The sequence below is a fragment of the Orcinus orca genome, chromosome 16 (genome assembly GCF_937001465.1).
Source record: "Orcinus orca chromosome 16, mOrcOrc1.1, whole genome shotgun sequence".
Lineage (NCBI taxonomy): Eukaryota > Metazoa > Chordata > Mammalia > Artiodactyla > Delphinidae > Orcinus > Orcinus orca.
The window spans coordinates 1,932,601-1,996,069 of record NC_064574.1 but is presented as its reverse complement, the minus strand read 5'-3'; the positions used below and the strand labels follow the sequence as shown (position 1 = coordinate 1,996,069).

At 58.5% G+C, this 63,469-nt stretch overlaps 1 protein-coding gene across 1 annotated transcript; it reads left to right on the top strand.

The window, feature by feature from the left end:
- The first annotated feature begins 12,561 nt into the window (after nucleotides 1-12,561).
- NTSR1 (neurotensin receptor 1) lies at nucleotides 12,562-58,750 on the top strand. The gene is made up of 4 exons (XM_004282338.1): nucleotides 12,562-13,275; nucleotides 54,362-54,563; nucleotides 57,307-57,397; nucleotides 58,501-58,750. Exons 1-4 carry the CDS (start codon nucleotides 12,562-12,564, stop codon nucleotides 58,748-58,750), a joined length of 1,257 nt encoding a protein of 418 aa, XP_004282386.1.
- Nucleotides 58,751-63,469: the final 4,719 nt, after the last annotated feature.

Genomic DNA, 63,469 nt, shown 5'->3' with positions numbered 1-63,469 from the left:
CCCACCTCCACGCCTGTGAGGCGGGGCTGACAGCTCAGCATGAATTTAACAGGCCTGGGCGGATCTGTGGGTTCAGTTCTGTTGGTCCTGGGAGTTTGACTTGACCGTTCCGTGCCTCGGTTTCCCCACTTCCGAAACGGGGATGAGACCACGGTATCAATTTCACTGGGGCCCACGAGTACTCGAGTTCCCAGATTATGGTAAATGCAGTAAAAGTGTTTCTAAAATAATTACAATAATCATCACCCTTGCTGCTCAGGCAGGGACACTGAGGCAGGGAGAGCGATCAGCCGCATTCTCCCGAGAAATAGAGCCCGGAGGTGCGTATAAACACACAGATACGAAGGCATTCCGAGGGGCTGGCGCCCAGCCACAGCGGCCGAGAAGTCCCACGTCTGCCGTCTGCAGGCTGGAGGCCCAGAGCCGGTGGTCAAGTTCAGTCTGAGTCCGAAGGCCTGAGGACCAGGGGAGCTGATGCTGTGAGTCCCAGTCATACCACGTGGGTGCCCCGTGGCCAGTCGGGTTGACACAGGACACAAATCATCACACACACATGCGCCAGGACTCGCTGCCTGTCCTGAGAACTCAGGTATCCCCAGGACATCCGTCCACTGTGCCGGCCTTTCTCGGGCTTCGGGGCCCCACCACCTCCACCAGAACCTTGTGGGAACCTGCTTTTAAAGGCAGAACCCACTGCCCGCACACGCGCTGGTTTAGAATCGGTGGGGAGGGTCTTTGCCCCCAGTGTTTAAGGAGCACTGCAGGCAGCGGGGGCTCATCGTCAAGTTCAGGCCACCCCCCGGCCCCACCCACACAGTCCCCGAGCACGCAGGCAATCCCGGAGGCCGTACTGTCAGCCGGGAGTCACTCACTTCCCCGAGGGCAGTGCCGAGCCCTCCACGGTTAATCACGGCTACCCAGGCCATCACCACGCCTGGAGCCCCTGATTAGGAGCCTAATTCGTCCCACGGCCTCCGTTTCTCTCCCCAAAGGCCCCATCACGGGTCTGGTTTGCACCTAATGACCGTGTCTTCACGACAAGCACCACAAGAACGGCAATTTCCTTGAGTCTTTATCTCCCACCTTCACCAGGAAAGCTCTGAGGGCAGCATGCGTAAGCCGCCTGCAGCCCTGCATCACCGGCCAGGACAGGGCTAGCAGGTGGTCAGAGCACGGAACACGAGGTCACGTTTCGGGTGACCACCCTCCTGTCTTAGCAAGGATGGGATGGCTGGAGGAGGGATGAGCTGCTGAGGGGTGAGGAGGAAAGGGAGGAGGGAGGGGAAGGGGGCATGGGGGCTGGGGGAGGGGTGGGAACGGGGGTGCCGTGCAGGTGGGTGGGGGGTGGGGGGATGGGGTGGGGGCCTCCCCGGCCTGGCTCCCCAGGGATGGTCCACGGGGGCCACTTTGCACTCAGCCCTTTCTACTCTCTGTCTGCGTGGCAGGGCAGGAAGTCTCGCTTTGTCTTAAGGAGGAGTGAACTTGGGAAGCTGCCAGACCCCTCGTGGGCCTTACGCATCGCTCGCCTCCAGCGGGAGCTTCACCAAGGCCACCGGGAAAGTCCCATCCACACGCCGACGCCCGGCTTTTCTCTGGAGGGTGAACTGCCTGCTTGCCTTCTCCTTGGGAAGGAAATGCACTGGTTTCCAATATGCCCAGAGACAGAGGCGCAAGATGCAGACAATGACCGTGGAGGAAGCTGGGGTTCTCGTCCCGGGAAACCCCAGGTGCGATGGCTTAAACTGAAGGCTTTACAACGAACTTGTGGATAAGCTGCTGTGTTCTACGGAAGTAACAGAGCTCAAGCTTCCTGAGCAGTCCTGGGAGCTTAGCAGGGGGAGGAGGACTCCTTGCAAGGAGGGCTGCTCCAGGCTTCTTCCTCCAGGAAAGCCCCGCCCCCCGTCCCCCTCCCCCTCTTCCCCCTCCCTCCTCCAAGCTGCAGTGGTGGGACCAGTCAATGCAGCAGCTGGGCCTTCTCTTTCCGGCCACCTTTTTTTTTCTTTTTTTCTTTTTTTTTTGCGGTACGTGGGCGTCTCACTGCTGTGGCCTCTCCCGTTGCGGAGCACAGGCTCCGGACGCACAGGCTCAGCGGCCACGGCTCACGGGCCCAGCCGCTCCGCGGCATGTGGGATCTTCCCGGACCGGGGCATGAAACCATGTCCCCTGCATCGGCAGGCGGACTCTCAACCACTGCGCCACCAGGGAAGCCCTCCCACGGCTCTTATTTTAAAGGCAAAGGAGGGACTTCCCTGATGGCGCAGTGGTTGAGAATCCTCCTGGCAATGCAGGGGACACGGGTTAAGGCCCTGGTCCGGGAAGATCCCACATGCCGCAGAGCAACTAAGCCCGTGCACCACAACTACTGAAGCCCACGCTCCTAGAGCCCGTGCTCCACAATGAGAGAAGCCACCGCAATGAAGAGTAGCCTCCGGGCTTCCCTGGTGGCGCAGTGGTTGGGAGTCCACCTGCCGATGCAGGGGGCGCGGGTTTGTGCCCCGGTCCGGGAGAATCCCACGTGCTGCAGAGCGGCTGGGCCCATGAGCCATGGTCACTGGGCAAGAGTAGCCTCCGCCTGCTGCAACTAGAGAAAGCCCGTGTGCAGCAACGAAGACCCAACGCAGCCAAATATAAATAAATAAATTAAATAAATTGTTTTTAAAAAGGCAAAGGAGATCTGCAGAGAAGCCGACGGCCCCCTCCTGGTCGCCCTAAACCTGGATGACAAAGCCGGGAGCCTACGGCCCACAAGGCGGAAAGGAGGCGGACTCCAGCTGCTCGGGAAGGTTCAGACTAGGAAGGTGCCAGGTGGAGCTTCTGAAGTATTTTGAAAGAAGTATCGCGAGGGCCCTAGAACTATGTTTTCTCAAAACCTTGTTTTTCTTAAGGAGCTGGCTGTGTAGGCAAATCAGCCTGAGACAGCGACATGCTGTCACAAAGCTACTCATTAGCTGTCACGGGAAGGAGCAAATCATCTTCACTCCGCTCCCATCAGACCGAAGCATCCCAGGAACTAACATCTTCATTACCCAGCCTTGAAATTTCCAGAGAGGACGGGAATCTATTCATGCGTGGCACCGTCATCATTCTCCAACTGATTACAGAAACATGAGGGCTTGGGCTTTCTCTCCACGCCTTGCTGCCGTTTCTCCATCCTCACACCTGAAGGATTCGGCAGTCACGAGGACCTGGAACAGCGAGCGATGTCTGAAGGGCCCGTGGAGGGCTCGGCGTGTCCATTTCTGCTCAAGCACCCACAGTCACGATGCTTGAGTGCAGGAGATGGAAACGCAAGTCAAACCAGCCTGAGAAAAAGCCAGGTGGGCAGGGCGAGCTTCAGGTATGGCAGGATCAAGGGTTAGAGCAACGTCATCAGGGCTCTGGGCCCCTTTCCGTCCCCAGCTCTGCTGGACCCAGCCTAGCAACCAGTGACAGGGGCCTCGCCTTCCCAACAGGCAGGAAGGGTTCTGGGCATCCACCTAGTGTCCCTGGGGCAGTGGCAATGGGGACTCTGATTACCAGGTGTAGGGAGGAGAGGACCGGCCCTCACATAAGGCCATGCAGGGTGAACTCTCAGGAACAGAGACCCCTGGGACCCAGCAGGGGGGCCGGCCTGGGGCGGGGGCGCTGTGGGTCTGGACAAGCAAAACCAACAGATGTCCCCTCCTGAGCCAGCACCAGCTGTCACCAGCAAAGCAGCGCCGTTTGGCCTGTTGAGGAGACTAACAAAGGGGCAACAGGTTTCCCGTCCAGGGGACGAGCCTGTTCAACCAAAACGGCATTTGAAGAAAAGATTATAGAAACCAGACTCTGAGATTCAAGGGCTGTGATGGTTGTCGACCGCGAGATTATTCACTTGGCGGCTTCCAGCAGCCTCGGCCCTTTTTAAAAGAAAAATAGGATGACATGTCATCTCTCTTAGCCATCAAGACCATGATATATGGGTGTGTGTTTAATATGCGATCTACGGCTCTGTGTGTGTGTGTGTGTGTGTGTGTGTGTGTGTGTGTGTGTGTGTGTGGGGAGGGGGAGGGGAGGGAGGGAGCAGACTCAAGGAGACGGTGCATGTCAAGAACAATGCCGGCAGCAGATCCCGGCTCCGATGACGGCCACGAGGCAGTGTATGTGCACAGGCGAGCACGCGTGTATTTATGGACCCGACAGAGGGTGTGATTTCAGCAGGTTGCGTGGTTCTGCATGCATAATCTGATTATATTTTAATTGCTCATTTACACTAGAACACATTTCCCTCCAACATGTTAATGCTCTTTTCTCCCCCCATGATATTTTTAAAAACCAGCTTGCAGAGCGGTACTGCCCCGCTGAAAGAGATTTCCGAGGGGAGAACAAGCAGCGCTTCGTGCGCGGGCATCGCGCTCCCCCAGAATTACACACACGGGGGACAGACTGTGTGTCTGCAGAGCCTTCAGCCCTGCCCCAGGAAAGGGCTCTCCCAGGACTGGGCCCCAGAGAAGGTCCGCCCTTGCCCTCGCTGGCTGGGTCGTGCTCCGAGTGCCCACAGGGATGTCCACGGGCAGAGTGACGGTGTATCGCTCCTGCCTCTGGAGAAGGGGGGTTCATGCACACCCTGCGTTCACCCACCGAGAGATTGCAGTCCCCCAGCCTGTGGTTCTCGGTTACGGCAGCCCTGGACCCTGACGGGGCCCAAAGAGGGACTCCTCAGCCACCCACGATCCGCAGGTCCAGAGGAAGCCCCTCTGAGCCCCCTGGGCCGGGTGCTGGCCAGCTCTGCCCACCACACCCCTCCGCTGGTGGGTGTATCTGGGGAGTGTCTGCACTTCGGTCTATCTCAGCCAAGGGCCCTTCAAGTCTTCCAGCTCTTCAGAGGTTTTGATTCATTTCAACAGAACAGCATCACCCCCAGCATCCTATCGTCACCCCGATGTCCAGGGTGCCCCTCGCGTGCCCTGAGCAAGGTAGCCTGGCGATCTCTTAAGGGCTGCTGTCTAAGCTCCAGGTCCAGAAGCAGACCCCGTGAAAGCGGGGCCCCCCGATCCCACAGGGAGCCTGGAGAGTCTTTCACAGCTCAGAGTGTATCCTGTCTCAAGGGCCACGGCACCAGTGGGTCATGGGATGAAATCTGCCCCGGGGAGTGAAAACCCGAGACGCTTCCGGCTGGTGCTCTGGGCTTGGGGCACCTCCAGGGGCAGAACTTTGAAGGTCTCAGCTGAGATTCTAAAGTTCTGGCCCTGGTCCCCAAACTGTGAGTCTGTAATGAGACCTGGCAAAGGGGCCTCTGCACATGTGGTTATGGTGGAGAGCTCATCGTGGATTACGGGTGGGCCTGTCCCATCCTGGGTCCTTGAGAGCTGAGAACTTGTCCGGACGCCGAGGGATGGAAGCACGAGAGGTTTGCAAAGTGCTGCGCTGGCTCAGCGTGGAGGCCTCAGGGGCAGGGAGCCCCGCTGAGAGCCAGCAGGACGGGACCGCCATCTGATAGCCCCAAGGACCGGGGTGAGCCAAAGCGATTCTCTCCAGAGCCCCCGTCAGGGGCCCAGCAGGTGACGCCTGGGCCAGCCCACTGCACTCCTGACCCGAGAGCCGAGACAGGACAGCGGCCGCCGGGGGCCACGGGGTGCGGTCCCTTCAGGGAGCCCTCACCACAGCTGCCCCTGCCCAGCCTCTGCTGCTGGGTCAGATGCCCCTGAGAGGAGACCGGGCCCTCCAGGCCTCCTCGTCCCCTAGGTGAATAAATGATGGAGGCATCTGGTGAGTTCACAGATGACCCTCTCAGGCCACTTTGGGGGCAAGTGGCCAAGTCTAACCAGCTGGAGGGCACAAAGGGTTCATTGTTCCAAAATGCCTGCAGGAACAGCCGGCGCCGCTCCAGGGCCTCAAGCCACGTCCTCGGGAGCTGCAGGCTCCACTTCACTCCAGAAATGGTGTGAGGGAGGCTGGGTTCCCAGGGAGGCGGGGGTCCAGCACCAGTCAGTGGTGCTGGCATCTCTCCCGTAGCTTCTGTCTTGCGGTCCCGCCACCGTGAGCCCTGGGCCAGGCAGTGGAAGCCAGAGGAGGACCCAGGCCTGACAGGAGGGGCGCCCCGTCTCCGCACACCTGCTGGCCAGAACTTATTCCCATGACACACCCGCCTGCAGGGTGAAGGGGAGACGGGATGCTTGGCCCCGCCCCGCCTCGTCATCCCTCACGAGCGTCCCAAACTTGCCATGGGGACTGCACCCCGGAGTGGCGGCCTGCTGCAGGCGCCTCTGCGGGATCCCCTCCGCCCTCCAGGGCTCCCGTCGTGGAGCAGGGGCTGCCCCCAGCCAGCGGGTCACCTGGTCTCGGCCCTTCTAGCACATACTCGTTTCCAAGGGCAGCCCTTGAATGGGCCATCGAAGCTCCACGGCAGGAATGACTAAGGGTGCATGGCTCAGGTTTTATTTCGGAATTATTTATTTATTATTGTTTTATTTATTTATTATTTATTATTATTATTTATTTATTTATTAGGCTCAGATTTTATTTCGGAATTATTTATTTATTTATTATTTTATTTATTTATTTATAAATATTTATTATTATAAATATTATATAAATTTATTATTATTTTATTATTTTTATAAATATTTTATTATTTATTTATTTATTTATTTATTTTTATTTATTTATTTATTAGGCTCAGGTTTTATTTCGGAACTTATATGAAGTCATTAGGAAATGGGAAACATGTTTTGCCATTTAAATATTTCTAGGCAACTAGAACTCCTGATTACAGACAAAGGGCACAGGCTTCGGATCTCTGGAGGATGAGCTGGAAGCACCAGAGTCGTGTTTATGCAAATGCCATCCCCCCTCCAGGAGAAGAGAACGTCAAAGGCAGAGGAGAGGGATGCTGACACACAGATGCCCCTCCCGCCTCAGCCAGAGGCACCGGCTGGCAAAGCCCCCGGAGGAAAGCCAGGGGCACCAGGGCGTGCAGCAGGGTCCCAGCAGCTGCCAGGAGACTCGCATTAGCCGAATGTGACTCTTTCAGCTTCAGTCTCAAGTGTGTTCACGAGCACCTCTGGGAAATTTAACCAGAAATTGGTAAATTTATAAGAGGCATAAACTCTCAGCTTCCCCTGGTGAAAGCTGACAAAATACTGCTTTTCTTTGCAAATTGAACAGATGGAATTGTTGGTCCTTCTGCATTGGATGTGCTGTCGTCTTTTGCCCAAGAGCAAATCTCTAAAAGAAAATGCCTTTCCTGGGCCAGTAATTAGGGACCCTCCTTGCAGCCTGACCTAGGTGTGGAGGGGGAGGGGAATGAGGGGGGAAGGTGGTGGCCTCACGTGGGCGGGATTATTCCATCAGTTTCAAACCTGGTCCCCGGAAGTCAGGGGACTTCAAAGAAAATTCAACTTCAAAGAAAATTCTCAAAAGCATCTTTTGTGTTGATCAGCCTGAAATGAATGCCACGGCAAAGCCTTCCCGACAGCAATCTTTAGGAAACTGGGCTGCATCAAACCATGTTTTGGAGATCGGATTTTCTCTTTTTCCTTAGAAGATGATCTAACATACCCTGTTTCCTCCAAAACATCGTCTTTCCTGACACGTCTCTCTGCTGAAGTCTTCCATGCCCCAGGCAGAGTCCACGGTTGCCAGGCCCCACCGAGCCCTTCTCTGCCGGGAGTACCAGTGGCCGGCGCTCTTACAAGTGCTTCTGCTCCATAAATCCGGAAACGTGCACCGCGAGATGCTTTAGATTACTTAGGAGAAGGGGCCGTGCTTTGGCGGGAGGGTGAAACGACCATTGGGACAGTGAGGTCCCTGTGGCCTGACTTCTGCCCCGCCCCCCCAGGCCATCTCCCTGCCTGCTCCAGAGGGTGGCGCCCCAGAGGGACCAGCCCTGACCTGCAGCCTGGAACACAGCCTTCCTCATGCATCCTCCACCCTGCGGAAAAAGAGGGAAGGGGGCAGGGCACAACCTTTAAAAGAATGGCATAGCCCGAGGACACGACGTAAGCTAATTGGAACCAAACAGGTCCAAGATGACGGAGGAGTCCACCTCCACTAGACCTCAAGCCTCAGCGTGCGTTCTTTGTAACAAGTCAGCTAAATGACACACCTGCAGGCGTCTCGACAGTTCCGAGGCTGACCATAAGGGTCAAGAAGTAGGTGGCAGCCCCGTTCCCGGAAATCCCCGCCCCTTCCCCAATTAGCTGGAATATTCCTCCCACTCATTAGCCTATGAAATTAGCCAGCCCTATAAAAACTGACAGCCCCAGACCCTGGTGATTTTCTCACCTTCTGAGATGGCCCACGCTCTCTCTGTGGAGTGTGTTTCTCTCTAAATAAATCTGCTTCTTACCTATCACTGTGTCTCTCACTGAATTCTTTCTGCAATGAGACATCAAGAACCTGAGCTTCACTAAGTCTTGAAACCAGGTGTGTGATCTCAGTTAAAAGACCAGGGAGGGGCTTCCCTGGTGGCGCAGTGGTTGAGAGTCTGCCTGCCGATGCAGGGGACACGGGTTCGTGCCCCGGTCCGGGAAGATCCCACATGCCGCGGAGCGGCTGGGCCCGTGAGCCATGGCCGCTGGGCCTGCGCGTCCAGAGCCTGTGCTCCGCAACGGGAGAGGCCACAGCAGTGAGAGGCCCACGTACCAAAAAAAAAAAAAAAAAAAGACCATGGGGGATAGGCAGGGTGGGAGGGAGGGAGACGCAAGAGGGAAGAGATATGGGGACATATGTGTATGCATAACTGATTCACTTTGTTATAAAGCAGAAAGTAACACACCATCGTAAAGCAATTATACTCCAATAAAGATGTGGAAAAAAAAAAAAAGACCGTGGGTTTTGGCCGGGTTCGAGTCCCCACATGGGGGTTCAAGTCCCAGTCTGAGGTACACGGTCTCACTGCCACTCACGGGAATGAGCCCCCACGCCCACACTCGCTGGGGGGGTCCCAGGAGCTGAGCCCCTTCTCTTCCCCATCCAGCCTCTCCAGCTCCGGACAGGGTGAGCCCACCGGCGATAAAGCCAGAGTTTATAGAGCAGTGACCTCCACGCGGTGTGTAGCTGTGCACCCGTCACGTGGTGCTCGTAGCAACCGAGTGACTTGGGGTCCACTGAGGCTTGGTCAGTTTATTTACCAAGGTCAGGGCAGGTGGACCCAGGACTCCCAGCCACCTCCTAGGCAGCCGGACACCCAGGCAGCAGGACGCGCTCCCCGCAGCCACACCCTCCCCCTCTTCTTGCTCTTCCTTGCTAGCGCAGCTCGCTTTTCCAGAAAGCTGGCCAAGGGCCAAGGCGTGAGCAGGGAGCCAGAGGGACGAGGACGTGAGAACCGAGGCTGGAAGGACGTCCACGCCCCGCCCCCCACCGCCCGCTAACACTTACACACGTGTTGCTCTATTTTTAAAACCCTCCTTGGAAAGCTGTGCATTCTGACATGTGCAATCCCATGCCGTGGGTGGGAAATCAACAGCTAAACTCTACAAATTACACATATTACAAATCCTTAGTGTCTCTAAATAAACGTACACTACTCCCCACCCACCTGTAGCCTCATGGGAAACCTAGCAATAATATTCATGACAATAAAACGTGTGTTCCCACTAAGTCACTGAGCTTGCGGTCCTTTGTGATGCAGCAGGAGGTAAACAGATAACTGATACAGGTATTGCTGCGAACTTGTTTTTTTTTAATTTAGGAAGAAGCCTTCTTGTTAACAAGAGTCGCCCAGCGGTGGAGTGGGGACCAGAGGAAAGAGAGGGACATTGCCTTAAGGACACACTTCTGAGGGGGAGGGGCCCCTTGACACTGGGACTCCAAGGACTAGATGCTTGTAGCCGGGGAAGCAAAGCCCTCATCTCGCTGTCCATTGTCTTCCCCTTTACGCTAGTTCAGCAGGAGTCCATTGAGCACCACTGTATACAGCAGCCGCACAGGGGCCTGGGAGAAGTTAGCAAACCAAACAAGCCGGGACCCCCGCCATGGCGGGGGTGGGTCTTCCTAAACAGACTGCTGGGCCCAGGGCAGCCAGGACCCCACCCTGCCTGCAGCATGCTGGGAACCCAGGAATCCAGAGCCACTCAGGTGCCTGCTGCCCCCTCAGGTGACACGCCTACTTCTCCAAGAAACACAGACCCCTCATTTACGGATCTTAGCTCTTGCCGACACGCAGCGTTTGGAGTGGCAGGGGCAGGGCGGCAGGGCCCCAGGTTCTCCCGCGCAGGGCTCAGGGGGTCAAGGGTGTGATCCGGTCACTGACGGACACAGCGGACCGGCCCCGCCCTCCCCGAGCACCCCACCGAAGATTTCTCTAAGGGGTCTCAGCAGTTCAAGAAGCTCTCGTGCCTGGGGAAATCGCAGGAGAAAGGGAAAACAGCTTGGAGTCGAAGGTTCCGGCTGCCGGGCCGTCTGGGCTCCCCGGTTCACAGGAGAAGGGTTCAAAGTGGCCGGGGACCCCAGACAAGGGCCTGCCGCCCACACGGTACAGCAAAGCCTTCCAGGTGACATTTCCTGTGTGGTTTCAAGCAAAGGCCTTGTCATAATATTTGTGCTACGTTGCCTTTTATGACTTTTTAAGCTCCTAGCCTGGCTGGAAAAGAAAGCTTTGAAAAGAAGTCAGCTTAGCGGAAAGGTCAGGGGTGTGAAAACCAAACACGAGCTTCAGCAGCCCAGCCAGAGCGCAACAGCGCAGCCAGAGCGCAACAGCGCAGCCAGAGCGCGCTTCCATTGCGGGCGTCCTGAGCGGCGACAGCTACTGCCTGGCAAAGGACAGGTCCCAGCGGCCACGGGCTGCTGCCTTCCGCTTGGCGGCTCCCGAGAGAGGCAACGGAATGCACCGTCCGTGGTGAGACCCTGGCGTTCCCCTGGGTGCAGGGATGAGCCTCCATGGGCCCGACACAGTCTGACACATCACTCCTGTGACAAGGACACTCAGCTCCCAATCCCAGGACCTGCTCGCTGAACTGGTGGCCTGTCTTCCAGAGAGCAAACCTGGGCTAATTTGGTGGATTGAAAGCAGCTTTTGTTGCCCTGGGCACGTCGCTCTCACCCTCCGAAGTCCCCACACGATCCGCACAAGAGCGTTCACTCCACAGGTGTCCACTGAGCAGGGCTGTTTGCAGGGCTGACGGCCTCCAGAACAGCTGGGCCCCCGGGAGCACCCATTCACCTGTGTGCCCATTTCACAGACGACTAAATCGAGGCACAGAGAAGCTAAAACACTTGCCCAAGTTTTGAGAAGCAGGTTGAAACCACTTCTGTCGCCTCAGAGCTCACTGTGCTGGCCTCCAGCACAGGGACGTTTGTGTTTCCTGTGAAGGCTACATTTTTAAGCACGTATTTTATGCGCTAAGACTCCGTGGTGAGAACATCAGGGCTCAGTGGAGCAGGCAAGCCCAGAGCCAGTTGGGAACAGAAAAGTAAGTACTGAGCCTGAACTTCTCCCTTGGCCGTGCCTGGGGTCTGGGCAGGGCTCCCTGGCCTTGCCCCCTTTCCTCAGCACCTCTCTCCCCTCCACCCACTGCAGTTTCTGATCCCCAGCCCACCAGGTGCAGCCAGCCAGGTCCACGGCTGGGCCCTGAGCGTGACATCTGATGACCACATCTAGGTGGTGATGACAGTCCTGGACCGTACCCCCTGCACCCACAGTGGCACAAGGCCACCCACAGGGTGCCAGGCGCAGGAGCCCAGCCCGCTCGGGGACCAGTGCTGCTTTGTTCTCTGCTTTCTGCTCCCCCATTCAGCTCCCCCCCACCCGCCACTTAACTGTGCCAGAGCTCCCCTGGGCACCCAGCTTCTGGCGCCCCGTGGGCACCCCAGGAAGGAGGGGCAGCCCAGCCATCCCAGCAGGAAGCATCCTCCTTGGGACCCCCACCCCCTCACCTCCTCTCCCCCACCTAGCGAGCTACAGGCGACCCGGGGGCAGTTCCCTTGGGGAGGCGGGGCATAAGAAGCTGGGAAGACCTGGGCCCGGAGGCCGAGCTGCCTGAGGAGGGTGGCTAGAAAGAGCCGACACTCCCTGCGCACCCCGCGGGAATCCCAGGTCCCTGGGGCGCTCCCCCCAGCCCGGATGGGCCCTGCGAGGGCGCGGGGGCGACCAGCCAGCCCTGCCCCCTTGCGGGGCGGAGACAGTGGCTGGGGCCGCCTCCTCTCCCCTCCAGCGTCCCCCACGGCTGGGCGCGCCAGTCGCCGCCGGCTCAGGGGAGGCGCGGAGCCCGGGAGGGGGCTGGCGCGGCTGGAGGTACGCGGAGCGGGGTGCGCGGAGAGCACGAACGAGGAGAGAGCGCTCCGGACAGCCAGGCGTGCGCTCCGCTCGGCACCACAGGCTCGCCCCGCGCAGCCCGAGCCCCAGCCAGCCAGGCGCTCTCAGCTGGAGCCGGCGCTGCCGCCCCGGGGCCCGAGGAACCGTGGGGTCTGGTATTCGGAGGAAGCCGGGAAAGCGCGCAGCCCCCGGTGAGTGCAAGCCCCGAGCGCTCTAGGCTGGCACGGACCAGGGGTCGGCGCTTCCCGGCTGGACGGCGCGCCCCCTCTGCCTTTCACGCCCACCCCTCGGGCTCCCTCTGCTCTGTCCCTGCCTGAGACGCGCCCACCCCGCCCGGCGCGCGGGACATGCACCTCAACAGCTCGGCGCCCGGCCCACGGGTCTCCCAGGCTGGCGACCCCTTCTTGCTACCTCCATCGGGGCTGGAGGCGGCGCTCCTGGCCCCGGGCTTCGGCAACAGCTCCGGCAACCTGTCAGAGCCCGTCCCAGCGGCGCCCAGCAGCGACCTGGACGTGAACACGGACATTTACTCCAAGGTGCTGGTGACCATCGTGTACCTGGCGCTCTTTGTGGTGGGCACGGTGGGCAACTCTGTGACGGCGTTCACGCTGGCGCGCAAGAAGTCCCTGCAGAACCTGCAGAGCACGGTGCACTACCACCTGGGCAGCCTGGCGCTGTCTGACCTGCTCATCCTCCTGCTGGCCATGCCCGTGGAGCTGTACAACTTCATCTGGGTGCACCACCCCTGGGCCTTCGGCGATGCCGTGTGCCGCGGCTACTACTTCCTGCGCGACGCCTGCACCTATGCCACAGCCCTCAACGTGGCCAGCCTGAGTGTGGAACGCTACCTGGCCATCTGCCACCCCTTCAAGGCCAAGACCCTCATGTCCCGCAGCCGCACCAAGAAGTTCATCAGTGCTATCTGGCTGGCCTCTGGCCTGCTGGCCGTGCCCATGCTCTTCACCATGGGCCAGCAGAACCGCAGCGCCGACGGCCAGCACCCTGGTGGCCTGGTGTGCACGCCCATCGTGGGCACCGCCAAGGTCAAGGTCGTCATCCAGGTGAGCAGACTCTTCAGGGGAGCAGGAGTCAGAGGGCACCAGGCCAGGGTCTCCCCTGGGGCAAGGGTCCAAGGCACACCCTCAGGGAAGCCTCAGCGCGTCTCTTTCCCTCACCCCAACAGTAATTTCTGGTCTGTGTACCCTCTGGGTACAGGAAGTTGGAGAAGTGTCCCAAAGGAAGTTTACTCCTGGGAAGCTGGGAAGGGGTGAGGGGGGTGCGGCAGGGGGGGTGGGGCTTGAGGGCAGCCTGACCCCCACTTCTTCCCCCCTTTCGCTCCAGGGCTGCCAGGTCTCAGCCCCCCTTATCTCATCCCCTCCTTCCATCAAGGGGGCTGGAGCCCTGGATCAGTGACCTCTCCAGGGGAGGGGCGTCTGTGCATGGGCCAAAGCTGTCTCCATGTTCCCCGAGATGTAGGGTAACCTTGTGTGTGCTGGTGCCGGCCTCTTTCGGGAGAGAGTCCCTTCCATCAGCTTCTCAAAAGGCCCTGTGGTCCGTCTCCTCTGTAGCAGAACCGCCCCCGCCAGGACTGCTCCCCCTGTGCCTCCTGGCCTGATGCTGTCTTGGGCCAGTTCCTTAATTTAGCCTCAGTTTTCCCATCTGTGAAATGGGGCAATCACAGCCCCCCACCTCTGAAGGTGGAAATTCAAGGGGGAAGGTGTGGGAAGTGCTTGTTTGGCTCCTGGCGTGGAGAAGCTCTCGGAAGCACTCTTGCTGCTGGTGGTGGTGTCGACGCTGTTTCTGTTGGAAAATCCTAAGGTACTAGGCGTGGTGGCAGGCGGGGGGCCCATGTAAGGTGGATAACACTGGAGCCGGGTGACCCATGGTCCTCTGAGGGTCTGGGCGAAGTGCGCGGGAACCCAGGGGGCAGCCCTCCCCGGGGAATTGGCTTGGACGAGGCGGCCTGGCCAGGAAGGGGTATTCCGACCCTGGGAGAGGCTTCTCAGGCGGGGACATTCCAGGCAGGGCCCCGAAATGGAAGGAGGAGGGTGTCCATGGGAGCAGGTCCTGGCAGAGACACCGCTTTCAACGGCATCGTGGCCTGAGAATGTGGGTAGCCATGAAGGCGGGTGGGGGGGCGTCCTCCATCTCAGGGTGGGATGGGAAAGGAGGAGCTGGGCTGAGTGGGGGTGGGGTGGGCGCTCTGGGCTGTCCCGTCTGGCTGTCGTTTCATGCCTGAGCCATCCGCAGCTTCCCAGCAGAATTGATGTTGTTGCCTCTGAGTATGACGGGTGTGCCAGGGTAGGAGAGCTGGCGTGCTGGGGGACAAGAGATGCCGTCTGCATGTCCATTCCTGGGCTGCGGCTGACCCTCCACAAGCCACCACCAAGATGGACCCGGTGGGCAGAATTAAGCTTCGGGTCCCCCGTCGCCTGTGCTGAAAACGTGTGGCTCCGGGTGTCCCTGCATGGAGTGGCCCCGGCAGCCACGTGCGGCGGGGAGATGAGTCAGAGGCGGCCGCCTCTCTACTGATGCCTCTCCTGTGCCAGAAGCAGTGGCAAGCAGGGCGGATGCAGTGAACAGTGGGAATGACCTCCCGGCTTCCTGTGAGGTCTCGATGGGCTGTGCCCAGGGTTGGGGGGTTGGGGGACAGCAGCCATGACACCTGCCTATGAAGGTTGGACGTGTCCGGCTCAGGTCAGCAGCTCGGGGTCAGCAGTGCCCACTGCCCTCCAAGGGGATGCTCCCCTCAGACCCCTGTCCTCTCTGGCCCCTGTGGCTCAGCCAGGAGCAGCCGGCATTTGGATCATCCAGAAAAAACAACAACAGCAGAGGGAGCACGGCCTCCCCCTAAAGCATCCTCACTCTCTCTTGGTCATGGAACCAGACACCTCAGTGACATGGCCTCGCCTCCCAAAGGGCCACTCCCAGGAATCCTTTTGGTCAGAGGCTGTGATGCTGATGTGGGCCGGGGCGTGTCCTGCTCATGCGTCCACTAGACAGGTGTCTGTTGAGCACGCGCTGCGGAAGGACCACTCTTGTGCCCGCAGCTATAGCACGCGCTGCGGAAGGACCGCTCTTGTGCCCGCAGCTGTAGCACTGCCGAGAGTTTACTCAATACTTGCTGGCTTCCTGGCGCCCTCAGAGATCAGAGTTTCCATTTTTTTTAAAGGCCTTGGCCGTGTGCTTGGGAGAGACTGACGGGCCGGTTGTGGAAGGTGCCCTTCCCTCTGATGCTGACGGCTCCCGCGAGGCTCCGTGGGCTCCTGCATGCGGGCTGCTTCCTGTGCCTGAAAGAACGCTCCTCACGGGGGAGCTCAGCCCTGGCGTTGCTCCCCGCTGCGTCTCTTCTGCACTACCATCCGCCATCCCAGGAGAGGTTTCCCCAGGGGATTTTACGTTCCCCACACGGGCTTCTGGGCCACCTGGCAGATCTGGGCCAACGTCCGCCGTTTTTAAACTGTGACATCTGTCCAAAGAGGGGCTGGGTGCCTGCCTCCGTGCGTCTGCCTCTCATGGACCACGTTTGGGCGTGTGGCGATGTTGACCAATCAAATGACCCTACTTTCCAAAACGGGGGCCCCTCCCAGCCCAACTGTATCCCACAAGGCCTGTCAGCCCTCCACACCTGTGAGATTCCGTCCTGGACACTTGCAAACAGAAGTCGTGTTTAGAAACGAGGTGGTTCAGTGATTAGATTTCTGAGCCGCTTGGAATTGTCATTGCTGGCCACAGCTGGGCATTTTCTGGGCGTGTAGCCGGGGGCTGGGGGTGGACAGGGGGCAAGAGGAGCTTACGGTGAGGACAGGGCCTTGCAGGCCAGCGAAGGCCCCAGACCCTGGGCCTCAGGTCAATGGGGGAGTCTGGGAGGAGGAGGCCTCAGGGCCTGCCACGTTGCCTGAGGACGGTCCGGCCCCTCCCTGGACCCCAGAGGGAACTGGATTCAATCCTCCTAAACAGACTGCTGGGCCCAGGGCCGACTTCTGGAGTGGAAGACAGCACGTGCCAGGGACTGTGGGGTCTCCCTGTTGGGCAGCGCTGTCCCTGCTCACTCAGGCATCTCCCAGGGCAGGCAGTGGTCCCCACACAGGTGGGCTGACCCTGGTCGTGTCTGGTCCACTGCGTTTCAGGCCTGGCCTCGTGCTCTGACCTCAGCGTGATGAGGTCCTGCCATCACAGGCTCTGTGTCGCAGCTGCGGGTCCGGTGGGGCCCGTGTCCATCCGTCCTGTGAGAGTGTACTGGGCGCTGACCGGGCAGCTGGCCGGGAGGGCAGCGACCCGAGGAGGCCTTAGTGGCAGAGGCCTGGGGGCTGAGCGTGTGCCTGACTGTGGTCGCTCGCGCCCTCCTGTCCCCATCACTGGCTGTCTCCAGAGCTCAGTTACTAGAAGGGGATCCTTTCCCTCCAAAGTACAGAGTCATCTGTGCCTCTGGGGGGGGCAGGATCTGGGGGGCCACACCTGCAGTGGGTGGGCACGTGAGCAGAGTCCAGACCTTGGGCCACAGCCAGAGACGCCCCAGGAATAGGGTCACCTCCAGCCCTCGATGCTGATGGGCACCTGCTGGCAGAGCGCCCAGCGCCCTGGTCCAGGATTTATGCTTAATGCTGCCCAGTGGAGCTTAGAGCCCTGTAGTGGTGAGTGCCCAGCGGTGATGAGTGCCCAGTGGTGGTTAGTGCCCAGTGGTGGTGAGTGCCCAGCGGTGGTGAGTGCCCAGCGGTGATGAGTGCCCAGCGGTGGTGAGTGCCCAGCGGTGGTGAGTGCCCAGTGGTGGTTAGTGCCCGGCGGTGATGAGTGCCCAGCGGTGGTGAGTGCCCAGCGGTGGTGAGTGCCCGGTGGTGGTTAGTGCCCGGCGGTGATGAGTGCCCAGCGGTGGTGAGTGCCCAGCGGTGGTGAGTGCCCAGCGGTGGTGAGTGCACAGTGGTGGTTAGTGCCTGGCGGTGGTGAGTGCCCGGCAGTGGTTAGTGCCCGGCGGTGGTGAGTGCCCGGCGGTGGTGAGTGCCCGGCGGTGATGAGTGCCCGGCGGTGATGAGTGCCCGGCGGTGGTGAGTGCCCAGCGGTGGTGAGTGCCCAGTGGTGGTTAGTGCCCAGTGGTGGTTAGTGCCCAGCGGTGATGAGTGCCCAGTGGTGGTGAGTGCCCGGCGGTGGTGAGTGCCCGGCGGTGGTGAGTGCCCGGCGGTGGTGAGTGCCCAGCGGTGGCCTCGTGCAGTCACCGGCAAGTGTCCTTGGGGCAGCGTAAACCCAGTCCTCGTGAGGCTCAGCCGGGGGTAGGTGTCCCCCTCCCGGGAGCTCAGTGCTCTGCCAGGGCGGGCCGACAGAGGACCTCTAGGAGGCTCCCAGGTCACAGCAGCCCCTCTGCACGTGGCCGCGCCCCGGGAAGGGTGAATTAGTGACCACAGGGCATCTGCACCCCCACCCAGCGAGGCCGCCCTAAGGCAGCCGCGTCGGCGCGGCTGAGCTCTCGGTCGTCACTTCATGGTCGCCGTCTTCCAGGCCCCGTGGCCCCGGCAGCAGCTGCGCGGGGTGGGCCACCCCGGGAGCCCGGCCTCATCGTCTGCCTCCACATTCAGTGCCACCGGCAGCAGTGCTCCTCGCTGCAGGAGGGGCGCTGGCCCTGGGCAGGGCTCGTGCCGGGGGGACTCGTGTCTGTGGGCACATGGACCCGGCGGTGTCCTCAGCGCCAAGGCCATTAAAGTCTGACGTGATTCCGCGGAGGCAGAGGCAGCCGAGACCCGTCTCCACAAAGTGGAAGAAAATTGGTTCCAGTAAAATCAGGGCATCGATCATTTTCTCTGTTTCTGTCCTGTGCCACCAGCTGCGCCCGGTGCCCTCCTCCCCCATCCATCCACCTGTTGGCACCCCATTCGTGGAGCCGCTGCTGCTTCCCCTGTAGCCGACTCGGCCTCAGTGACACTGCTACTCGTGGCTGAAGTTGGGCGAGTCACAGGCCTCCGAGAGTAACGTTATATTGGGGAAGCGGGCAGACGCCAGAGTGAGCGCCCCCAGGACTGGGGCCATCGTGGGCCTCCTGCTGTATACGCACTGAGGACACGGCACCCCTGCCCAGAAAGCGGACCCTCCACGTATCCCTTTGTCCCCGAAATTGAGGGATGTTCTAAAGGCAGCTGCCCTGTGCTCACAAGGTGCCCAGATCGTGAAAGTCCAAGACCGGCCGAGGGGCTGTTCTGTATTAAAGGGGATTAAAGACACAGCCCCTGAGCACAAGGCGTGGTTTCCCATCAGACCCTGGTCCAGAAAGGCTGTTGCTGAGACAGTGGCTGGATGAGGTCCACGGTTCGCGCGTGTGTTGTACTGACGTGCGACGGGACTCCTCGATCTGGCAAACTCCTGCTGCGCTTCTGCATGAGCACAGGGTCTGTCCCGAGGCTCCGCGGCAGTGAGGAGGGCAGGGACCCCTGTGAGCGGCCGCCCCAGGGGACGCCCTCAAGCTTAGGGCCGGCAGCCCGTCCCCCGCGTCTGGAGTCTCAGCCGCAGGAGGACCGGGGCTCTGGCCATGAGCTTTGGTGCCGGCACAGGGTGCTCTCCCATGGGCAGCAGCAGGACAGTGAGGCCGGGCCAGGTGGTGCTGGAGGCCTCCGTTCCCTCCAGCAGAGGAGCAGCAAACTTCCCGTCTGGTTATCGAGCGTCTGTTTCGAGGGGAGAGGAATCACAAGCCTTTTGTTCTTTTTTTCTGTTAGAGTGAAAGATACATAACATAAAGCTTTACCACCCATCTCCAGAGCTCTCCCATTGTTCCCCAGGGAGACTGTGTCCCCGCTGGACCCCAGCTGCCCTGCCCCTCCCGCCCTGACTGTCCGTCTAGGGTGTGGCTGCACCAGGCCTTTGTCGGACGGGATTTCAAGCCTTTCTTTGGTGCCTAAGATGCAGTGGTCAGGAGTGCATGCCCCGTGCCGGGGGTCGGAAGCCAGCCTCAACAGGCCCCCGACTGTACGACTCTGATCACGTGACCTGGGCACAGGCGGGGGTGTGTGTGTGTGTGTGTGTCGGCAGTGGGTGGTGAATGTTCTGTGTCTTGCCCGTGCTGCGGGCGCATGTATCAAAACTCATGGAGCTTAGATAAAGGAGTGATTTCGGTGAACGTACACCGTGTCTCCATGAGTCAGTCAGAGATGAAAGATCAGGGTCCAAGGCCTCGTCCTGTGAAGGCTGTTTGGGTGCCGGGTCCTCCCTCGGGGGTGGGGTACCTTTGGGCAGGAAAGAACCCAAGGGTCCTAGGAACGTTCCTGGGGAGCTCGAAGGCCCCAGGCAGCCGCTCGCCCTGCGCCCGCTGCATCACCGCCAGGAACCGGGCCGGTGCTCGGCACCTGGGGGTGGGGGGAGCGGTGGTGCCCAGCTGTGGCGGCTGCCTGGTCCCCAAGACCCCCGCTCCGACCTGGCAACGCCTGGCATCAGACCTGGCCCCTGCCGTCCCTGGTGAAAGCCTGGCCCTGAGAGGAAGGGGAAACTGAGGCCCAGAGGGGGGGGGCATCCAAGCCAGGCCCAGCGCCGGCCCTGGGCTGCTGCTCCCGCAAGGGGCCCAGGTGGAGCCACCCACCTGCTGCGATCCCTGCCCCCTTTGGGGACTTCACCCAGGTGCGCCTGTGGGGGCAGCTTCATGCCCCGGGGCTGGTGCGGGAGGGGGAGGGTGGCCAGGCCAGTGCACCCAGGAGCCCGGAAAGGGGCCCTTTGGGGCTTCTCGCCTATGGCAGCCCAGGACCCGAGGTCAGACCCCAGCTTCTCCGCGGGCAGCTGCAGGGCCTGGGCGAGCGGTGTGACCGTCTGTGCCTCAGCTTCCTCACCTGCCGGCTGGTCCAGGAGCCGAGGAAGGGCTCAGGGGCCCACACACAACAAAACGCGGCATCGGGAGAGACGGGCCCTCTGATTCGCCGTTTTAGGGGAACAAGAGCCCGTCTCCTCCCTAGAAAGCTCTGCGTGCCGGAGCTGGGAGCTGATCCTGTGGTCCATGCTCAGTCCCGCCCTGGGGGTCTGCATGCACGCGTCAGGTCCTACAGGAAACCCCTGGGTCTGGCATTGTTCCCATACCTGTAGGCTCAGGGGCCGCCCTCAGCGTCCGTCCAGCTCCTCCGAGAAGCGTTCGCTGCCCGAGGGCCTGAGCCAGGTCTCTGCAGCACCGTGCGCATGAAGAACCCCCTCCTGTCGCTTGTGATGACAGCCGCTTCCCTCACCCCCTTCCACCCCTACTCAATGAGCATCGTGTGTGAGGCCCCACGGGTCCCGCAGGGAACAAAACTGGCAAAGGTTTCCGCCCCGTGAAGTACACATCCCGGCGGAGAAGACAGACAATTAGCAAAATAAATAAGTACAACGTACAAATGGTAGATAGTAAGGAGGGCAGCAGAGAAAAGGTGAACAGGAGAGGCCTCACAGCGGCAGGGAAGGGCAGGTGTGACAGCATCTGGGGAGGAAGGTTCCAGGAGAGGGAGCAACAGGTACAGGACTGTGGCCGCCGGCACCTGCCGCGGCGACGTGGCCAAGCAGGTGAGCCCAGGGCAGGACCAGACGTGACAGGTGATCACGTAGGGCACGCAGTGTCCCTCATCCGGGAAGAATGGGCCCCACGGGAGACTCTGAGCAAGGAGCCATGTGACATACATTTCAGGGGACCATTCTGTCTGCCTCGCTGAGAACTCAGCGGGGGTCAGGGAGGACGGTTAGGAAGCTGCTGCGGCGTTCTGAGTGCGTGATCACCGAGAGCCGGCTGGTTACGGGGAAGGTGGAAAAATGATAAGATACCAGATCCAGGCTTTTCTGTTTTCTTAGGTTTAAGTTTACATCCAGGAACAATCATTTTCCTTTTGTTTACATCCATGCGTTTTGACAAATACATAGAGCCCTGTAACCACCACCACCAAAGAGAGAGCCCGGTCCTGTCGCCCGTGGAGTCTCTGCACACCCCCATCCCCTCACCCACCCCGCCCCACCCCTCGGACGGCCTTGGGCCTGACTCTGACGCCAGGTACGTGGAACCTCTGAGCCTGGCTTCCTTTGATTACGTAATGCCCTAAGATTCATCCATGTTGTCACCTGTGTCAATAGCATGGAGTACGAGTCCATCGTACGGATGTTCCACCGTTTGTTCACCCATTCGCTGGTCGAAAGACATTTGGGTCGTTTCCAGTTTTGAGCAGTTATGAGTGAAGCCGCTGTAGATATTCACGTACAGGACAGTGTGTGAACGCATGCTTTCATTTCTCTCGAGTTAACACTTAGGAGGCAGATTTCTGGCTCATACAAACTGTGTATCTAACTTTATAGGAAATTACCAGACCTTTCCAAAAGTGGATTTGCCATTTCGAATGTCCCCCAGCAACGTGGAAAGACAGTTCTCTGCATCCCGGCCAGCACCTGGTATCGTCAGTGTCTGGTTTGGTTGTTTTGTTTTCATTTATCCATTCCAGTGGGAGTGTGGTGGTATCTTGTTGAGGTTTTAATTTGCGTTTCCTTAATGACTCATGACATTAAGCATCTTTTCAGGTGCTTACTTGGAATCTGTGTATCTCCTTTGGCAAAGTGTCTGTTCCCATAGTTTGCCTATTTTTAAAATCGGGTTGTTTTCTTATTGTTGACTTTTGAGAGTTTTTAAAATATATTCTGCATCTAAGTCCTTTGCCAGATATGTGATTTGCAAATATTTTCTCCCCTTCTGTGGCTTATCTTTGTATTTGCTAACATTGCATGTCACAGAGCAAAAAGTAGGAATGTTGGCAAAACCCAACTTCCCAAAACATTTAATGGATCGTGCTTTTGCTATTGTACCTAATCCAAGGTCACTAAGTTTTTTTCTCTCTTCTCTTCTGGAATCTTTATAGTTCTATGTTTTATTCTGAGTTAATTTTTCTATAGGGTGTGAGATGTAGGTACCTTATTTGCATACACATGTCCATGACCAATACCGCTTGTGAAAAGATGATCTTTTCTCCTTTGGAGTTTTTTTGCACCTTAATTAAAAAATCACCTGACCTCCTGTGTGGGGTTCTATCCAGACTGTCATCTGTTCCTTTAATCTATGTGTCTGTACTGTCCCCAGCCCCACAGTCTTGACCACTGTAGCTTTATAGGAAGTCTTTCAAGTAGCACGAGTCCTCCAATTTTGTTCTTTTCCAAAATTGTTTTGGCTACTCTAGTTGCTTTGCTCTCTACATAAATTTTAGAATCAGATTTTCAGTACCTACAAAAAAGCCTACAGGGATTTTGATTGGATTGTGTTAATCTATAGATCGTGTGGGGAGACGTGGCACCCTAACATTGAGCCTCTCCGATGCATGATCACACTACAGCTCCCCATTTGTTTAGGTCTTCTTTGATTTTTTCAACAGCAGTAGTTTTCAGCACAGAGATCCTACACATATTTTGTTACATTTATATCTAAATATTCATGTTTGGGGAATTATTATATATGTACTTAAAATTTTTTTCTATTTCCAATTTTTCATGGCCGGTATATATAAATGTGATTGATTTTTAGTTACTGATGTTGTATCTTGTAACCGTGATAATAATAATAATAATTAATAATTAATAATAATAATAACTTATTAATTCTAGAAATTCGTTTGTAGGTTCCCTGGGATTTTCTATGTAGACAGTGATGTTGTCTGTGAATAGAGAAAGTTTGATTTCATCCCTTCCAGTTCTTTAATTTCCTTTTCTTGCCTTACTGGCCTAGCTACAACTTCTAGTATAATATTTAATAGGGGTGGAAGAAAAGACTTCCTCGCCTTGTTACTGAGCTTAGAGAGAAAGTCTTCAGTGTTTACAATTAAGTATGAGGGTTTAAGTTTTTAGTAGATGTTTTTGTTTGTTTGTTTGTTTTGTTTTTTTGTGGTTTTTTTGGCGGTACGCCGGCCTCTCACTGTTGCGGCCTCTCCCGTTGTGGAGCACAGGCTCCGGACACGCAGGCCCAGCGGCCATGGCTCACAGGCCCAGCCGCTCCGCGGCATGTGGGATCTTCCCGGACCGGGGCACGAACCCGCGTCCCCTGCATCAGCAGGCGGACTCTCAACCACTGCGCCACCAGGGAAGCCCTTAGTAGATGTTTTTTATCAGGTGAAGAAAGTTCCGTTCTATGCCTTGTTTGCTAAGAGTTTTTATCATGAATGGACGCTGAATTTTGTCCAATGCTTTTTCTGCATCTGTTGGTATGATCGTATGGCTTTTCTTCATTAGTCAGCTAATATGGTGAATGATACTAATTTTTTATTGTGGTAAAATATACATACCATAAAATTTACCATTTTACCATTTTCAGACGCACAGTTCAGTGACATTAAGTACATTCACACTGTTGTGCAATCATCACCGTTATCCATCTCCAGAATTTTCTTCATCTTCCCAAACAGAAACCCTTTAAACAACTGCTCCCCATCCACCCATCCTCCAGCCCCTGGAAACTACCACTTCCCTTTACGTCTCGGTGAATTTGAGTATACTAGGTACCTCATTTTGGTGGAAAACATTGATTAATTTAATGTTGAACCAGTCTCACAGTCCTAGGACAAACTTACTTGGTCGTGTATTATCCTTTTTATATGTTGCAGGATTTGACTTGCTAATATTTTATTGAGAATTTTGGGTCTATGTTCATGAGAGATATTGGTCTATAATTTTCTTTTCTTGTAATGTCTTTATCTGGTTTTGGTATCAAGATAATTCTGGCCTCATGAAATGAGTTGGAAAGTATTGGCACCTCTTCTGTTTTCTGAAAGAGAGTGAGTGGAATTGGTATTATTTCTTCTTTAAAGGTTTGGTAGACTACTCCAGTGAAACCATCTGGGCCTGAAGTTTTATGGGAACGTTTCTAATTCAGTTCCTTTAATAGGGATATTCAGGTTACGTATTTATTCCTGAGTAAGTTTTGGCAACTTGTATCTTTCAAGGAATTGGTCCATTTTAACTAAGTTGGCATAGGGTTGTTTGTAGTATTCATTTATCATCCTTATGATGTCTGTGGGGTCTGTGATGATATCTCCTTTTTCATTCCTAGTATTGGTAATCTGTGTCTTCTCTCTTTTGTCCTTGGTCAGAGTATGCCTAGGAGTTTATCCGTATTATTGTTCTTTGTAAAGAACAAGCTATTGATTGCATTGGTTTTTTTAATTGTCTTTCTGCTCCTATCTGCATTTCATTTCTCTGCTTGCTTTGGGTTTAATTTGTTCTTATTTTCCTAGATTTCTTAAGGTGGAAGCTTAGACAATTAATTCAAGACCTGGGATTTCTTTCAATTCTTTTATAATATAAACACGTAATGCTAAAAACTTTCTCCTAACTACTGCTTTAGTAGCATCTCAAAACCCTTGAAATGCTGTATTCTAATTCAGCTCAAAATATTTTCTCATTTCTCTTCAGAAAGAGCTTCCTTTTTAGAAGTGTGTTGTTTAACTTCCAAATGTTTGGTGATTTTCCAGCTAACATGTTGTTATTGATTTCTCATTTAATTCCATATGTTCAGAGAACATGCTTGCATGATATCCGTTCTTTAACGGTGTTAATGTGTGTACTCTGGTCCCAGATAATGGTCTGTGTTGGCGGGTGATACATGCACACGCGCAGAACATGTATTCTGCTGTTGTCGGGTGTATTATTCCGTAAGGGTCAATGTGGTTGACAAAGTTGTATTATTTAGTTCTAAAGCTTCCATCGGTCCTTTTAACATGGTTTCTTTTTCTCTTTTAAGAACTTTTATCTTTTCGGTCATTTCAGGAGGGTTGCCTTTACCTCAAGGAGCATGATTGCGATAGCTTCTGTTAAGTCTTTGGTGATCCCATCATCTGAGTCTTCTCGAGGGTGGCGTGTATGAATTGTCTTTTCCTTGAGAGTTAACCATATTTCTCCGGTTCTTTCAATGTCAAGTGATTTTGGATCGCTTCCCAAACATCTTCAATACCGTTGTGGTATTTGGGGTTATGTTAAAATCCTCTGGAGAAGGTTGATGTTTTTCGTTGATTCTTTTCTTGTAGCCATCAGCCCAGTTAGAACTGAAGTTCTGTCTTACTCTCTGTTGGTGGTGGTTCCAATGTCAGTTCTGTTTTCAGGTTCTTGACTGTGCTATTCTGTTCTTCCCCCTATGTGCGCCATTCGGGGTGTAGTCTTAGATCTTGGAGGTGGTTTATATCACAGTTCAGGTTTCGGAAGCTCTGCTCTGGTTCTTTGGGTGTGTCCGTGCGTGTGCGGGTCGATGGTAACCCCACGATTGGTGTCAGTTAATGCACAGACCCTTTTCCAGCTCTCACCTGCTGAGATTTCCTCCCCACATGCTCCACTTTCTTAGTCCTCAGGCTGGGAAGCCAGAGTATCCGGTTTAGGTCCTCTACTGACTTTTTTTTTTTTGCGGTACGCGGGCCTCTCACTGCTGTTGCCTCTCCCATTGCGGAGCACAGGCTCCGGACGCGCAGGCTCAGCGGCCATGGCTCACGGGCCCAGCCGCTCCGCGGCATGTGGGATCTTCCCGGACCGGGGCACGAACCCGTGTCCCCCGCATCGGCAGGCGGACTCTCAACCACTGCGCCACCAGGGAAGCCCTCTACTGACTTTTCGAGGTCTACCTCTCCGAACCTGTTCTTGTAATGGCTGCTCTCGGGCTATCAACATGCACCCTTACGTTATCAAAGTTTGGTGAGCGTTCATATCGTACCCCTTCACACCTGACACTTCTCACGCTCTCTGTTCACCCGGAGGTCTGTTTTCACGGACCTCCTTTTTTCTTATTAGTGGGTCACGTTGTCTGATTTCTTTGCATACCTCGTCATTTTTTGCTTACGCTGGACATTGTAGCTGACACCTTGAAGACTCTGGATTCTACTTTCTTCCCTTGAAGAGTGTTGGCTCTTGTTTTAGCGCCGTTCAGCTGCAGACCGATTATCGTGGACTTGTGGAGGCTGGGCTTACGCCTCATTAGTGCGGCTCTGTGGAAAGCCCAGCCCTCCTGTCCTGGGAGGATTCAAGTCTGGGCTCAGTCTCCACTGGCGATACTGTCCTTTGCTTTTAGGCTTAGTTAGGGTGGGTCTAGACTTGGCCTTCCTCCAGGGCGTGGTCCTTACTACTAAGGTGTGGACTTGCTGGCATCTCAGCAGGATACTTGGTGTGTTAGGGAGGGCACTCCTCTCCCCTCCAGCTCTGCCAGAACGCCAGCCGCCCTCCCATAAGCCCTTCGAGGTTTCAGTCTGTGCACACACCCCAGCCAGCCCAGACCCATAGGAAGGCCCCCCACAGGCTTCCGAGGACCCTACCACGGGCATGCATGTCCCCCTCTTCAGCAGATTGAAGCCCCTCCTGCAGCCCCAAGCTCCGGTTTCTACCTCCTCAGCTGGAGTAGCCATGCTCTGCCCAGACCCCAGCTCCTAAAGCCACAACCAGAAAAGTGTCCCCGGGAAGAGAACTGGGTGACAGTGGGGCCCACCTTGTGATTTCCCTGCTCTCAGGGGCCACAGTCGTGCACTGTGGCTTGCCCTGTGTCTGAAAACAATCGCCTGATAAATTGCGTACAACTGTACAGGTTATGACAGGAGAGCTTGTGCAGCACCCCACGTGGAAGTCATCTGTGGATTTTAAACACTGCCTGCTTTCAAAAATATCTGAGGCAGCTTATGATAAAAGACCTGGTTCAAAGGGATTATTAAAATAATGTTGCGAAAGAATACATGAAAAGAAACACAGTTATCCTGGAAACATAACGTTGAAGACAGCCACTGCATCTGAGTAAATCTTGTACTGAGGCTTGTGGAGAAAGTGCAACATTATTTGGACTTAAACATTTTTAGCTCTTTGTCTGTTAAAAGGTGGATTTATTGTAAATTTCAATAACTCTCTCTGGACATATTTAAAGGTTAAGAGCATTCTTCAGTGAGTAATCCAAAAAGGATTCCTCTGTTTAAAAAAACACACCACTTCCAACCTCCTGAAGTTCAGAGACTCCTGGGGTTGTTTGGGAATCATCCCTGTCGAGGAGCTATTAAGCTGTGACCGCTCACAGCAGGCCGTGGGATACTGTGGTCCAGAGCATAACTTCCCAGTTGTTTGGCAGGACCCCAAACCTCCAGGTCCCGAGGGTCAGGAGGGAGTGAAAGTACCTCTGGGTCGTGTCACTTGGGAGCCCCGTCTGTAGAGCCGTCCAGGACATGCTGGTCCGGAGCCAAAATCAAAGACTCGCTCATGTGTGAACTGGTCCCTTTTGGGCTCTGTGCCCGACGGGATGGGCACGGTCAGAAGCACTGTGCAGGGGGCATGGGGGAGAAGCAGTTACATCTGTGCTGACCTGTCTCCCGGGCGCTCCTGATCTGGGCTCACCGGCCGCTCCCATTGCTGCCAGCCCTTCCTGGGGACCCTTCAGAAGAAGGTGCACCGGGTGGGGGCACGGATCTCTCCATCCCAGGGACCCTGTTGGACCCGTAGTCTGGAGACCCCACTCTGGACTGTCCTCAGTGTGGGGAGCGCCGTGACATCACCCCTTTGTTCTCCCCACCCCAGGGACGGGCCTGGGGAGGCAGGGCCAAGCTGTGGCACAGCACCCTCCGGTGGTCTCCCACTGGTCTGCCCGTCTCCCGGGGACGGCCGGTCAGGAGCACAGGCACCAGCGTCCAGGGCAGGAGGCAGGACGGAGAGCCCCACGAGCAAGGGGTCAGGCAGCTGAGTCGTGGCGGGTGCTGTGCCGACGCCTGCGGCGATGCCCACGTGGCTTTTGCAGGAGGCAGGAGGGAGAGCGGCCGGCCCGAAGGCCCCTCTGTCCCCACAGGCTGGCACGACGCCTGGGCACCAGATTCCGCCCAGTGCCAAGGCTCATTCTGCTGAGGTGGACCTGAGCCCCAGCCGGGGACATCTGCTCCGCCGGGGGCTGCACGGGGTTTGAGGAGGAGGGGACATGTGAGGGCAGTGGCCGCACGCAGGCCCGGGGCTTGGGGGGCGCCGATCTCATGGGGGCCCTGAGGACAGTGGGCTCTTTGCGCGCTCAGAGGCCCAGAAGATGGGAAAAAACACCAGCCGGCCCCGGCGAGCTGGCGGCGAACAGACAGCCAATCCCAGCCAAGGGAGGCTTTCCTAGAACAGCAAGGCGCCTCTGAGGCCCCCACCCTGTCAAACGCGCCTGCAGACTCTCGAGGTGGATAATTGCAAGGCGCTAAGACAGGGTGAACACCAGTTAAACTTCCTGCAATTCATTTTCCTGACAGCTTGTTTTAAGAGATGCCGTCTCATGTATTAAAAATACCTACTTTAGTGTCGGATCTGGAGAGCAGCTAGAAGACGCTCAGAAAGGTTCCAGGGGCGGATCTTCATGTTTTGAAAAAGCTCTAACCCCAAACACCTTTTGTGCTTCTGTCTGTCACGGCGACCGTGGGAAACTCCTTGGTCTCGGGGCTGACTGTCCTGGGGCCACAGCAGCAAAGACCAGCAACAGACCAGGCCTCTCGGAACAATAGAAATCTATTCTCGCACAGATCTGGAGGCCAGATTCCAAAATCAGGGCGTGGGCAGGGCCAGGCGCCCTCCGGGGGCCCAGGGGAGGGTCCTTCCTGCCTCTTCCAGCTTCTGGAGGCCCAGGCGGCCCTGGGCTTGCGGCCGCGTCCCCCCGTCTCTGCCTCAGTCTTCACGTGGCTTCTCCCCTGTGTCTCTCCTCTCTGGCTCTTCCTAAGGACACTTGTCCTTGGATTTAGGGCCTCCCCACTCCAGGATGACCTCATCTTGAGATCTTTAATTGCATCCACAGAGACGCTTTTTCCAAACAAGGTCACGTTCACTGGTTCTGGGGGTTAGGACTGGACGTATGTTTTGGGGGCCACCAGTAGCTCCACTAGACCACACTCCAAGGGCAGGGGCAGAATGCGGGACAGGGACGGCTCTTGCGGACAGAGGGCTGGCCCCTGTGGGCTGCCTGCCCGCATCATCTCAGCCCCCGGCCAGCACAGGGCCCCTTGGTAAATGCAGGAGCAGGAGAGGGCTGAACACAGACCTCACAGGCCGCCGTTGAGAGAGCCCCGGACAGTCCCAGGACAGCCAAGACGGGGCCTTGGGTGTCTTCAGCAGAGGAGATGCCCTCTGGCCTCCCTGCGCGGACACAGCCCTGGTAGGGCTGGGGTCTGGGGGAGGAAGAGGGGCACAGGCCAGGCAGGCCGAGAACCGCCTTTCATACATGTTCTCATTTGACCCCCGTGGTGACCCTGTGAGGCTGGGACTATGGACCCATCTTACCACCCAGATGAAGAGGTGCCTCAGGCAGCATGCCAGCAGCGTCCTCCTGTCCCCTCTCCCAGATCCCTCCACCTTCTCTGTCCCGCCAGGGCCTGGACACACAGAGCCCAGCAGTCGGGATCGCTGGCCCTGCCCCAGCCAGGTGAGGCCCGTGGGAGGTGCAGGAGGAGTAGAGGGAGACGGCAGGTGAGCTCGCGGCCTATGTTGCCCCATCTCCTCCCTGCTGTGCAGTGGGCGCCGTCTCCCACCGCGGCCGTGGGTTCCGTCACTGGCCCTCGGGCCTGGGGTGGAAAGGGCTTCCCTTGGGGAGCCTCAGGATCCTGCACTAGGCCTGGCCAGTTGTCCTACCTGCCCAACCTTGTCAGGAGTCCCACCTCTTCACACCTTGTCAGGCAGACCCACCTGTTCACACCTTGTCAGGAGTCCCACCTCTTCACACCTTGTCAGGTACCCCTTGGCTCAAGCTCTTCACGTTGCCTACTGGAGTGCTGGCTGCTCCCTGCCGGGTCCTGTCCGACACCGTGATGAGCCAAACTTGAGCTCCGGTGGACTTGAGGAGCACACGCGAGCCTGCTGTGGTGGGACAGGTGCCTCTGACAGCTGAGCGGATCAAATGGGGAGAACCAGCCACGGCAGGAAGGGTGTGGTGAGGTCTGGGGCTCCAGGGTCCATCTTTTCTGCTCCGAGCTTGAAACCTTTAGCAACCCTGTGGGGTCCGTGAGCCTGGGTCAGGGTCTGCAAAGGCATCTCCGAGTGGCCATGTGAAGGCCGAGGGGACGTGTGTGCAGAAGAGGCCTGGGCTTCCACCTGGGCCCCAGCAGGTGAGATGGCTCTGCTGTTCGGGGCAGCCTGGGTGCAGGCATGGACACTGGGACCCTGTCAGGAGGCTGCGCTGGCCCAAGGGTGAGCCGAAAAGGGGGCGGCGGCAGTGAGGCCAGGCTGCGGGCAGTTCCCCGGCGCCCTCCAGCCCAGCGCGTGGGCACCCTCCCAACCCACTGGGCTCCCTGGCCTGGGCACAGGGGGGCTCCTGGTGGCTCTGCCTCAAGCCCCCAAATCCCTGCTCCGTCCCCTGGGGACCCGGGGGTTCTCAAAAGAGCAAAAGCTCCCCTCCCTGTCCTGCCCCTGACAGGGACTGAAGGGAGCTGCCAGACAGTGACCTGGGGGCTGGGGTCACCGGCAGCCCAAGGGCAGCACCTGGTTGACGTTTATAGCATTTAGAGCTAATTCCAGCCCTTTCTGGGGGGCCTCCTGCTGCGTTTTAACGGACTCCTTCCCTGACCTTTTTAACTAAGTCGCAAAAGAGATGGGACACCCCTGGGTCGACTTCCCCCCACCCTCCCAGAAACTGTGAGCTGGGGTCACGGTGCAGGAACTACAGTCGAACCCAAGTACCCACGTGCCAGAACTCAGACGGAAACGGATCTCCAGGGAGGCTCTGGTCTCCAGGAGCCGACAGCTCGGGCCACAGCTGCCTGGGAACTCCCACTTCTATTGCCAATAAATTAAATTTGCTTTTGTTTCTCCTGCCCTGGAGAAACGACTGCTGTCAGAGCGTGGAGCCCAGGAGGGAGGGCTCTTGATGAAGGACCCCCCAGAGGGAGTGGGGCTGCACAGGCCCCTTATGACCCTTTCTCTGCACTCTGTGCCCCGCCCCGGGAGACGGAGCCGGCATCCCTGGCCACCCGCATGCGGGTCCCGGGAGACTCTCACTCTCCCATACAGTGTGGCCCCTGGGACACAGAAACACTTCACAAATGTCAGGGGCTTTGTCAGTTTACAGACTTGGGGGTCAGGTAGTTCCATCTCCACAAATAATGGGGGCGCCCACAGTGCCAAGCCGGGATGTCTGCTTGTCCCTTGCTACCAAAGGAGGTGACAGATGCTGAACGATGCTCGTGACCGTCGTGTATCTCTGCCAGCGTTGGGTGTCACACCGTCACCTTCGGGGTTGCTTTGGAAACCAGATGCCGTGTGTGCATCCGACCCTCTGAGTCCAGTCGGGAAACCGGCTCCACTAACGGGGCTGGAGGTTCGGGCGCTGGTATTTGTCGGGAGTGCCTGGTAGGACGGAGAGGGTTTTGGTGTCACCTGTGTTCATTGCTCCCAAAGGCTACAGTGCTCCTGGAGTTGCCGGAGACACCATCTAGTGCATCGGGAAGCGTTATCTCGTGAAGCCAGGTCAGGTCACATCGAGCCCCCAGCGGGAGCTCGTGCAGCCCCCTCGGCCCAGGGTCAGACACGGGGCCTCTGTGCCCACATGGCCCCACAGACTTGTCACGTGGGCTCCTCTCTCTGCAGCTGCCTCTGCTGACTGCCCTCCCAGCACGGCTCCTGAGCCCGTGGGCACAGCCCCTGAATCTCCATGTATCAGGGAGCGGCAAGGGCTGGGAGGGAGTGGGGATCACAGGGAGGTCCCGCCCGGAGTTTACCATGAACAGGTGGGTCCAGGTGCCGGAGCGCAGCAAGGCGTGAGCCTCTGCCCCTGAAAATAAGCAAAGCCGTCACCGCCTGGGACCGTGGCTTCCTTCCCTGTGACGGGGCCCATCAACCAGGCAGGTGTGGAGCCGACTTCTGCGCTCCACAAGGCTGCCGGCATTCAGCACAAGTGGCTCTGGGCGTCCCTGCGGATGGCCGCTGGGCAGCGGCTCTGAGCCCCTGGCTGGCGACAAAGTGACTACAGTAGGCAGCACAGACGGGACAGCTGGGCGTGGATTTCTGCAAGGACGTGTGTCCAGGGTGGCTGGAGGAAGCACCTCCAGCCGGAAGAGATGGATCCTGGGCCAGTCGTAATCTCTAGCCGAAAGCTTTTGCGGGAGATGGCCCCTGGACCCCGGGAACCCAGGCGAACATCCAGGGCGGGCCTTGGTCTGCAGGAGCTTCCTGGGGCCAGCAGGGACCTGAGGCACTGCCCAGGGCGGGGGCGGGGCTGCCCAAGAAGCTGCCCCGAGTTTCTTCTCAGTGCCGCCCGTCCTGCCCGGGAGTCTGAGGGGAGATGTTGTCTCAGACTGACCAGTCTGGTTCCTGGGTGAGGGCCGGCAAAGCGGACCAGGGGACAGAGCATCTGTATTCTGTGCCCTGGGCCCCCCAGTGCTGTGACCGACGTAGGGCCAGCCCAGCTGCCAGCTCCTGGCGCTGCTCACCCCTTGTCACAGCAGACAGTGCCAGGCCCGGCACGACCGCAGGAGTGCCCAAAGCCCACGGCCTGGCCAAAACAGGGCCAGTCGGCTCTTTGCACCCCTCCTAGGGCTCCCTGTGAGGACAAGGAAGAGTGAGATTGATCTGCGAGCAGTGTCAGGCTTCCTAAAGCAAGGAGGGCTTCCTGGAGGAGGGGCCGGGGGGCTTTCAAGTCTGGGGAAGGGGGTGGTTTGCTGTCCCCAGGTTCCCTGAGCATCTGAGCTTTGGCCGGTAGGACGGAGGCTTGGGCTCCTTGGCACTGATGTTCTCACCTCCCCCCACCTGCTCAGCTGGGCCCCTGGTTGTCCCCTCCAGGAAGCCCTCCATCCCTCCACCCCACAACTCCCGTAGCCATCCTTGGGCTCCACTTCCTCCTTGAGGAACGTGGGCAGAGCAAGCGAGGCAGCTCTGACTCCCCGGCATCTGACTTGGTCGGCAAGCTGCCAGGTTTCGGGGGGGGCGGGTGGGAGGGGGCAGACGGACAGCTCAACGCAAGAGCGAGCAAAGCTTCCATTTGACCGAAGCTTTGCTCCTGCGAGTTTTTATGTTTGGTTCTAAGAACTGCAGAGGGCTCGTTTCTCAACATCCCCTCTGCAAAGCTGTTTCTATTTCAGTGAATTGAAGGCGTTTGTGGTTTTAATTGCCGACCGGTCCCTGGGCCCGTTTCCCTCTGGCTGGACCAGGGCTCTGCAGAAGGTAGTGTGTGCACAGTGGAAGTTTATTTCTATGTGCACGTCTTGCTCAAAAAGAGAAAACAAAAAAGGAACATCCGTGAAGGGCGGGCAGGCTGACTGGGAGGCTGGGCTTCTCTGCCGAGCAGATTGCAAGGCAGTCTCTCTGGGGACAAACACCTGCTCCTCGTTCAAAATAGAGGGGCGTCCACCAGGCCCACCTGGACGGGCCAGCAGGTGCTCGGCCGGGCGCTGGCAGCTGCACCACAGCCCCTCTCAGCAGGGCCCTGGGCTCAGGATGGAGACGCCTCTCAGCAGAGAAGGGTCTTGGGTGGATTTTATCCTGAGGGAACCTGCGGTGCCAGTTGGAGAGGGGCCCCCGAGGCACCTGCTGACCCCGCCCCTCCCGACAACGGTCAGAGAGATACTGTCCTACTGTCTGGCCCTCGGCCATCCGTGCCTGGGGGCTCCTGGCTGGCAGGTAATCGATGCTGAGAGTTGTCGGTGCCTAGACGCACACTCGGCCGCCTTTCCCAGCCTGCAGCCCATGGATTCGCCCAGGTCAGCTTCTCTGCTCTGCCTGCAGCCCCCGGGAGGGCCCGGGGAGGGTGGGGAGAGCAGCTGTCTGGGGCAGCAGGGGTGGCAGGTGAGGGGCTCTGGAGAAGTCCAGCCTCAGCCCCTCTCACTGGCGCCCCGGAACGGGAGCTGCCCAGAGGTTGTCCTGCCCGGAGGTGGGGCTGGGCTGTCACCCTCACATCGGGCATGTCTGGGCCAGGAGTGACTCAGGTCACACAGGCCTGTAGCAGGGCCAGCACCTGCAGCCTGTCACAGCGCAGGGGACCTGCGGGACACCGGAAGACCGCCCCGGCCCAGCGGAGGACACGTGCTGTCCACCCGGGGCTTGCACCTCTGTCCAAGGTCCCCGCCCAGGCACAGCCACGAGCAGCAGAGTTCAGCGGGTCTGTGACACATGCCAGCGGCCAGGGTGGAGTTCAGGGTGATGAGTCAGGAGACGGGCGGCCACGCTTCGGCGCGGGTGGGGCAGGAGTGCCTATAGCAGTGAGTCGGGGGTGGGGGCAGCTGTGGTGATGTCCTCGGGGGTACCACGCAGGCACGTTGGCCCCAGAGGACCAGGCACCCCAGCTTGCCCATCCGCGGACCTCGAGCATCCAGCCCTCCATGCCCTGGTCCCACGGATGCAAGGACAAGCATGGCACCTGCGTCCCGGGCTGCCGTGAAAATTCCAGGAGCCTCAGCCCTCGGGCCCCGGCGAGCACCCGCGAGGCCTCAGATGTCAGCCCTGGGCCTCAGCTAGGCGGTTGAACTCTCACGCCTCGGTTTCCTTGTCCGTAGGGTGGAGACAGAGCCCACCCCGCCTGGGCCTCCGGCCCCTGGTGCAAGGCAGCGGGACCGACGGCGGGGGAAGTTTGTGGGGGAGGAGAGGTCTTCTGAACGACAGGGAAGCGTGCCAGAGCCCGAGGGCTCACCCGGGGCGTCACGCCCGCTGCGGCCGGGGGTGAGGGCAGCTGACTCCACGCAGGGACAGCCCATGACCCCTCTGTGGGACCAGGTTCAGCCCAGTTTGGCCGTGCATGGGGGAAGGGCGGCCGCAGGAGCTTAGCCCCTGTAGCCCTGAGAAGGGTGACCAGTCCCCGTGTGCTCGGGACTGAGGGCTTCCTGGGCTGTGGGACTTCCGTGCTAAAGCCAGGAGTCGGGAGCAGGCAAACGAGGACTGGGCCTCCCCCAAGTGCCGGAGGGAAGTGGCCCCTGGTGCCCACCTGAGAGCTTGTTGAGCAGGGCAGAGGCATGGCCAGGAAGGTTAGGGTTTAGGTCTAGCTGGTGGATGAACACTGTCCCGGACGGGCTTGAGGCTTGGGTGGCGAATGCGGAAACCCCTTGGACTGGCCCAACATCAGGCCCCGCCCTTGGGCTGCAGACAAGGGCTCCCGGCGACGCTGCGCCCAGGTGGGAGGGCACCGCCTGCCCGGACCCCACTGCTCCCCACCCCCAGTGGCCTCTACCGGGTGCTGTGACTCCATCAGAGTGCTGCCCTCCTCCCAGGGACTCAGGGGCCTCTGCTCCCCCAACAGTGGGTATCTTTCCAGGAGGTCCGGGTCCTAAGCTTGGCTGGCCCAGGCAGGCTCCAGGCGGGCACAGGGGGTCAGTCAGTGGGGGCAGCGGCAGGCAGGATGCAGATGGTGAGGGTGAGGCTCAGGGCATGGGGGACAGAACAGCAGGGCCCCCTTGCTCCCTGGCATCCAGCTGGAGGACTTGGGGGCCGCCACCTACAAGGGCAGGAGGGGCTGACCTCTCCCACAGCTCTGTCAGAGGGCGCTGGTCCCCCTCAGGGGCCCCTGGAGCCACCGGCCCAGACACATCTGGTCTTGCACCATCTGCCTCCGGGCTAGGGCCTGGAGTCAGGGAAGGAGCCCCTCAGCCAGGGGGACGTCACAGACGGAGGGTCATCAGAGGGACAAAGCGCGGGGGGACATGCGCTAAGGCAGGGTCACCTGTTCACAGACGCAGCTGGTGGCCCCTTGCTAAGTGCTTAATCCTCTAATTTTGTGCCCATTTTATTTATCTATTTTAAATTATTTATTTATTTATTTTTATATTTTTTTAAAAAAAAATAAATATTTTTTTATTTTTGGCTGCGTTGGGTCTTCGTTGCTGCACGCAGGCTTTCTTTCGTGGCGGCGAGCAGGGGCTACTCTTCATTGCAGTGCGCGGGCTTCTCATTGCGGGGGCTTCTCTTGTTGCAGAGCTCTAGGGCTCTAGGCGCGTGGGCTTCAGTAGTTGCAGCACACGGGCTTAGTTGCTCCACGTATCTTTATCAGATACGTGTTTTGAAAATATTTCCTCCCACTCTGTAGCTTGTCATATTCTCTTAACGGTGTCTTTGCAGAGCAGAAGTTTTCATTGTAATAAATACAACTTAGTTTTTTTCTTCCGTGGATCACGCCTTTGTTCTTACATCCAAACACACGTTGCCAAACTCAAGCTCACGTAGATTTTCCTCCTGTGTTACTATCTAGAAATTTTATTGTTTTACATTTTACATTTAGGTCTATGATCCATTCTGAGTTAATTTTTAAGGTTTAAGGCCCATTTTTTAACGTATGGTTGTCCAGTTGTTCCAGGACCATTTGTTGAAAAGACAGTCCTTTCTCCATTGAATTGATTTGCTCCTTTGTGAAAGTCAGTTGACTATATTTGTGAGGATGTCGTTCTGGGCTCTCTGTTCTGTTCCGCTGACCTCTTTGTCTGCTTTTTCCCCAGTGCCGTGCTGAATTGATGACGTCATAGTAAGTCCTGAAGCTGGGTAGTCAGTCCTCCGACTTTGTTTTTCTCCTTCAGTGTTGTGTTAGCTGTCCTGGGTCTTTTGTGAAGTTCAGAATGAATGCATCAATGTCCACAAAATAACTTGTTGAGATTTTGACTGGGGTTGGGTTGAATCTATAGATGAAGTTGAAGACAATTGAAATCTTAACAGTATTGAGTCTTCCTATCCATGAACATGGACTCTCTCTCCATTGATTTAGATATTCTTCGATTTTTTCATTAGAGTTCTGTGATTTTCCATCTATACATCCTGTACATACTTTGTTAGATTTATACCTAATGTGTTTCATTTTTTTGGTGCTAGCGGCCAGCGGAAGCCAGGCAGGTGGCCTAGATGCACGTCTCCACCTGCACTTGCTCTCGGGGTGACGGGAACCTCCCTTTGTCTCAGTTTCCCCATCTGGACTGCGGTGAGGACGCAGTGAGCTTTCATCTGTAGGTCACTGAGAGCCGCACCTGGTGGGGAGCCCCTGTGTCAGGATTTGGAAATAAAGGCCACTGGCCCTCTGCTCTTCACACAGGACATTTCCAAACTTCCTTCAACGACTGGCTTTAGCAGTTAGTTTAAACAGGAAGTCTGCCTTGGGCCCAACCCAAACCCACTTTGCTTTGGTTCAAGAGGAATATCTTTGACGTCTGAGTTCCTGGGCCTTTGACCCACTGGGCGCACATGCGTGTTTTTACCCCACAAGCAGGAGGGGGCACAGGGCCCATCACCAGGTGGGTCAGCCGCGGGCCGGCCGGGCCATGCAGCTGCCACAGAAGGCCAGGCATCTCCCCCGGGGGTGGACCCCAGGCTCCCTCCAACTGTCCAGCTCACAGACTGGCTGCTGCAGCTTTCCTTGGGTGCCCGTGGCCACGGGGAACAGAACCCCGGAGCTCCCCGCCCCGTGTCGGGTGATGGACGGGGAGCCAGGTGTGTGCGTGTCCCGGGGGGCCTGCAGCTTCGTCCCACTCCCACCACCCGGCCAAGGTCAGGGAGCCCTGGGTCTAGACCAGAGCCCCACGTGGCCACCTTTGGTTTAGGAGAAGTAGGTCGATCAACAGGGCGAGAGCAGCCCTACTCCTCCCCGTTCCCCAGTGAGCATCTCTCCTCCTGCGGGTGGGGATCACCGTGGGGCAGCCACGGCCTGCGGACCCTGCTGACATCTGGGTGAAAGGGGCCTCTGGCCGCCTTTTCACGTCCCTGCGAGACGCACGCCTGGGATCCCAGGCAGTCTGTGTCCTGAGAGCCACACGCATGGGTATCCCGCAGCCATGAATATTCATGAAAGCAATTGACTTGCAAATCCCAAGTAATTTACATGTCATCAACAGTGTGTGGTTGTCTTTTCGGGATAAGAGCTGTCAGAGAAAATGAATCTTGATTACCAGTCATAACAGGGAAGCAGCCTCTGTGTCTGCATCCACGTCTCTGTCTGCATCCTCGCAAGGCCGCCTGGAGACACCTTTGTGCGACCAGACTTCCAAGTCTCAGCTCCAGGGCATAAACATTAGCGAGAATAAGGAGAGAAAGAAGCGGTGGGTTCCAGCGCGAGCTGCGGGCTGACATGCTCGCCCACACTCCTCTCTGCGGGCTGTGAGCACTGTCGCAGGGACGGTGGTGTCCCTTGGTCAGGGACACTCAGGGCTCCATGTGGAGTCAGTCTGTGTCCATTCCAATGTTCCGGACTGGGAGAAGGTCTAGAAATCGTGGCTGCAATTGAGTGGCTTGGGGCCTCTCACCCAGTGATGCGCTGGGTCAGCTCGCGGAGGGCACGGCGCAGTGGTCCGGCCTTTGAGAGGGTTGACTTGGGTCTCAGGTGATAAGGAAGGTTCTGAGCTGGGTGAGCAGACCTCACGTGAGGGGTCCATGACGAAGGTGGGATTAATGTTTGGTCCCCATCAAGCCCTGTGACAGCCCTGACGTTGCTCCCGGCATCACTAGTGATAGTTTGAGAGCCAGCTCTGATCCCCGTGGCCACCCTTGGGGCTCGGGGCTCTCCCGACTGTCCCCGTTTATAGATGAGGAGACTGACACTCGGGTGGGGAAGCCGCTTGCTCTGCCTCTTATCCTGGGCCTCGCCGCCCCTCCCAGCGTCCTGTCCTCAGGGCTTAGTTCCTTGACAAAACTCTGGTTCATTTCTGAGGTTTGGTGGGTGACAGGACAAAAGAAGAGGATGCCTTCCCGGGAGCACGCCCTGTGGCCCCTGCCCACTGGGCAATCTGGGTGCATCTGGATCCTTCGTGGGTACAGAGAAGGCCACTATTGGTTCTGGAAGCTATGGCCCCACACGCAGGCTGCGCTGGGGTCCGTGCTGCTCCTGTAGCGTCTTCCAGGGGGGCTGCTTGCCCACTGCTCCTACAGGGAGGCTTCACTCTTTAGCGCGACTTTGCTCACGGCTCCTTGTGAATGAATGACTCATCCTTGACCTTGTGCAGACGCTGACGCATCCTGTTTCGGGGATGACCAGGGGGTCCGGAGGCTGCACCTCTGTCTCCCCCACTGACCAGAGATGGGACCAGGGGAGTGCAGGCGCCATGGGCTGTGGGGTGGATGCCACCTGGAAACGGTTCTGCGTGGCTTCTCATGAGAACTCCAAGCTGCCCTGTGTGCGGTGCGGCGTCCAGTCTGAATCCCGGGGAGCTTTCGGTGTAAAATACACACCCGTGATTCCAGAGAGCTTGGATGAAGGGAAAATTTATAGGATCTCACTAACGCTTTTTATACTGGTTGCATGTTGAAATAATATTTTGAATGTATTGAGTTAAATAAAATCTATTAATGAAATTATTTTCACCCGTTTCTACTTTTTTTAATGTAGCCCCTAGAAAACTGTAAATCATTGACGGCTGGCACAAACTGCACTGTTCTATCGGGCTGTACAGCCGCAGACGCTGCCTCCCGGGAACGGAAGCTGCCTGTCCGTGCACACAAAGCTCCCGTGTGTGCTTGGGGCCGTTTGCCAGAGCCTCCCCCAGGTTAGGGGCCCCCCATGTGGAGACAGCTCATCCCTTCCTTTGCCAGCTGTTCTGGACTGAATGTTTGTGTCCCCGCAAATTCATGTTTTGAAGCACTACCCCCAAAGTCATGGTATTAAGGGATGGGGCATTTGTGGGGTGATGAGGTCATGAGGGTGCAGCCCCCATGATGAATTAGCGCCCTTATAAGAAGAGGCCAGAGAGCCCCTCGCCCTCTTTCTGCTACATGAGGACACGGAAGGCAGCCTCACCTGAGACCGTCCACTCCGGCACCTGGTCTCAGCCCTCCAGCCTCCAGAGCTGTGAGAAATAGATTCTGCCGTTTATGAGCTGCTCAGTTGAGGGTACTGTGTTAGGGCAGCCTGGGCGGGCGGTCGTTCATTTGTTCATTCACACGGTCAGTGTGTGGGTGACTGGAGGGCACCAGGCTCTGTCCCCAGGCAGCCACGGGGCGGGGTGGCAGCAACTAAGAGACACACACACACCATCACAAGTGCCCAGGGGAACCGCTCTCCCTCGGCCTCTCCACCATCCCCGGCTCTGCCACTGCCCACCTGGCCTGCTGGGGGCGTGAGGACAGCCTGGCGCTCCGAACAGCCCTGGGCCCAGGCCAGCCCCGCTCACAGTCATGCAAATTGCCGTAATTGCAGGTGGGAGGTGGGGCCACAGGAGAGGCTGAAAGCCTGTCTGCTCCGCGCACAGGCGCCGGGTTCAGCTGGATCGCATTTCTGCATCAAAAACCTAACGTCAGCGTCTTGACACACACCCAGTCTAACAAATGAACCGACTGTGCCTTTGGGACAAACACAGCGTTAGGAGGGAGACTGAGTTCCTCGCGTGGGTGGGAGAGGACGCAGAGGAGGTGGCCCCTGACAAGATGCTTTCTGCAGGGAGCAGCCCCTACGGGATGGGCGGCCCCCAGCCTCCTCCACGCGGCTAAGGACAGGTTGGTGGCCACGCCCCAGGTGCCACCCTCCCATCGCTCCCTGGGGGCAGGTAACCCCGGAAGCCGTCTCCATCCACTCAGGCTGCTCTGATGGACCAGGCTGGGGGCTTCTAACAACACGTGTGTTTCTCACAGCCCTGGGGCTGGACAACCAGGGTCCAGGCGCTGGTACTGACTGTGTCCTCTCCCTCTCCTCACGTTGAGGGGTGAGCAGGGGCCTCCCTGGGCCTCTGACCCCATGACGGGGCTCCACCCTCACAACCTCATCACCTCCGGGAGGCCCCACCTCCTAACACATCACCTGAGGGGGTAGGATTCGACAGGTGAATTTTGTAGGACACACTTTCTGTCCACAGCGGTGTCGCCCCCTCTGTGTAATGTGAGGTTGGAGCGAGGGTGAGAAACGGAACACACAAAATAAATACACAGGTGAGGGGGGCACCAGGGACATAGGCCGTGAGGCTGTGAGGCTGGGCCTGCAGACCCCACTCGGGGGGCGGGGGGCAGATGGCAAAGCAGTGGCCGAGAGCCGGGGCTCTGGCCGACCCCTGTTTCCGGCTGCGAGCGCTCTTCAAAGGCACGTAGTCTGAACGTCAAATTTGGATTCTGGGTTCAAGCACCCTTTTCGTTAGAGGCTAATTTTCAGAGCCAGGTAATTATCGTCTAAATCTGCTAATTTTCATCCCTCAAAAGAAACCAGTGTGCCGTGATTATAGTAAGCCTGGGTGTTGGCCGAGGGGAAGTTTGTTCAGAAACACGTCCCCTTGGTAGTGGCATGGACTGGGGGCCGCAGGGTCTGCTCGGAATCAGGGGTGCAGCAGCTGGACAGCATAGAACCTGATGGCCTTCTCAGTGGCGACTTGGAGGGAGGCCAAGGCCTCGAGCTGTCATGAGGCATTTCCCTCGTTGAAGTGACCACCCGGGCTCTGCGTGAGCCAGTGTCACCCAACCATACTCAGGTCCACGCGCCCACGCGCAGTAAAGCCAACCTGCTGACACTTGGCTGTGATGAAGGACAATGCAGCGTTTATTGTGGGCCCCAAACATGGAGTCCCGGGCAGCTAGCGCTGAAGAAGCCCAAACTCCCCGATGGGTTTCAGGGGAGCACTTTTTTGTTTTGCGGTACGTGGGCCTCCCACTGCCGTGGCCCCTTCCGCCGCGGAGCACAGTCTCCGGACACCCAGGCTCAGCGGCCATGGTTCACGGGCCCAGCCGCTCCGCGGCACGTGGGATCTTCCCGGACCGGGGCACGAACCCGCGTCCCCCGCATTGGCAGGTGGACTCCCAACCACTGCGCCACCAGGGAAGCCCCAGGGGAGCATTTTTAAAGGCCCAGTTGGGTGGTGGGGGGCAGTGGGGGGAGTCGCAAGGTATGTGATCAGCTCGTGCACAATGAATTCTCTGATTGGCTGACAGCGAGGTAACAGGGTGGGCTCACATTATCAATCCTCAGACTCCAGGAGGCCTGGGGGCTACATGGTCACGGTCATCAAGTACTTAACCTCTTCCGTTTGGCGGCGGTTTTAGCATCTGTGAAGCAGCTCAGGAAGCTCGCCTCAGGTACTGCTATCTGAGAACTTCAGAGAGGAACTACAGCAGAGGACGTGGGGGAGGAGTCTGTCCCGGGAAGGACCCAGAGGCCCTGCTCGGTTACACCAAGAGCAAGACAGGGCCAGACACAGGAGACAAGTGTGCACACACGCAGCTCACACACACGTGCACACATAGACACAAACACACATGCACAGTAAGTGGGACCAAGGTTTGGGGGCTTGAGGGAAGACCACTCAGACACCGTCAAAGCACAGACCCCTTAAAGGATGCCGGTCGCTCGTCTCAAGCTGGGCTCCGCTGCCTAGGGCCTCTCGTGTTTGATTTCACACTCACTTGAGTTTGATTCAGCAGCCGGCTCTTCTCTTTCAAGCTTTAATTACACGCTGCTGGGTTTTCAAGAAGTCAGACCCACAGGTCAGATTCTCTGATGAGCCTCTCTTCATGGGAAATAAAAGTAAAAGACACTGCCCCCACCCCCACCATGCTTCTTACCCTACTCTGCAGTGTGGCGAGAGGAGTGGGACATCACAGGTGGTGCCCAGTAACCTTTATAAAACCAGTCCCCACCTGGCCAGCTGTCTGCTGGCAACCTGTCCCTAGAACCAGAGTCTATAAAGAGATAAGAAAAAAAAGTACCCAAATTCTGGGGTCAGATAGCCCAGTCAGCCACACAAATGACCCTGCCCACCGCTCCCACCGCATCCCCCTGCCTTCACATGACTTGTTGTCAGTGCTTGGGGCAGGGTGCGGGGGGGGATGTTATTTTATTTAAGCAAGGTTTCCCTCCAAGGAGAAAATGCAGTGGTGGGACAGATAAAAACACAGCACTCTGTAAGGCAGTGTCTCAGCTAACCTCTGCTGTGTAACAAAAGAGCCCCAAACTTATTGGCTTAAAACACTAGCTATTTATTTGCTTGTGATCCGTTGGATGGCAAGTTGAGCTGGTTCAGCCGGTCTCAGCTGGGGTCACTCATGTGGCTTCGGTCATCTTGTGGCTGCACGGGGCCTGGATGGGTCTGAGACAGCCTCATTCATCTGTCTGGAGGCTGGCGCTGGCTCTCACCTGGGCCTCTGTCCCAGGGTGAGATGCAAATCAGGGTTTCTTCACATGGTGGCCGCCACATTCTGAGAGAGCCAGCAAGAGAGTGTGAGGCCTGGCTGGGAAGGCACAGGCCAACACGGCCGCTGCATTTCGCTGGTCAGAGCCAGCCCAGTCGAGGGGTGGGCCACAGACCCTACGTCTCTATGTGAGGAGTGGCCAAGTCACATTGCAAGAGGTGGGCGTCCAAGGTGGGAGCCACTCTCGGCCATCCTAAGGGCCATCTGCCACGGGCCACAGGGTGGCAAGTTCATGGCGCAGTCTGGTCCAGGAGAGCTTGCGAGGAGCTGCCTCACCATCTGGGATGACTAGGGGAGTCTAGGTGCCACCGCACGGCCCCTGGGGGGTCCTGGTGATTGTGAGGCTGCGGGCAGGCACAGTACTGCCCCTGGGCAAGCATGCCACTTGGTGGTGTGGGAGCCTGTGGCGGCCAGTCCAGAGACACCTGGACATACGGGGCTAGAGCCGTGCCTGGGCCTCAGGGGAAAGCAGCCACAGTGACCGGCTGTCTCCCCGCCCAAGGGGTGACCTTGAAGTTGTGTCTCCAATCATAGGACTGCTCAGGCCCGGCGTCGCTGTGGGTTTTGCCCTGTAGCTCTGCGTTGGTGAGAATTTGCGGTTAGTCCATGGGGACGACGACAGACTGACCAGAAGAGGCAGAGACCTCACAGCGCTGACCCTTACGCAACCGACCGCATCAGTGCCCTCAAGTGGCGGGCTTGCCTACCAGCTCAGCCCGGGCCCAACCCAGTACAGGGACCAGGCCCATACAGGGAGGGAGGCCAAGGCCCGGGAGTGCCTCGAGTGGCCTCCCTGGCCGGGGAAGGGCCGGTGTTAATTGAAGGGGGGAGGGGCACAAGGTTGCCCTGAATGAGCCCCAGTAAGTGCACCTGGAACGGTTCCAGAGGCTGCAGTTAGCACCCAGGTCGATGGCGGGAGGCGTGGGCCGGCAACGCCAGGAGCAGAGGACGGGGGACCCGGGCCTGTGGGGGCTCGTGCACCCACCTCAAGGGCAAAACGATACCCCGAGCTCCTGCCCCTCCCCCCACATCTCCCCCCGTGTCTGCAGGTCGCAGGTACCCAGGCTGGGCTGGGAGTGGGGCTTCAAGATGCCCGTACGCTGCAGTTTACCCTGCAATTCTACCTAGGGGGAAGAACCCCAATTCACGAACTCAGTGAGTCATTCTGGGGGAGGAGGGGCCCCGGCAGCTCAGGGCGCCTCCCGGAAGATGGACTTGGTGGAAGACTCGGGAAAGCATCTCTGCTCAGGGCACTTCCATGGGAAAGAGACTCAAATTGTTGGAGGAAAAATGTAAGAAGGAACCTCTGACCTGGGAGGTCAGCAGCAGCAAAGACACCTGCTCAGAAGGAGACGTGCTCTGCCCTGGAGCCTCCTGCACCGCCAAGCGCACGGCTCCAGGGGCCCTGAGAGGCTGAGGGTGGAGGGGGACCTCCTCTCAGCATCACCCTCGCTGCCCCCATGTCCACCCACACCGGGGCCTGCCCCCCAGTGCCTCCCAAACTTCCATGTATCCATCCCCACAGGCACCGCCCTAACACAGACGCATCACCTCCCTCCTGGGCCTGGGCCCCTCCCTGGGCCCTCTGTCCCCAGGCCCTACCCACCCTGCCCGCAGAACTCTCCCGAAATGCAAACGCAGCTGCGCCCGCAGTCCCCTGCTTCACCCCTGCCCCCTTCACCTGCCCCCCTTCACCCCTCCCCCTCTTCCACGACCAGGAGGAAACGGCCCACTGTCTGGGATCTGACGCCGCCCGGCCCCCCGGGCTCCCGAGATCTCATGTGCTCCCCTCCTTCTCAGGCCCACGGGTGCCCCTCATCCCTCAGGTCTCCGTATGGAGGTCCCTCCTCCAGAAAGTGGCCCTTCTCCCCCCAGGCTCCATGCCACATCTGTCCACCTGTCCTCCGCGCTCACCTCAGTCTGTGTGCAGGGTGCCTCGCGTACAGCAGGTGCTCAATAAGTGCTTGTGACGTTTAGACAAGGTGGGCTTGGGTGCACGGTGCACTCAGAGGGTGGAGGATGGAGCGTGAAGCACAGGCTGGTGGGCCTGCGGGGGGAGGGGAGGGGTGGGGATGCTGCGGGTAAACAGAAGGGAGGGTGCTGGAACATTCCAGAAGAGACGCAGAGCCTGTCCCTGTTCAGGTCCGCAGCTCCTGGGCTGGAGGAAGCCGGCTGCCCTGGGCCTGTCTCCAGGTAATTGCCTGACTCACAGGAGGCCCGAGCAGCACAGCCTCGTTTCCTGAAATTGCATCCGAGGAAAAGAAGGGCTGATGAGCCTTGAGTGGAGCATCAGGAAGGCCTCTTGGCGTCCCTGCAAGCCACTGGCCTGGCTCTCAAGAGAGGGAGGCTTCCCTGGGTGCCAATCAGCGCCCCCTCCGCCCCTGCCCCCCAGCCCTCGAGCTCAGACGTCAACAGTGCTCCAGGCACCCAGGGCCTGCGTCAGGCAGGAGTCCTTCTGCAGGGGTGCGGGCAGGGCAGGAACTGGGCTGGGGCCAGCCTGGGCTGTCCTCAGTCTCCTGGCCTTCAAGCTGGACCAGCCACCCCCATCTTCACAGGCAGGACACAGTCCCAGCGTGAGAAGGGGACGTGCCCAGGGGGCACGGCAAGACCCCAGCCTGGGCTGCTCTGCTCTTCACTCCAGTTCTAGAAACAGAAGTCACCCCACAGGCCCACCTCTCACACGCGTGTGGAGAGCAGTGAGTCTCGTGTGCCCCAGACCGTTCACACGGTGCAAAGGCCAGGGCTGTTCGCTGTTGCAGAGGGGCCCTGTGCAGCCGTGCAGGAGGACAGCGTAGTGGAACACCATGTGGTCACGCAGCCTCGTGGAGGCCTGTGGTCTCTCGGGGACGGAGGAAGAACGGCCTTTAACAGATATGGTCGTCGGGGGAAGGAGCTCTGGAGTGGCGCTGGGCAGCTGGCCGGCACCCACTGGCGTTCCCTCTTCCTTTACTGATTGACTTTTGTCCTGGAGAAGAGCACAGCCGGGCCCGCCGGCACTGGTGGGGACCAAGTGGGGGTGGGGCGCAGGACCCCACCATCATTTCTAAGGTGCCCCACTCCTAATCACAGCCATTTGGGGTGGAAGCCCCAGGAGGCCTGGCTGAAGGAGCAAAAGTGTCACTTCCCGGGGCTAAGCCCAGAGCACAAGGTCCCCTCCACACCCAGGGGCTGGTCAGCTTGAGAGAAGAACTAGATCCAAACGCTGGTCCAGTGGGGCCTGGGGGGACGTGGGTGGCCGCTCCCAGCCCCCCTCCCTCACACCGGCCGCTCGGCTCCAGGTCTACCGTAATCAGATTCCCCGCAAGCAGGGACGGAGCGCTAATTCTATTGAAAGGAGCCGAGACACTGGGTGCAGGGCCAGATGTCCACGGGGAACGCAGTTAGCACTCTGCCAGTGGACGGTAGTTCAAAATCGGGAAGGAACAGGATATTTGCTGAGCTGCCCACACAATCACATGGCAAGAAAACACTGCAAATCGTGGGATTGGAGATTCAGTCCCACAGCTGAATCACAGAATTGGAGATTCAGCTGCCAGCGAACGCGCAGTAGGGCCGCTTCCCCGCCCACCCCTAGAGGTGGAGGACAGGCCCCGGGCCTGGAGTTCCACTCCTTCCTAAGCGCTTCCTGAAATGCACGTGACACCAGCTTGGACCCGGTCCTGCAGGACTCACTCCCAGGCACAGCTGGGGGATTCGCACGGTTCCCCGGAAATCCACTCCCAACGTCCGCCAGCCCCCAGGGGCTCTTGATTAAGACCAGGGCCCCAGGTCTTCCTGGCGTGGAGCAGAGAACGTTCTTCGATGCTTGACTTCCTTCGAGGGTGCACGCAGAACACTCTGTGCGGAACCGGCCCCGCTTTTACTCCCGAATCAAGGTGGCCCTACACGGCAGAAAGGCACACACAGAAGGCTTGGCAACCGACCCTGGGGGCTCACGTTTGGACCGGGAGCCAGCCTGCAAGACAGAATTTGTCACGAGCGAGTACACGGTCATCGTCGTGGTGTGAGGTGCCGGTGGGGGTGAGAGCTGGGCTGCACCTGCGGGGGGCTGTGGCTTCACGGTAGGTGACAGGTGACCGCTAAGGTGCCTCCCTGCCCACATTCCATGAGACACAGAGGCGGGGGCCGGGCCCGGGGTCAGACTTGCACCCCCTGCCCTGCGCCTGTCCTTGTCAAGGATTTTTACAGCCCCGTCGGTTGCTAATTAGCAGATGTCCCACTGATTTGAAGGTTCTCATGGGCTTTTTAGCCAACAGGCATCTGAGAACACGGCAAACAGGACTTCAGTCTAAGGTGGTCTCGATGCCACCCCGGCTTCCACACCCAGGGTGATGAACGAGCCCCCCACCAACTCACAGCCAAGGCCAGGCCCCCAGCACCTGCCCTGTGTGCTGCTGAGGGCAGGGTCCCATCCTGTCTCTCCTCGAGGACGGCGACCCTGGTACAGGTGGAGGGACAGATGCAGTGGGAGGGCCATTTCCCTAATCCGATTGAGGGTCTCCTGGCAGCCCGGCTGGTGCCAGCGCTGCAGCACAGCCGGGACCAGGCAGGATGTGGCTGCAGGGCGGGGGTGGGGGGGGTTCCTCTGTGGCTGCGGCGCTCCAGGAGGGCGAAGACTCCCACGTGCAGGGCTGCTGGCTGCGCGGGCAGCGGGGACTCGGTGGGGGCCTCTTGCAGAGGTCACAGGCTGCTCACCTGCCCTTCATCAGTGGACAGGAGGGGTCTGGGGACAGGGTGGAGTGTCCCTGATGATCGCTGCCCCCAGCTGGCTCGGGGGTCCCACTCCCCAGTCCCTCCCCACCCAGTCTTGCCAACCACAGCTGCTCCCAGCCCGGCACGCCTCTCCACCGGGGCAGCCCCTCCGCAGCGATGGGCTCTGTCCATGGTCCTGAACCCTAAGGCTCCCTGGGGCACGAGCATTGTCTCCACTCTAAGTCGCTGGTGACTCTGGTCAGTCGTCTCCCAGAAACTCCAAACCTGAAGAGGAGCACGGGGACCAGCGTGGAGCGGAAGGGAGATCAAAGAAAGGAGAGGGCTTCCCTGGTGGCGCAGTGGTTGGGACTCCGCCTGCTGACGCAGGGGACACGGGTTCGTGCCCTGGTCCGGGAAGATCCCACATGCCGCGGAGCGGCTGGGCCCGTGAGCCATGGCCGCTGAGCCTGCGCGTCTGGAGCCTGTGCTCTGCAACGGGAGGGGCCACGGCAGTGAGAGGCCCGCGTACCACAAAAAAAAAAAAAAAAAAGAAAGGAGAGAGTAATGGACAGATGTTCAGTCCTGAGAGATCACCATGGAGTTGTGGCCTTTGGACTAGACGTTGCTGTCAAATTTTTGCAGTTACCCAAAGTGTCCTCTCTGGGAAGCTGGGGGTGGGGCATGCATCCACCAAAGTGAGGCCCCCCGACACTTGCCCACGACCAGGGGGTTCTCCGTTCGTCTGCTCTCTGCTCTCTGCGTGTCACAGGCCCCAGGACACGGAAGCGAGCACTGGGCTGTGGGTCAGACTGTGTCTGGGCTTTTTCTTCTATAAAGTGAGAGCACCAACAGCTTCTATGTGCCTATTCCACAGGGTGACACATGCAAGTCACTGAACATGGGTCTGGCTCATGGAAAGCACTCTGTTAAGAGTTAGCTAAAGGGGGGCTTCCCTGGTGGCGCAGTGGTTGAGTCCGCCTGCCAATGCAGGGGACATGGGTTCGAGCCCTGGACTGGGAAGATCCCACATGCCGCGGAGCAGCTAAGCCCATGCGCCACAACTACTGAGCCTGTGCTCTGGAGCCCGCGAGCCACAACTACTGAGCCCACGTGCCACAACTACTGAGCCCACGTGCCACAACTACTGAGCCCACATGCCATAACTAAGCCCAAGTGCCACAACTACTAAAGCCCACGCACCTAGAGCCCATGCTCTGCAACACCACAATTACTGAGCCTGTGCTCTGGAGCCCGCGAGCCACAACTACTGAGCCCACGTGCCACAACTACTGAAGCCCGCGCACCTAGAGCCCATGCTCCACAACAAGAGAAGCCACTGCAATGAGAAGCCTGCGCACCACAACTAGAGGAAGCCCACGCGCAGCAACAAAGACCCAATGCAGCCAAAAATAAATAAATAAAATAAATTTGTTAAAAAAAAAAAGAGTTAGCTAAAGAGTGTGTATCAACCAGAAAGCGGAAGTCCTTTATACTGAGCCAAAATCTGGCACTGCAGCCACCTAACGGCGGGGGGGACCGCACTGTGAGGGGCCGGGACTAGAGGCCCGAGTGGCCAAGCAAGCCCGGAGCTGCACGCAGTCCGTGGAGCCCCTCCCCCACCCGAGGTGGCCTGTCAGGCCCTAAGATGACTCACTTGGGGCCTCAGCAATGCAGGCAGCTCTTGGGGAGGCTCGGGGTCCCTCCCCTAAAGGCACACGCTGGGCTTCTCCTCAGACACTCAGGCCTGCGGTCAGGGCTCCGACCCACAGAGCAGCGGGCCCTCGACGCTCGTCTGTCTGCTTTCCCAGACGCTTGTCTGCCGTGGACCGCGTGTGCCCTCCTGGGTGGGATCCCAGCAGCGTCCGGAGGGTCTGGGTGCTCATGAGATGAGGGATGTTGGAGGGCAGAGTTACTCGGACAATGTCAGCCTGGGAGATTCTGGGCTGTGTCACCTTGAAGGACAGTTTCTGCCCTCCCAGCCCTGGTGTCCCGCGTGTGAAGCAAGGGTGGATGCCCTGAGATCTGGTGCTCTCCACCTCCAACACGCCCATCCCAGGGCGGCAAGGTGGGGTGTGTTGTTGTCGTGTCACTGTGGGAGCAGGGGCCCGGGCACCTGTCACAGGACACACATTCATTCCACTCAGGTGCTTTGAGGTCAAGAGGGCGTGCCCAGAGCCCCCCAGCTCCCTGCCCTTCCTGGCCTGGGTCAGCCTCTGTTAGGCTTCTCTCCAGGGAGCAATCCTGGGCGTCGAGGCGGCTCCTTACCTTACGGAGGCACCAGCTGCTCTGTGTTTGCTCTTCTCACTAAACCATGACCTTGGCCCCCCGTCGGTCATTCTCAGTGTCTACAGCACCCCGTGGTGTGGACGCGTCATAACTTATCAACCAGCCCGAGTGGGTGGGCATTGAACTTGTTCTGGGTTTTTGCTTTTCGAGCAGGGCTGTGCTGAGTGACAGTGACAAACAGGGACTCTGGAGTGACTTGCATCATTGTCCTGCCCTTGGTGGTGGCCGAGAGGGAGGGGACTTTCAGCATTTGCTGGGTGAGGAGGTTAGGAGGAGGCGGTCCCTGAAGCCTGGGCCTGGCTGGACTGGTCATCTGCTGGGGGTGGCCCCTGCCAGGCCAGCGAGGCCATCTACATTGGAGGGTTTGACAGGAAGCCCCTCCTCTCTGCCTCTCCCCTCAGAAGCCGTTGTACAAGCTGCTGAGTTTTGCAAACACCCTGAGAGATATATTTTTTTTTTGGCTGTGGTGGGTCTTAGTTGCTGCACGCAGGCTTTTCTCTAGCTGTGGCGAGTGGGGGGTCTACTCTTTGTTGTGGTGCGCGGGCTTCTCAGTGCGGTGGCTTCTCTGGTTGCGGAGCACGGGCTCTAGGCACGCGGGCTTCAGTAGTTGTGGCACGTGGGCTTCAGTAGTTGTGGCTCATGGGCTTCAGTAGTTGTGGCACGTGGGCTCAGTAGTTGTGGCTCGTGGGCTCTAGAGCGCAGGCTCAATACTTGTGGCACATGGGCTTAGCTGCTCCGCGGCATGTGGGATCTTCCCGGACCAGGGCTCGAACCTGTGTCCTCTGAATTGGCAGGTGGATTATTAACCACTGCGCCACCAGGGAAGCCCCTGAGCGGTATTTCGCACCTTCCCACTCACCGCAGGCTGGCGTTGAGCCATGAAGCCCCGGAGTCCAGGGGCTGTCTCTTTACCTAAACACAGTGGGATCAGAAACAGGCTGTTGCCCCTCAGAGGAAGGGTGGACGGGACGACAGCCTCGAAGGAGGAGGCAGAGGCACGAGGACCCCGTGACTGCGGGCCAGGCTATGCGCATTCCATTGGTGCCCCGCACCTGTTTGCAGGCAGGTCGGGGGCAGCCCTTCCTCCCAGACAGACCTGGGTCCTGTTCCACTGTCTTTTTACTGCTTAACCATTTCACTCTCTGTCCCTCACAAAATTACAAATGCTCTCCTTTCACCTGTGAGGGCCCGTTCTTAGGCAGGTCTCCCACACAAGGTGGGAGAACAGAACCAATGGGCACAAAAGCAGTTTCCTGCTCAGCAGGCCCTCCACAAAGGTGGGCTCTCTCTTCTGAACAGCAGGCCTGGGGCTGGTTCTCATAGGACAAACGTGATTGGTGGAGAGGTGAACGTGCGGCCTGTGCGTGTCCAATGAGGGCTCACCCGGGCCTCTTGGATTGTGCCCATTGGCCAGGAATGGAGCGGGGTGGGTGTTTCCAGGGAAGCGGACGGAGGTCCTGGGAAGGGACAGTGGAAGCAGCAGGCCCTGAGCATCCAGCCTCCAGCTCTGCAGCCCGTCACCCGCCTCCTCCCACTGGTTCCGGCGCTGCCTTTACCACAGGCCACGTTGGCCTCATCGGGAACCGCTCCTGGCCTCTCTCCTGCTCCCCTGATTTATTTGCGCCAAACTCTTCTCCTGCAATCTCTTTTTAGTGCCCTCCCATAGTGGGTGAGGCCTCCCGTCCCCTACTGACCTGTCACCTTCCTTCCCAGAACTTTCCTGGCTACTCTTAGATTATCTTTTTTTCCATTTGAATTTGAGAGTCAGGCTGTCTATCCCCAGGTGCTCTCACATTTTACTGGGACAAATGCATAGACGAGGCGCATCCCTCCACGTCCGCATGTCTCTGTCTGGAAGGGCCCCGGTTGCCCCTCCTTCCCCTCTGTCCTTCCTGTGGCTACACTTGCAGTGGTTCCTGGACATCTTGCACAGGGCTTAGCAGACTCCCTTCTCTTTGCTTGTTGCCGGGAGTGGGCTGCTCCCCTGTTCCCAGAAGTTGGGGTGGAGTGCAGGAAAGGGGTACAGGCTGAGCTCCCATCCGTGCTGTGAGCCTCAGCAAGAGAAGGCGACCCCGAGAGCCAGGCGTTGCCCTGGTACCCTACAATCCAGGTTCAGTCTCAGTCTCCAGGCTGGAGGGGCGGGGGAGGCCGAGAGAAGACACGCCCCTCCGGAAGCCCACGCCGGCCCGAGCCTCGTCCCCAGGCCTCTGTTGGGGGGCGCCTGCAGTGCCGGGGCCCCTTTCCCCATTCCAGAACCTCAGGATCAGGGCCTGGACTTCTCCCAACTGGGGGATCCGCTGGGGGCCTGGGCCCTGGTCCACCGCTCGCGGCCCCCAGAGGTGGCTGTTTTGCTGTCTGTGCTCATCGAAGTATGGTATTTCAAATGTTTTGACATTTAAAATCTGTGTTGAATACATTTGTTTTGTTTAAATTATGCCCGGCTGTGGTGACTCACGGGAATTGGTGTGTCTCCTGGGCTCAGGCCCGGCATCCCCCTGCACCCCAGCCCAGCCCCTGGCCCAGAGCTGCCCCTCGGCCGCACCAGCCCATCATCGTCCTGCGGGAGGACCTCCAGACGCCACTTGAGCTCAGTGGACGCAGGAGCGAAGGGTGCCCGGGGGAGGCCACTCCCAAGCGCCCAGCGGGTGACTGGTGACGGGCGCAAGGGCTGGCAAGTGTGGAAAGGACGCCTGCCGAGGGCCCACGTGGCCCGTCTGACGTGTTTGTCCTCTAGTTTAGGGGAGTCTTTTTCAAAAGGAGCCAGAGGTGACCTCAGCCACCATCTCCTGGATGCCTACAGTCCTCCCAAGCGGGACCCGGAGCACTGTGGGGCGGGCAGGACTTGCGGAGGCGTCGGCCAATGCCGCGAAGAGAGGGCCGTGTGGGCTGCCCTGCTCGGGACAGAGGTCTGACATCCAGGAGGCCCAGGAGGCGAACCCGTCGGCGTTCTAGAGCCTCCAGCGCCTCTTGGCCTCCTGCTGGCCGCTGCCGCATTAGGAGGGCAGAGCTGGACGGTCCTTACCCTGCTGAGACAGTCCTTGTCTACCATCGAGGAGACCTCCACGTGGGACCCTCGGCTCTGCTCTCAGGGCTGTGCGCAAACCCGAGCTAGGAGGTGGAGGGGGCAGCCTGGAGCCTGGCACCCCGTGCAGACCCCGGGACCCACCCGAGTTAGGAGGTGGAGGGGGCAGCCTGGAGCCCGGCACCCCGTGCAGACCCCGGAACCCAGTGAGGCCAGTGCAGGTGTCTCTCCAGGTGCAGCCGTTTGCTCTGTGACTCTGAACTTCACGTGAGCGTTAAGGGCGGCGGCGGTTGGGTAGGGGGCATGGCGAAGAGGCACCGCCCCCTCACAAGGGCTCGCGAGCTCACACTTAGAAGCTCGGGCGTCGGAACGTGGCGTGAGGACCAGCGTGCTCAAAGGCCAGCGGCAAACGCGGCTTTACGCCAGAGGCTTGTTACTCCGGGGCCCTGGGAGGTGATGCGGATTCAGGACCAGCTCGGTGGGAGGCCCGTTCCCCATCGCTGCTCAGGGCCACACACGTGCACTGGCGGGTTTGCGTCCCTGTCAGCAACGCCAGTGGCAGCTCAGGGAGGCCACAGCTGCTCGGGCTGAGCAGGTGCCCGTGAAGGCGGGTCTCAGCCTGGTGTCACTGAGGAGCTGGGCTCCAGCTCAAGTCCAGGTCCAGCCGCTCTGAGCTGGTGACTTTGGCAAAGCCCCTCGGCACCCGGAGACTCAGTTTCCCCAGAGGCAGAGAAACGTGGAAGGTGGAGTTGCCAACGAGAAGCGCTTTTCAACGGGCTGAGAGGAAGTGGGGTGGGGGGCGGGTCTTCCCTTCGTGTCCTAACGTGAGCTGTACGTGTGCAGGACGAGGGACGCTGGGTGAGCCATCCTGGAGAGAAGTCAGGAGGGACCGCTTCCTTGTCCAGACCCGGGAACGCAGAGCCCCGGCCCCTCACCGCAGCCGGGGTGCCCCAGGTTTTTACTCCACACTGTGTACAGGCTGAGGGCTCCCCAAGCTGACAGAGAGTCTGCAAACCTCCCCCAGGAAGCCAGGGCTGTGGGAGCAGGCGGAGAGTCAGTCTGGGAACGGACAGACCAAGCGCCGCCCACGCTCCAACCCCTACACCTGGGCCGGTGGGCGGGATGGGTGCCAGGGCGCGTCCCCTGCCCCAGCCTCACAGGCTGCCCCTCTCCACCTCTCGCAGATCAACACCTTCATGTCTTTCGTGTTCCCCATGGTGGCCATCTCCGTCCTGAACACCATCATTGCCAACAAGCTGACCGTGATGGTCCGCCAGGCGGCCGAGCAGGGCCAGGTGCACACAGTCGGAGACCAGCATAGCTCGTTCAGCATGTCCATCGAGCCCGGCCGGGTCCAGGCCCTGCGCCACGGCGTCCGGGTCTTACGTACGTAACCGCTGGGCCCTACGAGGGGCGGGCGGCGGGCGGCCACCAGGGGCCAGCAAAGCAGCGAGCTGGGTACCACAAACAGAAGGTTTAGAGACCCTGGGAACGGAGCGCGTCCGGGCCGAGGCTCAGAGTGCCGGCTCCCCCTGGGGTCGGGGCTTCTCTTGACTCCCTCACTCATCCATCCATACATCCACCGATTCAGCAAGCCTCCTGGCACCGGCTGAGTCGGACAGTTTGCTCACAAAGCCAGGGCCGCAGGGTTGGGGTCCCCATGCGTGCCGGGCAGTCGGGTGCCAGCTGGAGAGGCCGGAGGTGCAGTCCCTCTGCACAGATTCTCGTAGGGAATCCTGAAGGCCTGAAGGATCGTGTGGGGTGGACGTGAGGGTCCATCCTCCCTCGGTGTGTCCCCGGGCCTGGCCTGGGCCTGCAGGTGCCTCATGAGGAGGGGTCCTCAAAACAACCTGCCCCTCCCTGCTCTCCTGAGGCAGCCCCGGTCCCCCCGGTCCCCCAGAGTGCCTACCCTGTGCTTCCCACCACCCCAGGATCCACGCCCCATCTCCCCCCTGCCCCGGGCTGCCCGCCCCTCACCTTTGCAGATCTTGGAAGGAAAAGGTCCCCGCAGCTCTGTCCAAAAGGAACGTGATGCAGGCCCCACGTGGGATGTTCAATGGTCCGGTAACCACCTTTTTAAACAGTCAAAAGAGACAGGTAAAATTCACTTGGATCATTTATTGCTCCAGTATTTCCAAAACAGCATGACGTCTGCATCCGTCCACAGCACGTGATCGACGGGAGAGTGACTCGGGAGTGCTTCGCCCCCGGGCCGGCTCAGCGCCCACAGCCGCGGGTCAGGTGACCAGGGCGGCAGCGTTTGCTTCTGCTGTGTGCGGGCGGGCTTTCTGGAGCAGCCCAGTGCCACCAACCCCTGCTGCCAGAAGGCAGTGCCTCCGTTGGTACCTCCCCGGCCCAGGGTCTCCGCAAGCCCCCCAGAGGGCAGCAGCCCTGGAGCGGGGATCCCAAACCCAGGACCTCCCACAGATCCCCCCACGTCCCCAAGAAGACGACGCACCTCTCGGGGAACACCCTTCTCTCTGCCCTGGGACAGCACACTTGGCCCGAAGTTTGCCCGAGTGGTTGGGTGCTTTCTTTTGCATTGTGGTGAAATATACAGGGCATAAAATTTACCATCTTGACCTTTTCTAAGTGCACAGCTGAGCAGCAGTGTAGATGCCCATGTTGCTGTGCGGCTCTCACCACCAACCCTCCCACCTTGTAAGACCGAAACTCTTCCCATTAAACACCAAGTCCCCACCCCCTCCCCCAGCCCCTGACAACCACCTTCTACTTTCTGTCTCTGTGAATTTGACTCCTCCAGGGACCTCTTTAGGTGGAATCACACAGTATTTGGGTTTTTTGTGACTGGTTTATTCACATGGTGTAATGTCTTCAAGGTTCATCTATGTTGTAGCCTGTGTCAGAATGTCCTTCCTTTTTAGGGCTGAATAATATTCTGTTGTACGGATGGACCGCATTTGGTTTATCCGTCATGCATTGATTTCAGCTACTCTGAATAGTAGTGCTGCTATGAGCTACTGGTATCTGTTTGAACTCCTGCTTCCAGTTCTTTGGGGGCATAAACCCAGGAGTAGAATTTTAATTTATTGAATTAAAAAATATTTTTAAACAGCCAAACTGCTTTCTAAAGTGGCTGTACCATTGTACATTCCCACCGACGGGGTACACATGTTCCAGTTTCTCCCTATCCTCCCCCAAATTCCTCTTTCCTGTGTTTTCTTTTATAGGAGCTGTCCTATTGGGTACGAGGTGGTATCCTATTGTAGTTTTGATTTGCATTCCCCCAGTGATCAGTGATGTTAAGCATCTTTTCATGTGCTTATCGGCCATTGGTATCTCTTCTTTGGAGAAATGTCTATTCAGGTCCTCTGCCTGCTTTTGTATTGGGTTGTTTGATTTTTGTTGTTGAGTTTTCTATATGCCCAGGATATTAATCCCTTATCAGATATGTGATGCAAATATTTTCTTCCGCTCTGTAGGTTGCCTTTTCACTCTGTCAGTTGTGACCTTTAATACACAGTTATTTATTTTTATATAGTCCAAATTATTTATTTTTTCCCTTGTTGTCTTTTCAAATTCAATGTTGTGAAATTTTTGTCCTATATTTTCTTCAAAGAATTTTATACCTTAGCTTTTATGTTTAGATCTTTGATCCATTTTGAGTTAATTTTTTCAGATGGTGTGAGGTAAGGGGACAGCTTCATTCTTTTGCATGTGGGGATCCAGTTTTCCCAGAACATTTGTTGAAAAAACAGCCCTTTTCCCTTTGATCTTGGCGCCCTGTAGAAAGTCATTTGACTATATATGGGAGGGCTTATTTCTGGGTCCTCTGTTCTAGTCCATGGGTCTATACGTCTGTCCTCATGCCATTACCACTCTGTTTGGATGACTGTAGCTTTGTGGTAGGTTTTGAAGTCAGGAAGGGTGAGTCCTCCAGCTTTGTTCTTCTTTCTCGAGATTGTCTTGTCTGTCCAGCATCCCTTGAGATTCCCAATGAATTCTTCTATTTCTGCAAAAAATGTCATCAGGATTTCCATAGAAATTCCACTGAATCTCTAGGTCACTTTGGGCAGCACTGTCATCTTAACACTATTAGCTGTTTCAGTCCACGAACACGGGACCTCTCCCTCCACCTCCCTGAGGCCCACGTCCCTCCACGTCTCAGGTGCCGTGGTCATCGCCTTCGTGGTCTGCTGGCTGCCCTACCATGTGCGACGCCTCATGTTCTGCTACATTTCGGACGAGCAGTGGACCCCGTGAGTATGGGAGGCTGGGGCCGAAGGGGTGAGGCTTGGGCTGGGGGCATGCTTTCCAAAACAGTTGAGTGTAGGGGTTGGGGGCGCTGAGAGGGGCAGCTCAGGGTGGGCGGGTCAGCGTCCCCCGACAGGCCCTCAGGTGCGGCTGTGATAGGGCAGGGAAGGCAGAGTCCGTAGAGGGACAGACACCCTGGAAGCTGCTTCGTAAAAGGAAAGCAAGTCCTAAAACAGTCAGTACAAGACAGGTTTGGGGGCGTCTGGAGAGCGACAGGAAGGGCTGGCGCTGCTGGCTGTGGGAGGAGTGATGGCGACTGTCGGGGCCCCCAGACCACCCCCAGCCTGGAGGAGTTGCCAGGAGGACCCCTGGGACTCCGAGAGCATCACACCCGCACTGCGACGTATGGACGCCGGCCTCGCCAGCTGGCCTCCCCGCAACGGTAGCCTCAGCCTCGCTGCGTGAGCTCCTCTGCGTAGCGGGGCTGCCAGGTCCCAGGGTTGTGGGCTCTTCCAAGTGTCGGGGAGCCACTAGGGAGGGAAAATCTAGAAAGGATGAAGAGAAGGTACAGGGCATGGAACACAGCCCAAAGTAAAGGGGTTCTGAAACTCAGGGCCGCCTGGTAGTGAAGTGAGCTGCCAGATGAGGGGGTGAGATCCCTGTGCACAGAGGCAAGCAAGTCGAGATGAGGTGCACAGCTGTCTGGGAGGTACAGAGGGGGTTCCTGGCCTGGCTGTTCCGTTGAGGCCAGGCCCTGGCCACGTCCTGCAGCCCTGAGCAGGGGCTGGGATTCTGCACAAGAAAGGGCAGGCCAGCTGGGCTGCAGGGAGAGGTGGAGACTGCGGCCAAGGGGGACTGCACAGCTGGCCTCGGGTGGGCGGCTGCAGCTCAGCTCGGCAGTTCAGCTGACCGGTGCCAGGCGGGAGTGTGCTCAGAACTTCCAACCTCTCAAGAGAAACCAGAGCCCTGGAATTTATTGTGAAATATCCCCACTTCAAAAGATGTCCAAGTAGTCTGCAATGACTGTCCCAGGCCCCCGCGTCAGCCACGGGCTGCCCCGTGCGGGCTGTGTCTGGCCCGCCAGCCTGAGCGTCCTCTCCCACCCCAGGTTCCTGTATGACTTCTACCACTACTTCTACATGCTGACCAACGCCCTCTTCTACGTCAGCTCCACCATCAACCCCGTGCTGTACAACCTCGTCTCCGCCAACTTCCGCCAGATCTTCCTGTCCACGCTGGCCTGCCTGTGTCCCCTGTGGGGGCACAGAAGGAGGAGGCTGGCCTTCTCGAGGAAGGCCAGCAGCGTGTCCGGAAGCCACACCTTCTCCAGCAATGTCACCCGGGAGACGCTGTACTAGGCCCGGGCGGGGCCGGGCGGGGGGCCAGGAGGGGTCACAGAGGGGCTGCCACTCGGCCTCCACGCCTGTCCGCGCAGCGCCTGCGAGCTGGACGGGGGTCGGCCCTGGGCCCGCTCCGTGGCATCCGAGGCCCAGGACCCAGCACCCATACCCAGAGGCTGCACTTCCTTTCGGCTTCTCCTCTCTCACCCTCCCCCGCGCCCCTTCTCTTTCAAAGCCAGAAAGAGAGACAGATCCTCTCCCAGATCCAAAACAGCCTTTAATGAGGAGAAATTAGTGTTGGGTGAAAGGCGGTCTTTTTGTTCTCAGACTAATGGATGTTGAGGGAGAGAGACATGAAGGGGTAGGTTGGGGCCGGAGGGTGGTGACCCCGAGAGCTGGCGCTGGGAGGAGCCCAGTTGGCAGGACCACCTCTGTCCCGGCACCGCCAAGAGGGCCTCCGGGCAGCTCAGGACCGGGTCAGCCCCTTGTGCAGCAGGCATCCGACCCACCGCCTTTCCAAGGGCGAATCCCAGGAAGCTTTGATGTCACAAGAGGTCCATGAAGGGATCAGCCTGGCATCGCCCAGCCCTGGCAGCCCCCCACCGCCTGTCCTCCCCAGGCCAAGGTGGCAAAGCCCTGCAGGGACACCACAGGGCAGCTAGCCTCTCAGTTCTCCATCCTGGCTCTGTGGACACAAGGCCAGGTCAGTGGGTCCCAGGACAGGCACGTCCTCACACGCTCTCCCTCCCGCTGTCCAGCTCCTGCGGCCCAGCTCCCAGCTGCTTCAGGGTGGACGCCGCAAGGCAGAGGGGAGCCGGCCAGCTCTCCGAAAGAGGCCAGCGCTGAGGTCCGGGCCACAGGTATGGAGGAGGGGCCCTGGGTACAGGCGGCCCACTGGCTGGCAGCCAGGCGGGGGCCCAGACTCGTTTGTCACGGCCAGCAGGCAGGCCTGGCCCCAGCTCGGGCGCCCAGAAAGGCAGGCGCCTCCTTGGATTCTGGGATCTGGTCTCCAGACAGGATGGCCCGGCCCCAGGAAGGTGCCCTGAGCCAGGGGAAGGCGGGTCCCAGGGGAGCTGCCCTGGACCAGCCGGGACCACGAGTGGCCAGGGGCCCAGAAGCGAAGCGCAGGCCTCTTAAAGCAGGTCCTCTCTGGGCCTGGAAGCACATCTGCCCAGAAGGGAGACAGTCAGACAAACAGACAGACAGGCAGACCGCCTGCCTGGGCGGCACCGACTCAGGATCAGGTGACCTGCTCCTGGTCTGGAGTTAGCCGGGACTCGGTCTCCCCACGCTCAGAAACGACGGTCAGATACTGCAGTATCCACGGCCCCTTCAGACCTGGGATCTGCTATGAATCGGGGTATTATACACTTGAGCCCCACAAAATCCTCCCCCAAGCTGTTCACCAAGAACAGGCCTGGGGGCAGGCCCACAGCTAGTCCCCAGGCCAGGCAGCCCTCCTGTGACCCAGTGGCCACCGGTGCAGGGGACACGGGAGTCCAGCAGATGGGCCCGAGGTCAGTGCAGCCCCCAGCCCTGCTCAGCGAGTGGGCATCAGAGTTCAGCAAAGACTGAGTCTGGGCTCCGGTGTCAGCTTCAGAAGGAGGACCTGGACTCTTTGTGACAGGTCCTCAGACCCTCCCTGGGCCCCAGACACACCATGATTCCCCCGAGCCCCGGGTTCCCCATCTGAGAAGTGGGCGTGGTCATCCCACCCTCTCGGCCAGGGCTGGATGTGATGGCCCTGGAGCGGACAGAAGGGACGGTCCCCTGAGGTGGGGGCAGAGTGGACGTGGGATGAGATGCCCACTGCCCAGACCCTGCTGCGGGCAGACGGGCAGGGTCTGCCGCTGAGCCCGAGTCCACTTTACTGTCTGCCCACTCCACGTTGGTGGGGCCCCATGTCCATGCCCTGCCAGACACCCCTCCTGACCACCCCAGCTCCCGGCCCGTCACCGTGGAGCCCCAGAGGCTAGCTCTGTGTGCCGCGTGTGTCTGCTCTCAGAGCCAAGTGCCCGCGTGGCTGGGCACAGTGATGGTGAAACCCTGTGGTGTGTGCGGACCCCCACCACCCCACATGTCCTGCAGTGACAGGTACATCCTCCGACTCCCTCAATAAGGGAATTAAAGGAGGCTGTGGACCCGTGACGCACTCCCACGCGGAAGGGCCGGCGGGCCCGCCTGCAGCTGCTGGCTCGCTCGCTCATTCGTGAGAGGGTCACTGACACGGCAGATGGCCCCCGACTGGGCCCTTTTACTGAAAACACATGCGCTTGGTCTCTGAGAGCCCGGAGTCGGGAGACCTGGGTCCACAGTGGCTGTGTGGTGACGCCCTGTCCCTCAGGGTCCTGTTCTGTGGCCTGGGCACAGGTGAGGCCCAACGAAGTGCGGTGTGGGGTCCTGTGACTGTTTGCCCCTGGTCTCCACGGCCCTTCCGACCAGCTCAGGGAACCGAGGGAAAAACCAGCTCCTCCCTGGGGGCCGGCAGGTGGGGAGCCAGGCCAGGGAGGGGCACTCAGCCTGTCTTCAGACACAGCCGCCCTGTCTGGAGCCTCCCGGCAGCAGCGGGACCTTCTGCAGCGGGGGGGCCCCCGCCTCCCCTTTCCGCTTCCCCTGCTCTGCCTTTATCTCACCGCAGCAGGATCCCCGGAGGCCCCCAGCCTGGGGGACGAGAAGGAAAGCATCTTTCCAGATTGCAGGCACTCTGTCCTCCCGCTTGAGTCTCCTCGGCGGTCTTCCCCACGCTCCCCTTCATTCATTCATTTACCTGCCAGGTGCCCCTCGAGGCCTGGCTGCCTCAAAGCCACCCCATTCCAATTGGCACAGGGCTGCTCAAGGCCTCTGTGCTTTTGACCCACCCGCCTTATCAGCAGGGAAGTCTCAGAACTCCCACCGACTCTGAGGGTAAGGGATTCACTGGCAAAAGCTCCAGTAGGGGCAATGACATTTTACAAGAATAGCCAAAGGAATGAAACTCCAACAGTGAAGTTCAGGCCAGTCACGGAGAGAGACACTTGGGGACAATGGCAGGCTGTCCCACACCCTAGCTGCACCTCAATGCCACTGTCCCCTGGGGCCAGAGCTCTGGACGAGCCCCTGCCCACCTCCTGCGGGTTTGCTGAGTTCCAGCGCAGGGACAAGGGAGGAATCCACTCTCCTATAGGAAGACACCTCTGGCCCCGTCGCTGTCGCTAGGCAACAGGAGGAGGGCTTGGGAGAGAATTCCATACATTTTAAAATACATTTGAAGAAAGAAAAAACCAGCCAGTGGCTGGCTGCAGGGGCCTGAGAACGGGATAGCTGCCCCCCATCCAACTCCTCCCCCCCACCCTCCCCCCCACCCCCTCCTGCCTCCCACTTGCCCCCCACTGCTTCCCACAATTAGGATTTGAATTCCAATTTTTATCAGAACACCACAGAAACCCCACCCAGGCTGAAGTGATGAAGGAGAGAATGGGACAAGGGGAAGGCTCAGAGCCAGCTGGGGAAGGAGGAGAGGCAGGACGAGGGGCCACGAGCGGCTGCCCCTCCAACCGGGAGGGTCCCCCCCACGTGCACCCGCACCATGCACACACGTGCTCGCACACATGCCCAGTCTGCACTTCTGCCGTGGGCTGCCTCCCGCCCCCAGGCCTCATTCCTCGGCTCTGAGGGTACCAGTTCTCAGCCTGCGGTCCAGCTTGGTGGTGGGGGTGGCTACTGCCTGGCCGCTGCCCTCCTGACCATCTGGGCCCCCAATCCCACCTCCCCTCCTCCTGCTCTCGGAACCCCTGGGGACCCCAGTGAAGCTATAAGGAAACTTCGAGGGAGTCGCCTGCCACAGCCAGGGACGCCCGGGAGGAAGTGGGCGCGCGCGTCCAGCCAGCTCCCAGCACCTGCACGGGGCTCCGGTGCGGCCACAGCTGCAGAACTTCCGGCTCGCCTACATGTCTACCCACCCACCTCTTCACTCCTCAAGGAATGTGAGCTCAGCCTCCAGGGAGAGAATTGGACCCGGATGGAGCGGGAGTGAGGCCCGAGAGGTGGGCTGGGCTGGACCCAGTCCCCCCACCCGGAGCCCCCGCCTGTCTAGCTTGCTGTGCACACATTAACTTTCAAGATGCAAAACCTTTATCTTTTATGATAAAAGCAGTTCATTCTCTCATGAAAAACTGAAGTAACGTGAAAGGACAAAGTACCGAGTGAAGTCTCTGCTTAGCGCCACCTGGAGGTAATCAGGCTGGCAGACGGGCGAGCACAACACCCGGGGCTGTGGGCACTGCCAGCCGCTGCCGACAAAAGTGCCAGTCCTTGAATGGAGCGCACGCTTCCACGTGCACACACACACACGCGCACACATATATACACACATGCGCACACATACACACACGCACACATATACGCACATACACACATGCATACACGTGCACACGCACACACACGCACACATGCATACACATACACACGTGCACGTGCACACACACGTGCGGCTGCAGCCATGTCAGTGCACACAGCCCTCCCCCCTTCCTTTGTGTGCGCCCAAAAAGCCATTTTTTAGACACAAAGTTAAAATAAATTTCTGACATTCAGATGTTTCCAAAAGCAAATTTTCCTGTGCAGGTGAGAGGTCCCCAAGTGTCCAAGCAGAGGACATGCCATGTCCCAGCAGGCCTCAGTTGACCCCATGGGAGCCCAGAGATGGGGATGGCCCTTCAAGGGTGTCCTGGGGGGTTGGGATGGGGAGCCCTTTATACCCCT

What these genes read in the sequence shown, in the direction of transcription:
- NTSR1 (XM_004282338.1), top strand. Translation starts at nt 12,562, where the DNA reads ATGCACCTCAACAGCTCGGCGCCCGGCCCACGGGTCTCCCAGGCTGGC. An exon ending in AGGTCAAGGTCGTCATCCAG is followed by an intron (nt 13,276 to 54,361) that starts GTGAGCAGACTC and finishes CACCTCTCGCAG; the next exon opens with ATCAACACCTTCATGTCTTT. An exon ending in CCACGGCGTCCGGGTCTTAC is followed by an intron (nt 54,564 to 57,306) that starts GTACGTAACCGC and finishes TCCACGTCTCAG; the next exon opens with GTGCCGTGGTCATCGCCTTC.